This window comes from Papaver somniferum, chromosome 7 (assembly GCF_003573695.1).
Source record: "Papaver somniferum cultivar HN1 chromosome 7, ASM357369v1, whole genome shotgun sequence".
NCBI lineage: Eukaryota > Viridiplantae > Streptophyta > Magnoliopsida > Ranunculales > Papaveraceae > Papaver > Papaver somniferum.
This window is the reverse complement of record NC_039364.1, coordinates 184,959,516-185,031,604: the sequence shown is the minus strand read 5'-3', so window position 1 is coordinate 185,031,604 and position 72,089 is coordinate 184,959,516. Positions and strand designations below refer to the sequence as shown.

Below are 72,089 nucleotides of genomic sequence, written 5' to 3'. Positions count from 1 at the left end.
TCTACAGCCTTACCAAACATAATTTGTGCGCCCCAGTTGTTTTGCTTCCCCCACCGTATACATAGCAGGGCATTCTTGGTGAGCATACACTTTCAACACACTCAAGTTGTGTTGAGGTGAACAATGTCTTGCTCACCACAAGTGACTTTTGGATTATCATGAAAGAGATTGCTTTTAGAACCTTTCACATCCAAATCCATCTTCCCAAAGAACTCTTTAAGTTCCAGCATCATGGATAAATTCTTCTCAAAAACAAGAATAAATTCTCATAAGAAGTTTCATAGGCATCAAGAAAAACTCGTAATGCACATATAAGATGATTTGTCCTTTGAGGGTAGAATCAATCTTTTCCTCCAGGACTTACACAAAGAATAGCTACCAAAGGAGTATAAAAATATTTTCTTAACAAAGAAGAACATACAAAGTCATTAACGACCATGCACCATAGTTCACACAAAATGCTTGTGAACATTCAAGAATCCCATAGTAATGCGTGTTACTGCCCATTCTTGAACTTCCTTATTTGTGATTCACTAACAACATTCTTGTAAAATCTACAAATGAGCTTAGAAGAGTACAAATCCACGAATCCAAGTGCCCAAGTCCAAGAGAAGTGGAACAAGTTCAACGAAACGGAACAAAACACTCAAAAACAAGAGACAGGACAAATACCAATCTTAACTCATCCAAATTCAGAAATTCTCATCTCCATTTTTAAGAGAAATAAAAGAGGAAGATAATGCAAAAAGAATGAGGTCATTCCGAGTTCGGACGAAGAAATTACGGCCAAAACAATTTTACCGAATATCGACGTCTACAGGCAAGTATGCATACGGGTTTGCAAACGAATTTTCATAACTTGGAGCAGTTTGCAAACTGGGTATGCGAACTTAAACCCCTGTATTTTTATTTTAAATAATGGTAGCATACTTGGTATTGTACCATGAAGTCCAAACATCCCGAACTATTATTTTCAAACCTGAACATTTAAGAACCTTAAACACAGATCAAGTTAGGTAGAAAAGAACGATAAGAAAGGTATGTAAATCATTATAAGTTCTCTAAGCAAATAAAAGCACAAATCTTGCTCAAGTTTATAGACATACCTTTTTTAGATGAATCCATTTGAATTTTACAGCCTTACCAAACATAATTTGTGCGCCCCAGTTGTTGTGCTTCCCTCACCGTATACATAGCAGGGCATTCTTGGTGAGGATACACTTTCAACACACTCAAGTTGTGTTGAGGTGAACAATGTCTTGCTCACCACAAGTGACTTTTGGATTATCATGAAAGAGATCGCTTTTAGAACCTTTCACATCCAAATCCATCTTCCCAAAGAACTCTTTAAGTTCCAGCATCATGGATAAATTCTTCTCAAAAACAAGAATAAATTCTCATAAGAAGTTTCATAGGCATCAAGACAAACTCGTAATGCACATATAAGATGATTTGTCCTTTGGATAGAATCAATCTTTTCCGCCAGGATTTACACAAAGAATAGCTACCAACGGCGTATAAAAATATTTTCTTAACAAAGAAGAACATAGAAAGTCATTAACGACCATGCACCATAGTTCACACAAAATGATTGTGAACATTCAAGAATCCCATAGTAATGCGTGTTACTGCCCATTCTTGAACTTCCTTCTTTGTGATTCACTAACAACATTCTTGTAAAAGCTACAAATGAGCTTAGAAGAGTACTACTCCACTAATCCAAGTGGCCAAGTCCAAGATACGTGGAACAAGTTCAACGAAACGGAACAAAACACTCAAAAACAAGAGACTGGACAAATACCAATCTTAACTCATCCAAATTCAGAATTTCTCATCTCCATTTTTAATAGAAATAAAAGAGGAAGATAATGCAAAAAGAATGAGGTCATTCCGAGTTCGGACGAAGAAATTACGGCCAAAACAATTTTACCGAATATCGACGTCTACAGGCAAGTATGCATACGGGTTTGCAAACGAATTTTCATAACTTGGAGCAGTTTGCAAACTGGGTATGCGAACTTAAACCCCTGTAGTTTGATTTTAAATAATGGTAGCATACTTGGTATGTGTACCATGAAGTCCAAACATCCCGAACTATTATTTTCAAACCTGAACATTTAAGAACCTTAAACACAGATCAAGTTAGGTAGAAAAGAACGATAAGAAAGGTATGTGAATCATTATAGGTTCTCTAAGCAAATAAAAGCACAGATCTTGGTCAAGTATATAGACATACCTTTTTTACATGAATCCAGTTGAATTCTACAGCCTTACCAAACATAATTTGTGTGCCCCAGTTGTTTTGCTTCCCCCACCGTATACATAGCAGGGCATTCTTGGTGAGCATACACTTTCAACACACTCAAGTTGTGTTGAGGTGAACAATGTCTTGCTCACCACAAGTGACTTTTGGATTATCATGAAAGAGATTGCTTTTAGAACCTTTCACATCCAAATCCATCTTCCCAAAGAACTCTTTAAGTTCCAGCATCATGGATAAATTCTTCTCAAAAACAAGAATAAATTCTCATAAGAAGTTTCATAGGCATCAAGAAAAACTCGTAATGCACATATAAGATGATTTGTCCTTTGAGGGTAGAATCAATCTTTTCCTCCAGGACTTACACAAAGAATAGCTACCAAAGGAGTATAAAAATATTTTCTTAACAAAGAAGAACATACAAAGTCATTAACGACCATGCACCATAGTTCACACAAAATGCTTGTGAACATTCAAGAATCCCATAGTAATGCGTGTTACTGCCCATTCTTGAACTTCCTTCTTTGTGATTCACTAACAACATTCTTGTAAAATCTACAAATGAGCTTAGAAGAGTACAAATCCACGAATCCAAGTGCCCAAGTCCAAGAGAAGTGGAACAAGTTCAACGAAACGGAACAAAACACTCAAAAACAAGAGACAGGACAAATACCAATCTTAACTCATCCAAATTCAGAAATTCTCATCTCCATTTTTAAGAGAAATAAAAGAGGAAGATAATGCAAAAAGAATGAGGTCATTCCGAGTTCGGACGAAAAAATTACGGCCAAAACAATTTTACCGAATATCGACGTCTACAGGCAAGTATGCATACGGGTTTGCAAACGAATTTTCATAACTTAGAGCAGTTTGCAAACTGGGTATGCGAAATTAAACCCCTGTATTTTTATTTTAAATAATGGTAGCATACTTGGTATGTGTACCATGAAGTCCAAACATCCCGAACTATTATTTTCAAACCTGAACATTTAAGAACCTTAAACACAGATCAAGTTAGGTAGAAAAGAACGATAAGAAAGGTATGTAAATCATTATAAGTTCTCTAAGCAAATAAAAGCACAAATCTTGCTCAAGTTTATAGACATACCTTTTTTAGATGAATCCATTTGAATTTTACAGCCTTACCAAACATAATTTGTGCGCCCCAGTTGTTGTGCTTCCCTCACCGTATACATAGCAGGGCATTCTTGGTGAGGATACACTTTCAACACACTCAAGTTGTGTTGAGGTGAACAATGTCTTTCTCACCACAAGTGACTTTTGGATTATCATAAAAGAGATCGCTTTTAGAACCTTTCACATCCAAATCCATCTTCCCAAAGAACTCTTTAAGTTCCAGCATCATGGATAAATTCTTCTCAAAAATAAGAATAAATTCTCATAAGAAGTTTCATAGGCATCAAGACAAACTCGTAATGCACATATAAGATGATTTGTCCTTTGAGGATAGAATCAATCTTTTCCGCCAGGATTTACACAAAGAATAGCTACCAAAGGCGTATAAAAATATTTTCTTAACAAAGAAGAACATACAAAGTCATTAACGACCATGCACCATAGTTCACACAAAATGGTTGTGAACATTCAAGAATCCCATAGTAATGCGTGTTACTGCCCATTCTTGAACTTCCTTCTTTGTGATTCACTAACAACATTCTTGTAAAAGCTACAAATGAGCTTAGAAGAGTACTACTCCACTAATACAAGTGGCCAAGTCCAAGAGACGTGGAACAAGTTCAACGAAACGGAACAAAACACTCAAAAACAAGAGACTGGACAAATACCAATCTTAACTCATCCAAATTCAGAAATTCTCATCTCCATTTTTAAGAGAAATAAAAGAGGAAGATAATGCAAAAAGAATGAGGTCATTCCGAGTTCGGACGAAGAAATTACGGCCAAAATAATTTTACCGAATATCGACGTCTACAGGCAAGTATGCATACGGGTTTGCAAACGAATTTTCATAACTTGGAGCAGTTTGCAAACTGGGTATGCGAACTTAAACCCCTGTATTTTTATTTTAAATAATGGTAGCATACTTGGTATTGTACCATGAAGTCCAAACATCCCGAACTATTATTTTCAAACCTGAACATTTAAGAACCTTAAACACATATCAAGTTAGGTAGAAAAGAACGATAAGAAAGGTATGTAAATCATTATAAGTTCTCTAAGCAAATAAAAGCACAAATCTTGCTCAAGTTTATAGACATACCTTTTTTAGATGAATCCATTTGAATTTTACAGCCTTACCAAACATAATTTGTGCGCCCCAGTTGTTGTGCTTCCCTCACCGTATACATAGCAGGGCATTCTTGGTGAGGATACACTTTCAACACACTCAAGTTGTGTTGAGGTGAACAATGTCTTGCTCACCACAAGTGACTTTTGGATTATCATGAAAGAGATCGCTTTTAGAACCTTTCACATCCAAATCCATCTTCCCAAAGAACTCTTTAAGTTCCAGCATCATGGATAAATTCTTCTCAAAAACAAGAATAAATTCTCATAAGAAGTTTCATAGGCATCAAGACAAACTCGTAATGCACATATAAGATGATTTGTCCTTTGGATAGAATCAATCTTTTCCGCCAGGATTTACACAAAGAATAGCTACCAAAGGCGTATAAAAATATTTTCTTAACAAAGAAGAACATAGAAAGTCATTAACGACCATGCACCATAGTTCACACAAAATGATTGTGAACATTCAAGAATCCCATAGTAATGCGTGTTACTGCCCATTCTTGAACTTCCTTCTTTGTGATTCACTAACAACATTCTTGTAAAAGCTACAAATGAGCTTAGAAGAGTACTACTCCACTAATCCAAGTGGCCAAGTCCAAGATACGTGGAACAAGTTCAACGAAACGGAACAAAACACTCAAAAACAAGAGACAGGACAAATACCAATCTTAACTCATCCAAATTCAGAATTTCTCATCTCCATTTTTAATAGAAATAAAAGAGGAAGATAATGCAAAAAGAATGAGGTCATTCCGAGTTCGGACGAAGAAATTACGGCCAAAACAATTTTACCGAATATCGACGTCTACAGGCAAGTATGCATACGGGTTTGCAAACGAATTTTCATAACTTGGAGCAGTTTGCAAACTGGGTATGCGAACTTAAACCCCTGTAGTTTGATTTTAAATAATGGTAGCATACTTGGTATGTGTACCATGAAGTCCAAACATCCCGAACTATTATTTTCAAACCTGAACATTTAAGAACCTTAAACACAGATCAAGTTAGGTAGAAAAGAACGATAAGAAAGGTATGTGAATCATTATAGGTTCTCTAAGCAAATAAAAGCACAGATCTTGGTCAAGTATATAGACATACCTTTTTTACATGAATCCAGTTGAATTCTACAGCCTTACCAAACATAATTTGTGTGCCCCAGTTGTTTTGCTTCCCCCACCGTATACATAGCAGGGCATTCTTGGTGAGCATACACTTTCAACACACTCAAGTTGTGTTGAGGTGAACAATGTCTTGCTCACCACAAGTGACTTTTGGATTATCATGAAAGAGATTGCTTTTAGAACCTTTCACATCCAAATCCATCTTCCCAAAGAACTCTTTAAGTTCCAGCATCATGGATAAATTCTTCTCAAAAACAAGAATAAATTCTCATAAGAAGTTTCATAGGCATCAAGAAAAACTCGTAATGCACATATAAGATGATTTGTCCTTTGAGGGTAGAATCAATCTTTTCCTCCAGGACTTACACAAAGAATAGCTACCAAAGGAGTATAAAAATATTTTCTTAACAAAGAAGAACATACAAAGTCATTAACGACCATGCACCATAGTTCACACAAAATGCTTGTGAACATTCAAGAATCCCATAGTAATGCGTGTTACTGCCCATTCTTGAACTTCCTTATTTGTGATTCACTAACAACATTCTTGTAAAATCTACAAATGAGCTTAGAAGAGTACAAATCCACGAATCCAAGTGCCCAAGTCCAAGAGAAGTGGAACAAGTTCAACGAAACGGAACAAAACACTCAAAAACAAGAGACAGGACAAATACCAATCTTAACTCATCCAAATTCAGAAATTCTCATCTCCATTTTTAAGAGAAATAAAAGAGGAAGATAATGCAAAAAGAATGAGGTCATTCCGAGTTCGGACGAAGAAATTACGGCCAAAACAATTTTACCGAATATCGACGTCTACAGGCAAGTATGCATACGGGTTTGCAAACGAATTTTCATAACTTGGAGCAGTTTGCAAACTGGGTATGCGAACTTAAACCCCTGTATTTTTATTTTAAATAATGGTAGCATACTTGGTATTGTACCATGAAGTCCAAACATCCCGAACTATTATTTTCAAACCTGAACATTTAAGAACCTTAAACACAGATCAAGTTAGGTAGAAAAGAACGATAAGAAAGGTATGTAAATCATTATAAGTTCTCTAAGCAAATAAAAGCACAAATCTTGCTCAAGTTTATAGACATACCTTTTTTAGATGAATCCATTTGAATTTTACAGCCTTACCAAACATAATTTGTGCGCCCCAGTTGTTGTGCTTCCCTCACCGTATACATAGCAGGGCATTCTTGGTGAGGATACACTTTCAACACACTCAAGTTGTGTTGAGGTGAACAATGTCTTGCTCACCACAAGTGACTTTTGGATTATCATGAAAGAGATCGCTTTTAGAACCTTTCACATCCAAATCCATCTTCCCAAAGAACTCTTTAAGTTCCAGCATCATGGATAAATTCTTCTCAAAAACAAGAATAAATTCTCATAAGAAGTTTCATAGGCATCAAGACAAACTCGTAATGCACATATAAGATGATTTGTCCTTTGGATAGAATCAATCTTTTCCGCCAGGATTTACACAAAGAATAGCTACCAAAGGCGTATAAAAATATTTTCTTAACAAAGAAGAACATAGAAAGTCATTAACGACCATGCACCATAGTTCACACAAAATGATTGTGAACATTCAAGAATCCCATAGTAATGCGTGTTACTGCCCATTCTTGAACTTCCTTCTTTGTGATTCACTAACAACATTCTTGTAAAAGCTACAAATGAGCTTAGAAGAGTACTACTCCACTAATCCAAGTGGCCAAGTCCAAGATACGTGGAACAAGTTCAACGAAACGGAACAAAACACTCAAAAACAAGAGACTGGACAAATACCAATCTTAACTCATCCAAATTCAGAAATTCTCATCTCCATTTTTAATAGAAATAAAAGAGGAAGATAATGCAAAAAGAATGAGGTCATTCCGAGTTCGGACGAAGAAATTACGGCCAAAACAATTTTACCGAATATCGACGTCTACAGGCAAGTATGCATACGGGTTTGCAAACGAATTTTCATAACTTGGAGCAGTTTGCAAACTGGGTATGCGAACTTAAACCCCTGTATTTTGATTTTAAATAATGGTAGCATACTTGGTATGTGTACCATGAAGTCCAAACATCCCGAACTATTATTTTCAAACCTGAACATTTAAGAACCTTAAACACAGATCAAGTTAGGTAGAAAAGAACGATGAGAAAGGTATGTGAATCATTATAGGTTCTCTAAGCAAATAAAAGCACAAATCTTTCTCAAGTTTATATACATACCTTTTTTAGATGAATCCAGTTGAATTCTACAGCCTTACCAAACATAATTTGTGCGCCCCAGTTGTTGTGCTTCCCTCATCGTATACATAGCAGGGCATTCTTGGTGAGGATACACTTTCAACACACTCAAGTTGTGTTGAGGTGAACAATGTCTTGCTCACCACAAGTGACTTTTGGATTATCATGAAAGAGATCGCTTTTAGAACCTTTCACATCCAAATCCATCTTCCCAAAGAACTCTTTAAGTTCCAGCATCATGGATAAATTCTTCTCAAAAACAAGAATAAATTCTCATAAGAAGTTTCATAGGCATCAATACAAACTCGTAATGCACATATAAGATGATTTGTCCTTTGAGGATAGAATCAATCTTTTCCGCCAGGATTTACACAAAGAATAGCTACCAAAGGCGTATAAAAATATTTTCTTAACAAAGAAGAACATACAAAGTCATTAACGACCATGCACCATAGTTCACACAAAATGGTTGTGAACATTCAAGAATCCCATAGTAATGCGTGTTACTGCCCATTCTTGAACTTCCTTCTTTGTGATTCACTAACAACATTCTTGTAAAAGCTACAAATGAGCTTAGAAGAGTACTACTCCACTAATACAAGTGGCCAAGTCCAAGAGACGTGGAACAAGTTCAACGAAACGGAACAAAACACTCAAAAACAAGAGACTGGACAAATACCAATCTTAACTCATCCAAATTCAGAAATTCTCATCTCCATTTTTAAGAGAAATAAAAGAGGAAGATAATGCAAAAAGAATGAGGTCATTCCGAGTTCGGACGAAGAAATTACGGCCAAAATAATTTTACCGAATATCGACGTCTACAGGCAAGTATGCATACGGGTTTGCAAACGAATTTTCATAACTTGGAGCAGTTTGCAAACTGGGTATGCGAACTTAAACCCCTGTATTTTTATTTTAAATAATGGTAGCATACTTGGTATTGTACCATGAAGTCCAAACATCCCGAACTATTATTTTCAAACCTGAACATTTAAGAACCTTAAACACATATCAAGTTAGGTAGAAAAGAACGATAAGAAAGGTATGTAAATCATTATAAGTTCTCTAAGCAAATAAAAGCACAAATCTTGCTCAAGTTTATAGACATACCTTTTTTAGATGAATCCATTTGAATTTTACAGCCTTACCAAACATAATTTGTGCGCCCCAGTTGTTGTGCTTCCCTCACCGTATACATAGCAGGGCATTCTTGGTGAGGATACACTTTCAACACACTCAAGTTGTGTTGAGGTGAACAATGTCTTGCTCACCACAAGTGACTTTTGGATTATCATGAAAGAGATCGCTTTTAGAACCTTTCACATCCAAATCCATCTTCCCAAAGAACTCTTTAAGTTCCAGCATCATGGATAAATTCTTCTCAAAAACAAGAATAAATTCTCATAAGAAGTTTCATAGGCATCAAGACAAACTCGTAATGCACATATAAGATGATTTGTCCTTTGAGGATAGAATCAATCTTTTCCGCCAGGATTTACACAAAGAATAGCTACCAAAGGCGTATAAAAATATTTTCTTAACAAATAAGAACATAGAAAGTCATTAACGACCATGCACCATAGTTCCCACAAAATGATTGTGAACATTCAAGAATCCCATAGTAATGCGTGTTACGGACCATTCTTGAACTTCCTTCTTTGTGATTCACTAACAACATTCTTGTAAAAGCTACAAATGAGCTTAGAAGAGTACTACTCCACTAATCCAAGTGGCCAAGTCCAAGAGACGTGGAACAAGTTCAACGAAACGGAACAAAACACTCAAAAACAAGAGACTGGAAAAATACCAATCTTAACTCATCCAAATTCAGAAATTCTCATCTCCATTTTTAAGAGAAATAAAAGAGAAAGATAATGCAAAAAGAATGAGGTCATTCCGAGTTCGGACGAAGAAATTACGGCCAAAACAATTTTACCGAATATCGACGTCTACAGGCAAGTATGCATACGGGTTTGCAAACGAATTTTCATAACTTGGAGCAGTTTGCAAACTGGGTATGCGAACTTAAACCCCTGTATTTTGATTTTAAATAATGGTAGCATACTTGGTATGTGTACCATGAAGTCCAAACATCCCGAACTATTATTTTCAAACCTGAACATTTAAGAACCTTAAACACAGATCAAGTTAGGTAGAAAAGAACGATGAGAAAGGTATGTGAATCATTATAGGTTCTCTAAGCAAATAAAAGCACAAATCTTTCTCAAGTTTATATACATACCTTTTTTAGATGAATCCAGTTGAATTCTACAGCCTTACCAAACATAATTTGTGCGCCCCAGTTGTTGTGCTTCCCTCATCGTATACATAGCAGGGCATTCTTGGTGAGGATACACTTTCAACACACTCAAGTTGTGTTGAGGTGAACAATGTCTTGCTCACCACAAGTGACTTTTGGATTATCATGAAAGAGATCGCTTTTAGAACCTTTCACATCCAAATCCATCTTCCCAAAGAACTCTTTAAGTTCCAGCATCATGGATAAATTCTTCTCAAAAACAAGAATAAATTCTCATAAGAAGTTTCATAGGCATCAATACAAACTCGTAATGCACATATAAGATGATTTGTCCTTTGAGGATAGAATCAATCTTTTCCGCCAGGATTTACACAAAGAATAGCTACCAAAGGCGTATAAAAATATTTTCTTAACAAAGAAGAACATAGAAAGTCATTAACGACCATGCACCATAGTTCACACAAAATGATTGTGAACATTCAAGAATCCCATAGTAATGCGTGTTACTGCCCATTCTTGAACTTCCTTCTTTGTGATTCACTAACAACATTCTTGTAAAAGCTACAAATGAGCTTAGAAGAGTACTACTCCACTAATCCAAGTGACCAAGTCCAAGAGACGTGGAACAAGTTCAACGAAACGGAACAAAACACTCAAAAACAAGAGACTGGACAAATACCAATCTTAACTCATCCAAATTCAGAAATTCTCATCTCCATTTTTAAGAGAAATAAAAGAGGAAGATAATGCAAAAAGAATGAGGTCATTCCGAGTTCGGACGAAGAAATTAAGGCCAAAAAAATTTTACCGAATATCGACGTCTACAGGCAAGTATGCATACGGGTTTGCAAACAAATTTTCATAACTTGGAGCAGTTTGCAAACTGGGTATGCGAAATTAAACCCCTGTATTTTTATTTTAAATAATGGTAGCATACTTGGTATGTGTACCATGAAGTCCAAACATCCCGAACTATTATTTTCAAACCTGAACATTTAAGAACCTTAAACACAGATCAAGTTAGGTAGAAAAGAACGATAAGAAAGGTATGTAAATCATTATAAGTTCTCTAAGCAAATAAAAGCACAAATCTTGCTCAAGTTTATAGACATACCTTTTTTAGATGAATCCATTTGAATTGTACATCCTTACCAAACATAATTTGTGCGCCCCAGTTGTTGTACTTCCCTCACCGTATACATAGCAGGGCATTCTTGGTGAGGATACACTTTCAACACACTCAAGTTTTTTTGAGGTGAACAATGTCTTGCTCACCACAAGTGACTTTTGGATTATCATGAAAGAGATCGCTTTTAGAACCTTTCACATCCAAATCCATCTTCCCAAAGAACTCTTTAAGTTCCAGCATCATGGATAAATTCTTCTCAAAAACAAGAATAAATTCTCATAAGAAGTTTCATAGGCATCAAGACAAACTCGTAATGCACATATAAGATGATTTGTCCTTTGAGGGTAGAATCAATCTTTTCCGCCAGGATTTACACAAAGAATAGCTACCAAAGGCGTATAAAAATATTTTCTTAACAAAGAAGAACATAGAAAGTCATTAACGACCATGCACCATAGTTCACACAAAATGATTGTGAACATTCAAGAATCCCATAATAATGCGTGTTACTGCCCATTCTTGAACTTCCTTCTTTGTGATTCACTAACAACATTCTTGTAAAAGCTACAAATGAGCTTAGAAGAGTACTACTCCACTAATCCAAGTGCCCAAGTCCAAGAGACGTGGAACAAGTTCAACGAAACGGAACAAAACACTCAAAAACAAGAGACGGGACAAATACCAATCTTAACTCATCCAAATTCAGAAATTCTCATCTCCATTTATAAGAGAAATCAAAGAGGAAGATAATGCAAAAAGAATGAGGTCATTCCGAGTTTGGACGAAGAAATTACGGCCAAAACAATTTTACCGAATATCGACGTCTACAGGAAAGTATGCATACGGGTTTGCAAACGAATTTTCATAACTTAGAGCAGTTTGCAAACTGGGTATGCGAACTTAAACTCCTGTATTTTGATTTTAAATAATGGTAGCATACTTGGTATGTGTATCATGAAGTCCAAACATCCCGAAATATTATTTTCAAACCTGAACATTTAAGAACCTTAAACACAGATCAAGTTAGGTAGAAAAGAACGATAAGAAAGGTATGTGAATCATTATAGGTTCTCTAAGCAAATAAAAGCACAGATCTTGGTCAAGTATATAGACATACCTTTTTTAGATGAATCCAGTTGAATTCTACAGCCTTACTAAACATAATTTGTGCGCCCCAGTTGTTGTGCTTCCCTCACCGTATACATAGCAGGGCATTCTTGGTGAGCATACACTTTCAACACACTCAAGTTGTGTTGAGGTGAACAATATCTTGCTCACCACAAGTGACTTTTGGATTATCATGAAAGAGATTGCTTTTATAACCTTTCACATCCAAATCCATCTTCCCAAAGAACTCTTTAAGTTACAGCATCATGGATAAATTCTTCTCAAAAACAAGAATAAATTCTCATAAGAAGTTTCATAGGCATCAAGAAAAACTCGTAATGCACATATAAGATGATTTGTCCTTTGAGGGTAGAATCAATCTTTTCCTCCAGGACTTACATAAAGAATAGCTACCAAAGGAGTATAAAAATATTTTCTTAACAAAGAAGAACATACAAAGTCATTAACGACCATGCACCATAGTTCACACAAAATGCTTGTGAACATTCAAGAATCCCATAGTAATGCGTGTTACTGACCATTCTTGAACTTCCTTCTTTGTGATTCACTAACAACATTCTTGTAAAATCTGCAAATGAGCTTAGAAGAGTACAAATCCACGAATCCAAGTGCCCAAGTCCAAGAGAAGTGGAACAAGTTCAACGAAACGGAACAAAACACTCAAAAACAAGAGACATGACAAATACCAATCTTAAATCATCCAAATTCAGAAATTCTCATCTCCATTTTTAAGAGAAATAAAAGAGGAAGATAATGCAAAAATAATGAGGTCATTCCGAGTTCGGACGAAGAAATTAAGGCCAAAATTTTTTTACCGAATATCGACGTCTACAGGCAAGTATGCATACGGGTTTGCAAACGAATTTTCATAACTTGGAGCAGTTTGCAAACTGGGTATGCGAAATTAAACCCCTGTATTTTTATTTTAAATAATGGTAGCATACTTGGTATGTGTACCATGAAGTCCAAACATCCCGAACTATTATTTTCAAACCTGAACATTTAAGAACCTTAAACACAGATCAAGTTAGGTAGAAAAGAACGATAAGAAAGGTATGTAAATCATTATAAGTTCTCTAAGCAAATAAAAGCACAAATCTTGCTCAAGTTTATAGACATACCTTTTTTAGATGAATCCATTTGAATTTTACAGCCTTACCAAACATAATTTGTGCGCCCCAGTTGTTGTGCTTCCCTCACCGTATACATAGCAGGGCATTCTTGGTGAGGATACACTTTCAACACACTCAAGTTGTGTTGAGGTGAACAATGTCTTGCTCACCACAAGTGACTTTTGGATTATCATAAAAGAGATCGCTTTTAGAACCTTTCACATCCAAATCCATCTTCCCAAAGAACTCTTTAAGTTCCAGCATCATGGATAAATTCTTCTCAAAAACAAGAATAAATTCTCATAAGAAGTTTCATAGGCATCAAGACAAACTCGTAATGCACATATAAGATGATTTGTCCTTTGGATAGAATCAATCTTTTCCGCCAGGATTTACACAAAGAATAGCTACCAAAGGCGTATAAAAATATTTTCTTAACAAAGAAGAACATAGAAAGTCATTAACGACCATGCACCATAGTTCACACAAAATGATTGTGAACATTCAAGAATCCCATAGTAATGCGTGTTACTGCCCATTCTTGAACTTCCTTCTTTGTGATTCACTAACAACATTCTTGTAAAAGCTACAAATGAGCTTAGAAGAGTACTACTCCACTAATCCAAGTGGCCAAGTCCAAGATACGTGGAACAAGTTCAACGAAACGGAACAAAACACTCAAAAACAAGAGACTGGACAAATACCAATCTTAACTCATCCAAATTCAGAATTTCTCATCTCCATTTTTAATAGAAATAAAAGAGGAAGATAATGCAAAAAGAATGAGGTCATTCCGAGTTCGGACGAAGAAATTACGGCCAAAACAATTTTACCGAATATCGACGTCTACAGGCAAGTATGCATACGGGTTTGCAAACGAATTTTCATAACTTGGAGCAGTTTGCAAACTGGGTATGCGAACTTAAACCCCTGTAGTTTGATTTTAAATAATGGTAGCATACTTGGTATGTGTACCATGAAGTCCAAACATCCCGAACTATTATTTTCAAACCTGAACATTTAAGAACCTTAAACACAGATCAAGTTAGGTAGAAAAGAACGATAAGAAAGGTATGTGAATCATTATAGGTTCTCTAAGCAAATAAAAGCACAGATCTTGGTCAAGTATATAGACATACCTTTTTTAGATGAATCCAGTTGAATTCTACAGCCTTAGCTTTTAGAACCTTTCACATCCAAATCCATCTTCCCAAAGAACTCTTTAAGTTCCAGCATCATGGATAAATTCTTCTCAAAAACAAGAATAAATTCTCATAAGAAGTTTCATAGGCATCAAGACAAACTCGTAATGCACATATAAGATGATTTGTCCTTTGAGGGTAGAATCAATCTTTTCCTCCAGGACTTGCACAAAGAATAGCTACCAAAGGAGTATAAAAATATTTTCTTAACAAAGAAGAACATACAAAGTCATTAACGACCATGCACCATAGTTCACACAAAATGATTGTGAACATTCAAGAATCCCATAGTAATGCGTGTTACTGCCCATTCTTGAACTTCCTTCTTTGTGATTCACTAACAACATTCTTGTAAAATCTACAAATGAGCTTAGAAGAGTACTAATCCACGAATCCAAGTTCCCAAGTCCAAGAGAAGTGGAACAAGTTCAACGAAACGGAACAAAACACTCAAAAACAAGAAACAGGACAAATGCCAATCTTACCTCATCCAAATTCAGAAATTCTCATCTCCATTTTTAATAGAAATAAAATAGTAAGATAATGCAAAAAGAATGAGGTCATTCCGAGTTCGGACGAAGAAATTACGGCCAAAACAATTTTACCGAATATCGACGTCTACAGGCAAGTATGCATACGGGTGTGCAAACGAATTTTCATAACTTGGAGCAGTTTGCAAACTGGGTATGCGAACTTAAACCCCTGTATTTTTATTTTAAATAATGGTAGCATACTTGGTATGTGTACCATGAAGTCCAAACAACCCGAACTATTATTTTCAAACCTGAACATTTAAGAACCTTAAACACATATCAAGTTAGGTAGAAAAGAACGATAAGAAAGGTATGTGAATCATTATAAGTTCTCTAAGCAAATAAAAGCACAAATCTTTCTCAAGGTTATACACATACCTTTTTTAGATGAATCCAGTTGAATTCTACATCCTTACCAAACATAATTTGTGCGCCCCAGTTGTTGTGCTTCCCTCACCGTATACATAGCAGGGCATTCTTGGTGAGGATACACTTCAACACACTCAAGTTGTGTTGAGGTGAACAATGTCTTGCTCACCACAAGTGACTTTTGGATTATCATGAAAGAGATCGCTTTTAGAACCTTTCACATCCAAATCCATCTTCCCAAAGAACTCTTTAAGTTCCAGCATCATGGATAAATTCTTCTCAAAAACAAGAATAAATTCTCATAAGAAGTTTCATAGGCATCAAGACAAACTCGTAATGCACATATAAGATGATTTGTCCTTTGGATAGAATCAATCTTTTCCGCCAGGATTTACACAAAGAATAGCTACCAAAGGCGTATAAAAATATTTTCTTAACAAAGAAGAACATAGAAAGTCATTAACGACCATGCACCATAGTTGACACAAAATGATTGTGAACATTCAAGAATCCCATAGTAATGCGTGTTACTGCCCGTTCTTGAACTTCCTTCTTTGTGATTCACTAACAACATTGTTGTAAAAGGTACAAATGAGTTTAAAAGAGTACTAATCCACGAATCCAAGTGCCCAAGTCCAAGAGAAGTGGAACAAGTTCAACGAAACGGAACAAAACACTCAAAAACAAGAGACGGGACAAATACCAATCTTAACTCATCCAAATTCATAAATTATCATCTTCATTTATAAGAGAAATCAAAGAGGAAGATAATTCAAAAAGAATGAGGTCATTCCGAGTTTGGACGAAGAAATTACGGCCAAAACAAGTTTACCGAATATCGACGTCAACAGGAAAGTATGCATACGGGTTTGCAAACGAATTTTCATAACTTGGAGCAGTTTGCAAACTGGGTATGCGAACTTAAACCCCTGGATTTTGATTTTAAATAATTGTAGTATATTTGGTATGTGTACCATGAAGTCCAAACATCCCGAACTATTATTTTCAAACCTGAACATTTAAGAACCTTAAAAACAGATCAAGTTAGGTAGAAAAGAACGATAAGAAAGGTATGTGAATCATTATAGGTTCTCTAAGCAAATAAAAGCACAAATCTTTCTCAAGTTTATATACATACCTTTTTTAGATGAATCCAGTTGAATTCTACAGCCTTACCAAACATAATTTGTGCGCCCCAATTGTTGTGCTTCCCTCACCGTATACATAGCAGGGCATTCTTGGTGAGCATACACTTCAACACACTCAAGTTGTGTTGAGGTGAACAATGTCTTGCTCACCACAAGTGACTTTTGGATTATCATGAAAGAGATCGCTTTTAGAACCTTTCACATCCAAATCCATCTTCCCAAAGAACTCTTTAAGTTCCAGCATCATGGATAAATTCTTCTCAAAAACAAGAATAAATTCTCATAAGAAGTTTCATAGGCATCAAGACAAACTCGTAATGCACATATAAGATGATTTGTCCTTTGAGGGTAGAATCAATCTTTTCCTCCAGGAATTACACAAAGAATAGCTACCAAAGGAGTATAAAAATATTTTCTTAACAAAGAAGAACATACAAAGTCATTAACGACCATGCACCATAGTTCACACAAAATGATTGTGAACATTCAAGAATCCCATAGTAATGCGTGTTACTGCCCATTCTTAAACTTCCTTCTTTGTGATTCACTAACAACATTCTTGTAAAAGGAACAAATGAGCTTAAAAGAGTACTAATCCACGAATCCAAGTGCCCAAGTCCAACAGAAGTGGAACAAGTTCAACGAAACGGAACAAAACACTCAAAAACAAGAGACGGGACAAATACCAATCTTAACTCATCCAAATTCATAAATTATCATCTTCATTTATAAGAGAAATCAAAGAGGAAGATAATTCAAAAAGAATGAGGTCATTCCGAGTTTGGACGAAGAAATTACGGCCAAAACAAGTTTACCGAATATCGACGTCAACAGGAAAGTATGCATACGGGTTTGCAAACGAATTTTCATAACTTGGAGCAGTTTGCAAACTGGGTATGCGAACTTAAACCCCTGGATTTTGATTTTAAATAATTGTAGTATATTTGGTATGTGTACCATGAAGTCCAAACATCCCGAACTATTATTTTCAAACCTGAACATTTAAGAACCTTAAAAACAGATCAAGTTAGGTAGAAAAGAACGATAAGAAAGGTATGTGAATCATTATAGGTTCTCTAAGCAAATAAAAGCACAAATCTTTCTCAAGTTTATATACATACCTTTTTTAGATGAATCCAGTTGAATTCTACAGCCTTACCAAACATAATTTGTGCGCCCCAATTGTTGTGCTTCCCTCACCGTATACATAGCAGGGCATTCTTGGTGAGCATACACTTCAACACACTCAAGTTGTGTTGAGGTGAACAATGTCTTGCTCACCACAAGTGACTTTTGGATTATCATGAAAGAGATCGCTTTTAGAACCTTTCACATCCAAATCCATCTTCCCAAAGAACTCTTTAAGTTCCAGCATCATGGATAAATTCTTCTCAAAAACAAGAATAAATTCTCATAAGAAGTTTCATAGGCATCAAGACAAACTCGTAATGCACATATAAGATGATTTGTCCTTTGAGGGTAGAATCAATCTTTTCCTCCAGGAATTACACAAAGAATAGCTACCAAAGGAGTATAAAAATATTTTCTTAACAAAGAAGAACATACAAAGTCATTAACGACCATGCACCATAGTTCACACAAAATGATTGTGAACATTCAAGAATCCCATAGTAATGCGTGTTACTGCCCATTCTTAAACTTCCTTCTTTGTGATTCACTAACAACATTCTTGTAAAAGGAACAAATGAGCTTAAAAGAGTACTAATCCACGAATCCAAGTGCCCAAGTCCAACAGAAGTGGAACAAGTTCAACGAAACGGAACAAAACACTCAAAAACAAGAGACGGGACAAATACCAATCTTAACTCATCCAAATTCATAAATTATCATCTTCATTTATAAGAGAAATCAAAGAAGAAGATAATTCAAAAAGAATGAGGTCATTCCGAGTTTGGACGAAGAAATTACGGCCAAAACAAGTTTACCGAATATCGACGTCTACAGGCAAGTATGCATACGGGTTTGCAAACGAATTTTCATAACTTGGAGCAGTTTGCAAACTGGGTATGCGAACTTAAACCCCTGGATTTTGATTTTAAATAATTGTAGTATACTTGGTATGTGTACCATGAAGTCCAAACATCCCGAACTATTATTTTCAAACCTGAACATTTAAGAACCTTAAAAACAGATCAAGTTAGGTAGAAAAGAACGATAAGAAAGGTATGTGAATCATTATAGGTTCTCTAAGCAAATAAAAGCACAAATCTTTCTCAAGTTTATATACATACCTTTTTTAGATGAATCCAGTTGAATTCTACAGCCTTACCAAACATAATTTGTGCGCCCCAATTGTTGTGCTTCCCTCACCGTATACATAGCAGGGCATTCTTGGTGAGCATACACTTCAACACACTCAAGTTGTGTTGAGGTGAACAATGTCTTGCTCACCACAAGTGACTTTTGGATTATCATGAAAGAGATCGCTTTTAGAACCTTTCACATCCAAATCCATCTTCCCAAAGAACTCTTTAAGTTCCAGCATCATGGATAAATTCTTCTCAAAAACAAGAATAAATTCTCATAAGAAGTTTCATAGGCATCAAGACAAACTCGTAATGCACATATAAGATGATTTGTCCTTTGAGGGTAGAATCAATCTTTTCCTCCAGGAATTACACAAAGAATAGCTACCAAAGGAGTATAAAAATATTTTCTTAACAAAGAAGAACATACAAAGTCATTAACGACCATGCACCATAGTTCACACAAAATGATTGTGAACATTCAAGAATCCCATAGTAATGCGTGTTACTGCCCATTCTTGAACTTCCTTCTTTGTGATTCACTAACAACATTCTTGTAAAAGGTACAAATGAGCTTAAAAGAGTACTAATCCACGAATCCAAGTGTCCAAGTCCAAAAGAAGTGGAACAAGTTCAACGAAACGGAACAAAACACTCAAAAACAAGAGACGGGACAAATACCAATCTTAACTCATCCAAATTCATAAATTCTCATCTTCATTTATAAGATAAATAAAAGAGGAAGATAATTCAAAAAGAATGAGGTCATTCCGAGTTCGGACGAAGAAATTACGGCCAAAAAATTTTTACCGACTATCGACGTCTACAGGCAAGTATGCATACGGGTTTGCAAACGAATTTTCATAACTTGGAGCAGTTTTCAAACTGGGTATGCGAACTTAAACCCATGGATTTTGATTTTAAATAATGGTAGCATACTTGGTATGTGTACCATGAAGTCCAAACATCCCGAACTATTATTTTCAAACCTGAACATTTAAGAACCTTAAAAACAGATCAAGTTAGGTAGAAAAGAACGATAAGAAAGGTATGTGAATCATTATAGGTTCTCTAAGCAAATAAAAGCACAAATCTTTCTCAAGTTTATATACATACCTTTTTTAGATGAATCCAGTTGAATTCTACAGCCTTACCAAACATAATTTGTGCGCCCCAATTGTTGTGCTTCCCTCACCGTATACATAGCAGGGCATTCTTGGTGAGCATACACTTTTCAACACACTCAAGTTGTGTTGAGGTGGAGAATGTCTTGCTCACCACAAGTGACTTTTGGATTATCATGAAAGAGATCGCTTTTAGAACCTTTCACATCCAAATCCATCTTCCCAAAGAACTCTTTAAGTTCCAGCATCATGGATAAATTCTTCTCAAAAACAAGAATAAATTCTCATAAGAAGTTTCATAGGCATCAAGACAAACTCGTAATGCACATATAAGATGATTTGTCCTTTGAGGGTAGAATCAATCTTTTCCTCCAGGACTTACACAAAGAATAGATACCAAAGGAGTATAAAAATATTTTCTTAACAAGGAAGAACATACAAAGTCATTAACGACCATGCACCATAGTTCACACAAAATGATTGTGAACATTCAAGAATCCCATAGTAATGCGTGTTACTGCCCATTCTTGAACTTCCTTCTTTGTGATTCACTAACAACATTCTTGTAAAATCTACAAATGATCTTAGAAGAGTACTAATCCACGAATCCAAGTGTCCAAGTCCAAAAGAAGTGGAACAAGTTCAACGAAACGGAACAAAACACTCAAAAACAAGAGACATGACAAATACCAATATTAACTCATCCAAATTCATAAATTCTCATATCCATTTTTAAGAGAAATAAAAGAGGAAGATAATGAAAAAAGAAGGAGGTCATTCCGAGTTCGGACGAAGAAATTACGGCCAAAACAATTTTACCGAATATCGACGTCTACAGGCAAGTATGCATACGGGTTTGCAAACGAATTTTCATAAATTGGAGCAGTTTGCAAACTGGGTATGCGAACTTAAACCCCTGTATTTTTATTTTAAATAATGGTAGCATACTTGGTATGTGTACCATGAAGTCCAAACATCCCGAACTATTATTTTCAAACCTGAACATTTAAGAACCATAAAAACAGATCAAGTTAGGTAGAAAAGAACGATAAGAAAGGTATGTGAATCATTATAGGTTCTCTAAGCAAATAAAAGCACAAATCTTTCTCAAGTTTATATACATACCTTTTTTAGATGAATCCAGTTGAATTCTACAGCCTTACCAAACATAATTTGTGCGCCCCAGTTGTTGTGCTTCCCTCACCGTATACATAACAGGGCATTCTTGGTGAGCATACACTTTCAACACACTCAAGTTGTGTTGAGGTGAACAATGTCTTGCTCACCACAAGTGACTTTTGGATTATCATGAAAGAGATCGCTTTTAGAACCTTTCACATCCAAATCCATCTTCCAAAAGAACTCTTTAAGTTCCAGCATCATGGATAAATTCTTCTCAAAAACAAGAATAAATTCTCATAAGAAGTTTCATAGGCATCAAGACAAACTCGTAATGCACATATAAGATGATTTGTCCTTTGAGGGTAGAATCAATCTTTTCCTCCAGGACTTACACAAAGAATAGCTACCAAATGAGTATAAAAATATTTTCTTAACAAAGAAGAACATACAAAGTCATTAACGACCATGCACCATAGTTCACACAAAATGATTGTGAACATTCAAGAATCCCATAGCAATGCGTGTTACTGCCCATTCTTGAACTTCCTTCTTTGTGATTCACTAACAACATTCTTGTAAAAGGTACAAATGAGCTTAAAAGATTACTACTCCACGAATCCAAGTGCCCAAGTCCAAGAGAAGTGGAACAAGTTCAACGAAACGGAACAAAACACTCAAAAACAAGAGACATGACAAATACCAATCTTAACTCATCCAAATTCATAAATTCTCATCTCCATTTTTAAGAGAAATAAAAGAGGAAGATAATGAAAAAATAAGGAGGTCATTCCGAGTTCGGACGAAGAAATTACGGCCAAAACCATTTTACCGAATATCGACGTCTACAGGCAAGTATGCATACGGGTTTGCAAACGAATTTTCATAACTTGGAGCAGTTTGCAAACTGGGTATGCGAACTTAAACCCCTGTATTTTTATTTTAAATAATGGTAGCATACTTGGTATGTGTACCATGAAGTCCAAACATCCCGAACTATTATTTTCAAACCTGAACATTTAAGAACCATAAAAACAGATCAAGTTAGGTAGAAAAGAACGATAAGAAAGGTATGTGAATCATTATAGGTTCTCTAAGCAAATAAAAGCACAAATCTTTCTCAAGTTTATATACATACCTTTTTTAGATGAATCCAGTTGAATTCTACAGCCTTACCAAACATAATTTGTGCGCCCCAGTTGTTGTGCTTCCCTCACCGTATACATAACAGGGCATTCTTGGTGAGCATACACTTTCAACACACTCAAGTTGTGTTGAGGTGAACAATGTCTTGCTCACCACAAGTGACTTTTGGATTATCATGAAAGAGATCGCTTTTAGAACCTTTCACATCCAAATCCATCTTCCAAAAGAACTCTTTAAGTTCCAGCATCATGGATAAATTCTTCTCAAAAACAAGAATAAATTCTCATAAGAAGTTTCATAGGCATCAAGACAAACTCGTAATGCACATATAAGATGATTTGTCCTTTGAGGGTAGAATCAATCTTTTCCTCCAGGACTTACACAAAGAATAGCTACCAAATGAGTATAAAAATATTTTCTTAACAAAGAAGAACATACAAAGTCATTAACGACCATGCACCATAGTTCACACAAAATGATTGTGAACATTCAAGAATCCCATAGTAATGCGTGTTACTGCCCATTCTTGAACTTCCTTCTTTGTGATTCACTAACAACATTCTTGTAAAAGCTACAAATGAGCTTAAAAGATTACTACTCCACGAATCCAAGTGCCCAAGTCCAAGAGAAGTGGAACAAGTTCAATGAAACGGAACAAAACACTCAAAAACAAGAGACATGACAAATACCAATCTTAACTCATCCAAATTAATAAATTCTCATCTCTCTTTTTAAGAGAAATAAAAGAGGAAGATAATGAAAAAAGAAGGAGGTCATTCCGAGTTTGGACGAAGAAATTACGGCCAAAACAATTTTACCGAATATCGACGTCTACAGGCAAGTATGCATACGGGTTTGCAAACGAATTTTCATAACTTGGAGCAGTTTGCAAACTGGGTATGCGAACTTATACCCCTGTATTTTTATTTTAAATAATGGTAGCATACTTGGTATGTTTACCATGAAGTCCAAACATCCCGAACTATTATTTTCAAACCTGAACATTTAAGAACCATAAAAACAGATCAAGTTAGGTAGAAAAGAACGATAAGAAAGGTATGTGAATCATTATAGGTTCTCTAAGCAAATAAAAGCACAAATCTTTCTCAAGTTTATATACATACCTTTTTTAGATGAATCCAGTTGATTTCTACAGCCTTACCAAACATAATTTGTGCGCCCCAGTTGTTGTGCTTCCCTCACTGTATACATAGCAGGGCATTCTTGGTGAGGATACACTTTCAACACACTCAAGTTGTGTTGAGGTGAACAATGTCTTGCTCACCACAAGTGACTTTTGGGTTATCTTGAAAGATATCGCTTTTAGAACCTTTCACATCCAAATCGATCTTCCCAAAGAACTCTTTAAGTTCCAGCATCATGGATACTGCTTTCTCTATAGTCATGGAACTTTCTGGGAGATCATTCCTTTTCACACTCAAAACATCATTGACTTTCTTTGGTATCCAATTTTGAGTGCGTTTAGGAACGACCAAAACCTTCTTCTCATTACTCTCTTCAAGATTTTCCGGAAGAGAATTGGATTGACTATTTTTTTGAAATTCAGTCTTTCTCCAATTGGGAGCATCAGATCTTGTCTTCGTCTTTACGAAGTTATCCTTTTGATAACCATTACGATTGTGAAAAGGATTCGTATGACGTTTATAGGCAAATCTAGGCTTATCACAACACTGATTCCTTTGCCTAAGGGTTGGATAGTTACAATCTGTAATGTTAAGAGGATTAGTCTTAACGTATGATCTTGGTTTCACAACTTATTGTGATGCCCAAACAAGAACATCATGAAGTTTCTCATTCTTTATACGGAAACGACATCTCCTTTCCAGGTGACTTTTATTCCCGCAATAGTGACAAACATAAGGAATGTTCTTACCTTGATCTGTATGTGCTGACTTTGGAGGTTGATATACTTTTCTCTTTCGAACCTTAACTGCCGGTGAAGGTATTTCACTTTTTCCATCAGTGAAAACCTTTTGTTGAGAAGTATCACTAGCCTTGGCAAATTTTACCTCTTTGCTAATACTTGGAGTATCTATTCCCTTATATCCCAATCCTCGTGTATCACGATGATTTTACTTGCTCCTAGCATAGTGGTTAATTTGCTTGAACTAGTATTGAACTTTTTCAAGTCATCTTCCAACATCTTGACTTTGTCAAGAGCAGCAGCTAAATCAGTCTCAAGGCGTTTTTCTCGAACGAGACAAGCACTTTCTCTGTCATCAAAACTAATTTGTTGAGAGTTAAACCTTGCTCCAGATTCTGCAAGTTTCTCTTCCAACAAAAAGTACTTTTGATAAAGATTATCACATTCAAGTGACTTCATACGTAGGTTTTCCTCAAAATCCTTGAGGATCTATTCGGTAGAACGATTCGAAAAATAATCTTCTTCATCTTCCACGAATCCAAAAACTTAACATACTCTGAGACTTCCTCATCAACATCTCTATCAATATCTGAATCACCTTCATCAGAAAGTTTATCCAACTGTTCTTCTAGGAGAGTTTCCCAATCAGCAGTTTTTACATCAAGAGAATGTTTAGATATTGACTTAGATGTGGCAGTTCTCTCAGGTGAATCCAAGCTTTTAGAATCATCTGGTAATTTCTGAACTGGTACATTATTAGAGATAGACTCGTCCATAATCAGATCGCTACAAACACAGACTTATAAGGTATTTAACGTGTTTGCCTGCTCTGATACCAATTGAAAAAGCGGGGGTCTAACAACACCACCCAATATTTCGCTTATCAATCTGTATGGACTAACTCCGAAAAACTTTCTAGAGAATCAACTAGAAAGTCAGACTCAATCTAGGTAAAAGTATCTCAAGGAGTTAATATCTCTCTCTTGTTTTGATTCACTCAAGATAATAGAAATCAGCGAGTCTATAATCAAACACAAAGAATAACTTGGACGGTACCAAAGACCAATGTCCAAGGATCAATCAATATCAATCAACAACCAAAGATCGGATTTCCGATTGATTGATTCAAACGCACAACCTGTATTATTTCAATTATATAAACAAATATAATGCGGAAATACAAATAACACATACACCAAAATTTTGTTAACGAGGAAACCGCAAATGCAAAAAAACCCCGGGACCTAGTCCAGATTGAATACACACTGTATTAAGCCGCTACAGACACTAGCCTACTCCAAGCTAACTTCGGACTGGACTATAATTGAACCCCAATCAGTCACACACTAATTCAAGGTGCAGTGGTACTCCTACGCCTCTGATCCCAGCAGGATACTGCGCACTTGATTCCCTTAGCTGATCTCACCCACGACCAAGAGTTGCTGCAACCCAAAATCGCAGACTTGATAATAAACAAATATGTCTCACACAGAAAAGTCTATCAAAGGATAAATCTGTCTCCCACAGAACAACCTTAGGTTTTTTTGTTCCGTCTTAAGATATGAAATCAAGGTGAACAGGAACCAATTGATAATCCGGTCTTATATTCCCGAAGAACAGCCTAGATTAATCAATCACCTCTCAACAGTCTTACTTGAATACACAAGAGGACGTCGAGGAATCACAAACAGTGAGACGAAGATGTTTGTGACTTCTTTATCCTGCCTATCGGAGAACTATCACGATCTCAAGCCAATCAAAGACTGTACTCGTACGATAGAAGATGCAAGATCAGATCACACAACTACGATAAAAGTACTATCGGTCTGGCTTCACAATCCCAATGAATTATTTAAGTCGTTAACCTGGTTTTAGAGAAGAAAACCAAAGGTTAGAGGAGAATCGACTCTAGCGAGCGCACAAGTATCACACAGACATGTGGGGATTAGTTTTTCCCAATGTTAGGTGTCTCCTATATATAGTCTCCAAATCAGGGTTTTGCCTTAGTTACAAAGCAATCAATATTCACCGTTAGATGAAAACCTGATTTAGATTCAAGCTAATATTTCTCAACCATTAGATCGAAAACTTAGCTTGTCACACACACTTGAGATATACGTTTACTGGGTTTGTGAAAGCCGTGCCCAAACGTGTACGTCTATGTTGGTTCAACATAGTAACCCAAAAGGTCAACCATATGAGCATTTCATATTAACCTTGTTCTTCTTCACCGTAACTAGTTCAATTGACTCAAATGAACTAGTTAGAAAGTTGTTCAATTTCTATGAGATCTTATGTAACTACACAAGACACAATTGAAACAAAGATCATTCGATTCGATTGAATTGGCTCATGAACTTTATAGCCACGGTTTGCATACGACATTGCTTAGTAATTTAAGTTTCATGTTCATAGCACATCTTTAGATCATAACCTACTCAAGTACGCAAACAAGTTCGCGGACTTAAGACAATCGACAGAGTTTTCCAAACTCGGCAGAAAATCTCGGCAAGGAGACTTCCGCCAGTTCGCGGACTAAACATGCAAACGAGTTTTTTGAAAATCCCAGCAGAAATTCTCGGCAAGAGAAATTCCATCAGTTCCGGAATGAGTTCGCAAACTGAGTTCGTGGACTTGGCAAAGCCAATTCCTCCGGTTTCTCTCAATCAAAAAAGTTCGCAAACTTCGGATTAAGGAATAGGAAGTATGCACATATTTGTTTCCACACAATGCTTATATCCATCATTGGTTACATAGACCTAAACTCTCATTCCAATCATTGAAACATTCTTAGAGGACATTATATAGTTGTTACACTATTTCTCGTCAAAACGATTTTCAAAGTGATTTGAAACATTATGACTTTCGTCATTAGGTGAAGATAAACCCGATCAAAGCGAAACGCTTTACCAACAAATGATTTCGAGATATAGATAGGCGAGATATACTCGGCTCGAAATATCAAATGTGTATGATCCAGTCTATATAACATACAACTTTTGTCTCATATGAAGTAGGAGATAGAAGAGATAGACTTTTGAGTGATAGATAAGTTCAAGTCTCAACATACCTTTTTATTGATGAAGTTCCACGGTTCCTTGAGTAGATCTTCGTCGTTGTATGATGAATCTCCATGAAGTCCTTGAGCTCAACTACACTTTTCTATCCTAGTCCGAGACTTAGCTATGTAGACTAGAAATAAAGACTCATAGTTTTGATCACTAACATTGACAAACATGATTGAGATAGCAACGCCTGCGAGGTCGACCGAGCTATGCTCTAACACCTAGTTCCGCTAGGAAGAGGCTAAGCTTGTTGAATTGTGTGGCCAAATCGTGTGGCCGCGATTGCTCTTTAAGAATGACATGGACAGTTAAGGTTTTCCTTAGGGAATTTGAGCGTGTCGATCATGCTAACTTTTAATTAAAAAGCGCGTTGACACGAAAATCTCTTTATCAAAGAGTGGCGCAGCCTGTGTGAGTGTTTTCATGCAGATCTCAATACTGACACTTCGGGAGATTCGTGCTACTCCGCTGCGAGTGAACATTAATCGTCATGTCATGCCAATATTAAGAGTTCGGCTGGGGAACATAGCATAGGAAAATACTAGGCGGGCGATGCATTAGTGAATAATGCTGGTGGAAAATAAAATTCATAAAATGTTTTGGATAGTTTTTATATGCATCATTCTGAGTGAATTTTATATATATATATATATATATATTGAATTGCTCAATACATCTGTGAGAAAAGAGGTTTATGCACGCATTACTTTCAAATGGCTTTTGTTCCTTTGTAGGATGACAGCGCATTGATACAGGGTTTTACGATTTTACCCTTGAACTAAAAACCACCATCAACAGCTGGTTTTTTTGGAATGGAGAGATGACCGTGTGGACGAAGGATCTTCAACCGAGCAAACTGCATATCCTCAAACAAACGCATTGCACGGGGAGTGCTGTGAGTTGGATAGATCAATCTGTAGGACTCCGGCCTAAACCAAGGCAATGGTCGTTTCAGAGTCAATTCGGTCACAAAGAGGGAAGAGGGTTGATCTGTAGGAGGGAAGCTGAGAAGTATGTGAGATCAATGATGATCAAGGATTGTGAATGTGTTTAAGGTTTCTGCAAGTTTTCTATGAACTGTTGAGTTCAAATAAGTTTTGGTTGATTGATTGAATTCTTGAGAGTGATTGCTCGGATCAGAATTATTTTGTTGTTCAATCGTGGATTCAGAGACTTATTTATATTGCCAGAATAGTAGACACATTGATCTCCAGTAACTGTGATGGTTGCTCGAGTGAAAGAATGGGAAAGTGGAAAGTCGTGGTTTAACCAGTTCCAGGTCGTGCGGAGACTTGGTTGATTGTCCACCCACTACTTTGCTAACTCCCTCAACTTCTTGCACGACTTACTCACATTTCTCATTGTGGATGAACACACTTGCCGTAGGCCGCCAGACCAAAACCCTAATTAATATCCCCCATGTGACGTGATTGGTGTCTCACGAACGTGGAGTCTGCAAAGCAGACGTGTAATTGATTAGTCAATCGTTGACTTGATTAAACATGAGCCTAAGTATTGTTCAGTCGAGCATGATTGCTGAATTCTCTAGGATTCATGAATTGAACATGTTTGTTGGGACGTATAGTTCTCGCATGAATGATGTTGATAGTTGAGTCAATATAATGAATATTGATAGGCTGAGCAAATATTGCTCGTACGATGAATTGTTGATATTGATAGCTGGATCAATATTCGAGCATCTGAGCAAGTATTTCTTATTTGATAAATTACTGGATATTGATAGTTGAATCAATATTCGAGCATCTGAGCAAGTATTGCTCATTTGATGAATTACTGGATGTTGATAGTTGAGTCAATATTCGAGCATCTGAGAAAATATTGCTCATTAGATGAATTACTGAATATTGATAGTTGAATCAATACTCGAGCATCTGAGCAAATATTGTTCATTTGATGAATTATTGAATATTGATAGTTCAATCAGTATTCGAGCATCTGAGAAAATATTGCTCATTCGATGATTATTGGTAGCATGACCAAATAAAATATTGGTAGCTGGATCGAATATTATATAATTAATCTGGATGTTGATTGTTGAATCAACATAAAATTATTAATATTTGAACTCGCTCAGAATTATGATTTGAAGAGCATTTGTTTGAAACCCTAATTTTGATCAATTGCTGGTCAATCGATGATTTACTGAAAATAAATCACTGAATGAAAGAGGGACAGGCTACCTGGGATGATGGTCGACCATGTAGTTCCCAAGTGCTCGAGTGAGCATGCACCAAAGTCCTTTGTTGACCAGTTGATGAAAGGATGATCAAATGATGGTTTAATAATTTATTAAAATAGTGTCCGTGTGAGCGTTAGGTAGTAAAACCTAGTTATGGAGAGATTAGGGGCCGACCAAGGGATTATGGAACCAGCCCTGGGTGGTCGTGGGACCAGCTGACGATCAATTGAGCAAATCCCAAGTTGGTTGGAGAGAGTTTGGACCCAATATGAACTGTTGAGAGATAATTAGGTCTAAATCATGAAAGAGTGTGGGACCGGCTCCTTGCAAGCCTAAGGGTCGACCTTGGTCGGTCAAGGTGGCATGCCCGTGTCACCATATTTCCCGTGTCTCAGTTTTAAGAGTTTTCATATTTTCTGGTGTGCATTTGAGCAATATTTTGGAGTTTCATAATAGTTTGATCTTGACTGAAACTCTCAAGTTTGCTCGAATGAGCAAGTAAAAATTTTCTCACACGACCGATGTTTTGAGAATATTAAAATAATAATATTCTAATTTTTGATGTGAGAAGCCTAATCGGTCATGTGGCCATTTGACTTTTTGGCTTTTTCATGGTTTGAGCAATATTTGAGAAAATATTGAAAAACTAGGGTTTTCGCTCAAACGATGGAGTTCCATGAGATGAAGGAAATAATAATATGAGAAAATAAGGGATTAAAAGGTGTGGAACCGGCCACGGCTAGGGAATGACCGGGCGGCTAGGTGGTCCTGTCCCGTGACACCTTTTCCTATTTTTGTTTGATGAAAGTATGGAGAAACTAAGAGTCTCGCTCAAACGAGGGAGTTTGCTCAAATGAAGGAGTCTTCATAAGAAGAGGGAAATAATAAATTAAAATAAAATAAAATAACAGAAGAGGGGGCACCGGCAACGGCGGCATGACCCATGCCTCTTGTTTATTTTGTTTAATATTATTTTCCTTCATAAGTTCCTCGTTCGTCCATATTTTTGAATGCTCATTCATGTGTTCGGGTGCTCGTTCGTGCATTATTGTCAAGTACACTTTCACCATTTTCTCGGGGCTTACTCGGTGATGGGCTCAGACTCCCGATTGGTAAATATTTAGTACTAATTCATGAAATTCATATGAGAATGATTCATGAAACAGAATAATAAAATGAGTTGAGTATCTATTACTTGAAAAAGTGGGGTACAACAACCACACTAAACAATTCGATTAGCAATCTGTATGGACAAACTCCAATATACTTTCTAGAGAATCAACTAGACAGTCAGACTCAATCTAGATAAAAAGTATACCAAAGAGTTTATATCTCAATCTCTCGATTTGATATATACTCAAGCAAATAGAAATCTGCGAGTCATTATCAAATACTAGAGAGATAACTTGGATGGTACCAAAGACCAATATCCAAGTGTCAATCAATTTAAATCAACAACCAAAAGATCGGATATTCTAATTGATTGAACAACGCAGAACCTGTGATATTTCAATTATATAAACAAATATAATGCGGAATAGAAATAACACAGACACCAAAATTTTGTTAACGAGGAAACCGTAAATGCAGAAAAACCCCGGGACCTAGTCCATATTGAACACACACTGTATTAATCCGCTAAAGACACTAGCCTACTCCAAATTAACTTCGGTCTGGACTGTAGTTGAACCCAATCAATCTCACACTGATCCAAGGTACAGTTATGCTCCTGCGCCTCTGATCCCAGCAGGATGCTACGTACTTGATTCCCTTAGCTGATCTCACCCACAACTAAGAGTTGCTACGACCCAAAGTCGAAGACTTTAATAAACAAATATGTATCACACAGAAAAGTCTACGGTAATAGATAAATCCGTCTCCCACGAATATACCTATGAGTTTTGTTCCGTCTTTTGATAAATCAAGGTGAACAGGAACCAATCAATAATCTGGTCTTATATTCCCGAAGAACAACCTAGTATTATTGATCACCTCACAATAATCTTAATCGACGCAGCGAAAAAAGATATTGTGGAATCACAAACGATGAGACAAAGTGTTTGTGATTACTTTTCTATCTTGCCTATCGGAGGTATAAAATCTCGAGCCAATTATTACAATCATACTCGTAACGATAGAAGATGTAACATCAGATCACACAACTACAAGAAAAGTATTATCGGTTTGGCTTCACAATCCCAATGAAGTCTTTAAGTCGTTAACCTGGTTTAGAAGAAGAAACCAAAGGTTAAAGGAGAATCGAATCTAGCTATGCAACTAGTATGACACGTAAGGTGTGGGGATTAGGTTTCCCAGTTGCTAGAATTCTCCCTTATATAGTTTTCAAATCAGGGTTTGCAATCAATGTTAGCTTGGTAACAAAGCATTAAATATTCACCGTTATATGAAAACCTGATTAGATTCAAGCTAATATTTATCAACCGTTGGATCGAAAACTTAGCTTGTTATACACAAATGAAATGTCCAATTTTGGGTTTACGAACCGTTCCCAAACATTAATATTTGTTGGTTCAACAATAGTTAACCAAATGGTTAGCCATATGATTACTTTCATATCAACCATATTCTTCTTCACCATAACTAGTTCAAATGACTCAAATGAGCTAGTTCGAGAGTTGTTCAATTGCTTAGATCGTATGTAACTACACAAGACACAATCGAAGCAAAAACGGTTCGATTCACTCGAATCGGTTCATGAACTTTATAGCCACGGTTTGCAAAAGCCACTTCCATAAACATGAGTTCAAGAACAACCGGTTTTAGATATAACCTGCTCAAGTTCGCGGACTGGGTTCGCGAACTTAAACTCATGGAAGGATTTCACAAACTCCAGCAGAAATTCTCGGGTCGAGAACTTCCGCCAGTTCGCGGACTTAGTTCGCGGACTTGGCTCACGCCACTTCCATTTCTCTTGGTCAATAAAGTTTGCAAACTTTGGTTCAAGAAATAAGGATTTATACATATATGTGTTTCCACAACAATGCTTATATCCTACCAATGGTTATGTAATCTAAACTCTCATTTTAATCATTGAAACATTCTCAGAGGACGAATATAGCCGTTATTCACAGACCATTTTTCGTCAGAGAAAAATTTAAAAGCGATTGAAACATAACATGACTTTCGTCACTAGGTAAAGATGAATTCGGCAAAAGCGAAAGCTTACCAACACATATTTCGAGAAATAGATATGAGAGATAAACTCGGCTCGAAATAGTAAATGTGCATAATGAAATTCTATATATCAAAACGAATTTTGTCTCAAGAGTAGGAGATAGAATAGATAGACTTTTGAGTGACAGATAAGTTCAAGTCTCCACATACCTTTTAGTCGATGAAGATCCACCAGTTCCTTGAGTAGTCCTTCGTCTTGTATGATGATTGCCATGGAGTTCTTGAGCTCAATTACACTTTCTATCCTAGTCCAAGACCTTTAGCTATGTAGGCTAGAAATCAAGACTTATAGTTTTGATCACTAACATTGACAAACATGCATGAGATAACAAAGCATGCGTGTTCGACCGAGCAATGCCCTAACATTACTAATCCATGGAATCCAGCTGGGGATTCAGGGAACGGGGTAATGAGATAAAATGGTTATTTATTACTGATCCATGGAATCCAGCTGAGGATCAGCCATGGAACAGAGTAATGAGATATAATAGAATATTTTCTAGGAATTCAGTTGATGATTGACACGCTAGAATTAATCTATTTGCATAATCGAGATATGAGATAATTGAAGCATCATATTCGTTGTGAGGGGTGTATAGTCAGCGAACAACGAGCAGTGCGACGTCCTGAAGGCGTTAATCTCTCTAACAAACATTATGTGTAGGAACCGCCTAATCATTAAGAGAGTATATACATGGTCTCTCTACGTAGTCGGGGAACAACGATCGGCGTGACGTCCTGAAGGCATTAAGCTCTCTAACAAACATTATGTCTAGGAGCTGCCCAATCATCTTGATTCTATATAGAGGTGATGATAAAATGTGTGAAGCATCTAACGCTCAGCTGGGAGGCCTTTCGAGAAGCATATTCATCATAGCTCTGAGAGGAATGTTCGCTCAGTCAGAGATCGTGAAACGGTTCACGGATCATAAAATATGAATCGTCAATAATTCCTGAAACTGGGTCAGAAACATGCAGTATCATGATTTTACGATTTTAGCTCTTGTCGTAAATCCACCATCAATACTTAGTCAACATATTTCGAGTATAACTAACAAGATAAACTTGACTAGAAATTTCTGTTGTGCATGTAAAGTCCAATTTTGTCATGCAACATTGTCTCATAGATAGAAAGGTGAAAACTTGAGTAATAGGTGGTTCAGTCTTCACTTACCTTTTGTTGATGAAGTTCTCCAAAAGCTTCAGTTGATCTTCGACTTCAAACGGTAGAACGTAATGATGTCTGGTACTCAACTTCACCAATACATATGGATTAAAAAATAAAGCTTCAAAACTCTGGAATCCATCATGCTGGATTTCCTTGGTTCTCCAACTCCTTGAATTCTTCGTTACTTCAAGTTGCCAATGATTCTGAACGTGTTCAACTCAGCATCGTTGTTGTTGAAGATCTGTCGATAACAACTTTCAAAACAGATATTCTCAATCATTCTTATACAGAAACATAGTATTATTATCTTCTCGAAAGTTCAATTGTATCACAACTTCGAAGTAATACTACGGTGATATTTAGTCAATAGTTACATCCTTTGCATAATAGGTGAAACCTATAGATGTTGATTCACTCCTCTTACATAATGATCCGTAAACCATATGTATGCAGTGTGAAATTACTAATTGTTCTCCCCCTTTTTGTCAATAAAAATTGGCAAAGGTACGAAAACAATGGGATCATAATGAATTCAAACAAAAGATACTTCAATACTTAAAAGGAACACATATCAACTTTAATTTAGATGATATCACAAAGTGTAAAATACTTAGTGTCTCATCTAGGAGATTTTAGATACAAGCATCCCTTGTGTATTCTACATCCACTCTCCCCACAAAAATATGGCAATTAAGCACAAGTTCAAAAAGAACTCTCCCCCATTTGATGTCATCCCAGAAGAATAACATGAGCGACCTTACTTTAATGGAAAAAAAGGATTTTGGCGTTCATTAACAAATCACATGGATTTGTATCCTAAACATCGACATAAATTAATCTCAACGCCAGTTACGAACAAATAGACAATTTTAAATCGATATGACTCAACATAAGAAAATCTTACGGACTTTGATAATGTAATAATTACACAAGAGTGTGACCACGAGTAGATCAATACTGCGAAAATTCTCACAAAGTTTATTCTACTTTTAGTTCGTAGAACTTAATAGATTTAACTTTTGAGCATATATAAGATATCAGTTCAATTCACATAAACTAAAGGACACATATATATCAATAATGACTTTGCAATACATAAAACCAATAATGATTAAATACTGCAAGTTCATCTTCCAAAAACTCTAGAATTAAAATAAATAAACCTAAAAAATATGTAAGATGAAAATCGTTGGAAATAGCTTGTGTACTCACAATAAATGCTATACCAAACCCTAGTTATTCTTCTCGAACACAAGCATAAATTCTCTTAAGAAGTCTCCTAGTACATAGACAAAAACAAAATAAGCTAGATTTTTTTCAGACTTGTCATTATTAATACCCTTGAATTTTTCATCAACTGTATTCACGAGATCTTCAGAGAAAATATCCTCATTCAGAAGATCACAAACATGAGATTTCATGAGAACAACGTCAATAGAAACCTTTTTCAACTCAGTTCGTAACATGTATAGACCTTCTAGTGTTTCAACCAGTTCTAGCTTTGCCTCCTCAAATTGTTTAAGAAAATTATAAACAACATTAGCAGATATCATCTCTTCATGCTCAACATCTTGATGATCATAGGAAAAATAACAATTCACACCAGGAAGATGTTTAGATGATTCAACAACTTCGTCATCAACCAGAGTTCTCTTCTTTCCTCTTGTTTGAACACCACCGCAAAAGTTAATAGCTTCTTCCATGCTTTCAAAGGTTCGTGACATAGAATTACATTCTTGGTTGCGGAACTCCTTGGATGAGAATTTCTCAATACAATTTAGGGTATATAAGGTATTCTCTGGGTCAGTTCGTGACCTTTCCTATAAAATAGGGTTTTTATATGGAAACTTGAAAACGGCTACTTTCTTAAGGTACGCAAACCGACATACCTAAATTGTTTTAAAACAGGGGCCCTTTTTGAGGTTAAAAAAAAAAATCTTTAGAGAGCACAAAATATTTTTCAGTACTGTAATATTCTACCTTTTTCTATAATATATATGATCCTTCTTGAACATAAAAATATTCTTAGCTCAATAAACGATAAGTTTAGAGCACAAGAGTATTAGTATTCATGAAGCTTGCCTTTTCTGGAGCCTGGCTCAACAGGAAATTTTAGCAATCTTGTCAGATTGGAATAAACATAGAAATACGTAAATGTTGCAATATGAAAAAGATTATAGCTTGTCACCCAAAGCACTATTTGAAACAAATGTACAGCTGTTACACAACAATTTCTTATCCAGCGGGATTTTTATGGATAAGGTTCCAAGACTTGTGACTAACTTGCGCAAGGGAGAGCCGAACTCTCACCAGATTGATTATGCTGACATTTACCCTTGTTTTTACATCTTCCTTTCGCTGAGAAAATTCTTTTTGGACACAAAAAGTGATCGCAGAATTTACTGTCATCATGGAAAGAGACAAGATTAGAATCCTTACCTGAGTTTGATTGTCTGGAAGACGATGACAGTTTTACAATTAGATCCTTATATCCTGTAATGATCAAATTCATGTTAGCTTGTTGGATCGTTTCAGTTATGAATAAATCAATTTTCTTAGGAGGTGTATGAGTATCCTTACGAATCCATATCTGTGAAGGATTTTCTGAGTTCTTCTTTAACCGTTTTTGCGTACTACCTTTTTGACTTGTTCGAATATTCGTGGACCAAGCAGAACTGACATTTCTAGAAGTACATTTACTTGAATGTGTTTTCACTCCAAGAGGTTTTAACATCTGAATATCAGTCACACCCTTTAGAATTAAATATAAGGTGTTTTGGAGACGGCCAAACTGATAGTTTTCCCATCTCAGTTTACGCTTTCTTTGAACATGTCCTTTAGTGTTTCAATGGAAGCACACATTCTGAGTTATAATGCAATCAGAATAGGTAGTCTTTCTAGAACAAGGATTCTTCTTGAAGTGAAGTTGAAAATTATTTTTCCTTAGAAATTGAACGTTTGTTGAGTAAGAATACTACTCCACGTTGCGATAATGAATCTGAAGAATCTGCCATGATTATAGCTTTTGAAAAGGCCGATGAGTTAAAAAAAGTAAGAACACTTGTTTTTCATGATAAGCTAACAAAATCGCACTCAGAAACTAATAAGCACAATACCAGTACTTTGTCGAGAGATGATCAGTTAAATTTTTATGACCAAGAAAATATTGTGCTTCTAAGGAGGAAGAGTCTACAAAAAACGAGTACGTTCAAGAATCTTACCAATGAGAGTATTGACTTTGTGTTTCATCCGATTGACCTCAGGAGTCTGAAATCCTACATGTTTTAAAATTTCAGAACTTTCTTTGGCTGCTTCCCGTTTTACATCTGAGTCGGACTCATAAGTAAGGTAGTAGGAATAACACTCATCAATATTCAACTGTTTTATGGGTTCAAAATGTTCATTTATATGAGAGTTTGAAAACTCGGACTCTCTTACAGAATCCATAACAATAGTATTTTCGAAACTGGTGGTACATTTATCATAGATTTCGTCTCTGTCCATATAGTCAGATTGCTCAAACACAGACTTATTAGGTCTTTTACGTGTTTACCTGCTCTGATACCAACTGAAAATGTGGGGGGTACCAAAATACACCACCAACGTTTTCTTAGGCAACCTGTATGGACTAAACTCAAATACAATTCTGAGAGTTAGAGCTTAAGGAATCTCAATCAGGAACTATATGGAGAGTTTATATCTCTTTCTCTCGCAATCAATATGTAAATGGATGCAAGCCCGTGAACCTCATAATACCATGAGAGTACTTGGACGATTCCAAAGATCAATATCCAAGATCAATCAAGTCGTATCCAACTATTAGGATGGACGTATCTACTTCGATTGATTTATGTACAACCTGTGATATTTCAATTATAAATATAAACAATATAATGCGGAAAAAAAAATAACACAGACACCAAAAATTTTGTTAACAAGAAAACCACAAATGCAGAAAAACCCCGAGACCTAGTCCAGAATTGAACATCAAACTGTATTAAGCCGCTACAGACACTAGCCTATTACAAATAACTTCGGACTGGAATGTAGTTGAAACCGAATCCATCGTCACGGTAATTTAGTTACAGTCGCGCTCCTTACACCTCTTGAATCTCGCAAGACTCTGCACAATTGATTTCCTTAGCTGACGTCCTTTACAACCTAAGAGTTACTTCAACTCAAATGAAAACTTTAAAGCAATCTGCCTCCCACGGATAATCCTATATGTGATTTCCTTTTGGATCAAAGATCAAGGTGAGATAGGAAATCGTTTGCAATAGACAAAGTCTAGCAAACCTCAAAATCCGGTACTTACGACTCCCGAAGAGCAGCCTAGATTATTATTCACCTCACAAGTAATTCCCACTCCAATTTCAAGAAAGAAACATTATAAAAAAAAATATACTTGTGGAATCACAAAGTCTAAAACGAAGAAACTTTGCGATTTCTATCAATATCGCATGTTGGAGCTAAAGGCTCAACAATCAGTAGCAAGATCAGGATACACTAACTATCAAGATAAAGATAGTTCGACCTGGCTTCACGAATCCCTAAGCGAATTCTTTTTAGTCGCTAAACCTAAAAAGGTTTAAAGGAGAGGACGACTCTAGTTTACAACTAGGACACACAAGAATAGTGTCGGGGATTCAAAGATCCCAGTTACTTGAGGTCCTCCTTATATAAACTTTCAAGATCAAGGTTGCTTTAGATTTAAGCTAAGGTAGATTTAGAATCAATAAATCAATATCCACCGTTAGATGAATAGCTTGACTTGAGATAAACATAATAGAATATACACTCTGGTTAGGATGAACCGTAACTAAACCATGTGCAATATCTTGTTTATGAAAGGTTAGCCGAAACTAGCCAGACGAACTATAAGCTTAATCGTTTTTATATAACACTTTAAGACTTCAATCTTGAATCACAATAATGTGATCAAACATGTCTAGATGTGTTTTGTAGAGAGTTGTTCAAATGTCGATTATCTCATAGAAATAATTCTAATGCATCTGAAAACATTCGACAGGGTAAGTACATGTACTTGGTACGTGTACTTACTTCCAATTTGTGAGTTATTTTGTCATGGTACATGTAACGGGTTTGTATACCTTTAAGACAAAACGAGTTCAGGAGTCCACATAACTTTTTTGGTATGCATACTAGGTATGTGTACCATCCTGAACTCACGAGTCAACAAAACCTTTTGGGTTTGGATACTTGGTATGTGTACCGTAAGTTGCTGCCGAACTATAGCTACGTTGGTCCGTGTACTGGGTACATGTACTAAGGCTCCGGACCTATAACAGTTGCGTCAGTATGTAAGCTGGTATGTGTAGTGTCCTGTATCTAGATTTACAGTAGTTATATATCTCTCTAATAATCACTTTGAAACATTCCTGAATAACATTAATGACACATATCACTGTTTCAGGTTATTTTCAAATGATAATCTTGAATCATAATGTTAGAGCACTGCTTGGTCGAACTCGCATGCGTTGCTATCTCAAGCATGTTTGTCAATTTTAGTGATCAAAACTATAAGTCTTGATTTCTAGCCTATTTATATATGTCTCGGACTGGGACATAGATTGTGTAGTTGATCTTAGACTTCACGACGTTCATCATTTGAAGACGAAGAACTACTAAGGGGAGCTTGTGGAACTTCATCAACAAAAGGTATGTGGAGACTTAAACTCATCTATCACTTGGAAAGTCTATTTCTACTCTACCTCCTATATTGAGACATAAGTCGTATTACGATATAGTTTTCTATATACACATTTGAAATTTCGATCTTAGTTTATCTCGCTTACATATTTCTCGAAATATGTGTTGGCAAGCTTTCGCTTCGACCAAGTTCATCTTATATCATGTGAAAATTTTCGAGTAACATCTTACATGGTTTGTGTGATACAATCATTTGGTGTTGTCTTGGAATGTTTCGTTATGATTATTTCAATAACTTGAAAATTGCTTTGATGCTAATAGTGTGTGAAAACGACTATTGTCATCCTCTAAGAAAGTTTCAATGATTGAAATAAGAGTTTAGAACACTTAACCATTATTGGATATGTCATGTTGTGCACTCTTGCACATATGTAATCCATGTCCGGGAACCATAGTATGTGCACCCGTTTGTGTACCGGTTGGTCTGAGAAATCCGGGAACCTAAGTATGCGTACTACTTTGCGTACTGGCGTACAGGTTCATGTCCGAGAATTTCTGCTGGGATTGAAAGTTCGCGTACCCGTTTTGCGTACTGGCGAAACCCAATCTTAGTCCGGGTAATTCAAGTATGCGTACCTGTTTGGACATGAACATAAATATTTAGATAATAAAGCCGGTTAAAGTTCTAAAGCCGGTTATGAACATGAACATAAATATTTAGATAATAAGGAATGCAATCTTTGCAAATCGTGGCTATAATGTTTATGATTGATTCGAGTGAATCAAACGATTTTGCTTCAATTGTGTTCTTGTATAATTCTATGAGAATATAGCAATTGAACAACTCTTTAACTAGTTTCATTTGAGTCATTTGAACTAGTTATGGTTAAGATGAATAAGGTTGATATGAGAGTAATCATATGGCTAACCTCGGTTAACTATCTGTGAACCAACATGGTGTACACATTTGGGTACGGTTACATAAACCTAAATGAGGGTACATTTTATTTGTGTGTAACAAGCTAAGATCGATCTAACAGTTGAAAGATATTAGCTTGGTTGAATAAGGTTTTTCATCTAACGGTGAATACTAAATGTTTTGTTACCAAGGTAACTTGGATTGGAAACCCTGATTTGAAAACTATATAAATGAGAACTCTAGCAGCTGGTAAAACTAATCCCCACACCTCTTGTGTGTTACTAGTTGCATAAACTAGAGTCGATTCTCCTTTAACCTTAGGTTTCTATCGAGACCCTGTAGGTCAACGACTTCAAAGACTTCATTGGGATTGTGAAGCCAGACCCAACTATTTTCTTTGTAGTTGCATGTTCTGATCTTGACCGATTCTATCGTATTGAGTTCAATTGAAATAATTGACTCGAGATTAATTTCTCTGATATTCAAGATAAAAGAAATCACAAACATCTTCGTCTCGTCGTTTGTGATTCCACAATATCTTGTTTCTCTAGTCGATTAAGATTATTGTGAGGTGATTTATAATACTAGGTTGTTCTTCGGTAATATAAGTCCGGTTTACCAATTGTTCATGTTCACCTTTATTTATCAAAAGACAGAACAAAAACTCTTGGGTATTTCCGTGGGAGACATATTTATTCAATCCTATAGACTTTTCTGTGTGAGACAGATTTTTTTATCAAGTCTTCTACTTTGGGTCGTAGCAACTCTTGGTTGTGGGTGATATCAACTAAGGGAATCAAGTGCGTAGTATCCTGCTGGGATCAGAGACGTAAGGAACGCAACTGTACCTTGAATCAGCGTGAGATTGATTAGGGTTCAACTACAGTCCAGTCCAAAGTTAATTGGTAGTAGGCTAGAGTCTGTAGCGGCTTAATACAGTATGGTGTTCAATCTGGACTAGGTCCCAGTATTTTTATGCATTTGCGGTTTCCTCGTTAACAAAACTTCTGGTGTCTGTGTTATTTCTTTTCCGCGTTATATTTTGTTATATAATTGAAATATCACAGGTCGTGCGTTAAATTCAATCATAGAATATCCGACCTTGGATTGTTGATTTAAATTGATTGACACTTGAACATTGGTATTTGGTACCATTCAAGTTACTCCTCTTATATTCAATCGGGCTCGCAGATTTATATTTGCTGATTGCGGATTGAATTAAGATTTAGAGATATTAAACTCTTTGATATACTTTACTCTAGATTGAGTCTGACTGTCTAGTTAATTCTGTAGAAAGTATACTGGAGTAAGTCCTCTCAGATTGCCAAACGAATTGTTGGGTGTGGTTGTTAGACACCCGCATTTTCACATAATTTAGGTCATAAACAATAAATTGTTCTTGACCAAATTCATCAAGTATGAAGAAATGTTATTAAGCATAGTCAACATATTTAGAGAATAATTAACAAGATAAACTTGACTTGAAATTTTTGTTGTGCATGTAAAGTCCAATTTAGTCATGCGACAATGTCTCATAGATAGAAAGGTGAAAACTTGAGTAATAGGTGGTTCAGTCTTCACTTAACTTTTGTTAATGAAGTTATCCAAAAGCTTCAGTTGATCTTCGCCTTCAACCGTTAGAACCTTGTGATGTCTGGTACTCAACTACACACTTCTATCCTAATCCGAGATTTGACTAAATGTACACTAAAAATCAAGATATAGTTTTGATCAACTAACTTTGACAACAAGCTTGAGATAGCAACACTTGTGAGTTCGACCGAGAAATGATCTAAGAATTGGGCTTCAGTAAAAATGGTGTAATCTTATACATCAGTATATCTCCACCACCAATTTAGTTGTTCTTGTCAGTGACTCTCCTGGTGACTTTTTCAAATCTTCTAAGGGTCTAAGACAATGGACCCTCTTTCCCCATATCTATTTCGATTCTGCATGGAGGCTCTTTCTAGAAGTTTAAGTCATGTTGAATCCCTGGGTCAAAAATCATGATACAAAGATATGCCCCCAAGCCCCTGCTATAATCCATCTTCTGTTTGATGATGATTGTATGGTCTTTTTCAAATCTAATATGGTGGAATGTTAGAATTTGGTCCAGATATTCAGTGATTTTAGCCTTACTTCGGTTTAGATGATTAAATTCTCCAAATCAGGGATTTTCTTCACCAAAAATATTGCCCCCAACATTGCTGACAGCATCAGTAGTCATATGGGAGTTCAAAAAATTTATATCAAAGATAAATATCTGGGATACCCTATTTTCACTAAAAAGAGCAAGGTGCAAGCCTTCAAACCTGGAGTAGACTACCTGGTTGGAAATCTACTATATCTACTGCAGGAAACGTTATTATGATTAATTCTGTTACCTCTACCTTCAGCATCTTTCAAATGAACTGCTTCAAACTGCCAAAAGCTACTTGCAAAGAGTTAAATGTTATTCAAAGGGACTTCTTCTAGAACAAGGAACCTGAAAACCCAAAAAGGACGTACTACTTTGCTTGGAATGCTGTCAGTAAACCAAAGGAGTTGGGTGGCATGGGCTTCAAAAATATGGAAAATCTTCAGTAATTCTATGATAACCAAAATTGCTTGGAGACTTGTTTCTGAACCAGACTCCCTCTGGACCAGTACTACGTAGGCAACTTACTATCCCAACCAGGAAATATTTAGAATGAGCACTAGACCAAAAACATGATTCTTGGATCTGGAAAGGCATTCTAGAAGGAATGGCTAATATTCAGAAATATTACCGGTGAAAGGTTGGAAATGGTCAACATATCCATATCTGGGAGGACATATGGATATATGGTCAAGAAAGACTTATCACAAAACCCTCTCGGTATCCTTCAAATCTGATAACGGTTAATCAACTGCTCAAATTTTAATGGAGAATGGGACTCGACCACTTTATCTCTATGGTTTTCTCACGATGGTCAACTTGCTATTAAAAATACCTATCATAACAGCAATGAATAAGATGTCAAATTTGTACTCTGCACAAAGAGGGAACTTTACAGTTAAATCTCTCTATTATAAGCAAATCTCCATCAAATATGAGAGTTTCTTGTCAACCCATCTTGGAAGAAAATATGGAAATTGGGCACTTCCCCAGCCATTCATTTGTTCATATGTAAATGTGCTCATGGTATTCTTCCCACCAATGCTAAGACTACTCGCATCCTTAACTACATTGATCCTATTTGTGACCTCTGCAAGAATGCCAAAGAAGATATTACTCATGTCCTGATGACATTCCCCTTTGTTTCAGCTATTTGGATCAGGATGTTTCGGGATCTTCATCAAATATTTGGTGACTCTACCTCTTTTCATGATTGGCTGAGCAAGTGCTTCTCTCAGGACAATCACCTTGGCAGTTGGAACTACACTTTTGCTACTATATGCTGGTTCATTTGGAAAGTGAAATGTGGCTTTATTTCCAAAAAGATATCCCACTCAGCTCATTCTACATTAAACAATATTACCCAACACCTATGCTCTTATAACAGAGTTAATCATAACCCAGGACACATCCTAAATAATCTTCATTACCAAAGGCATTCTCAAGATGTCAGAAGTAGACTAACCAAGAAGCATAAAGAAAAGTTTGGCATCAATACTAGCACCAACATGATGGATGTCTTATCCAACAATACTGAAGGTGAGTTTACCAATATATTGTTTGCTCTTATTGGGATGTCTTTTCCAGGGAACTGTGTTGGAGCATGAAATTAGACTGCATCAGTGGGGAACACAGAGCTGCTAGAGGATAGCTTTGGAATGGGGGAAGGAGTATCAGAAAGCCAATATCGACTTTCAAGCTCAGAAGGAAGCAACTTTGATTGAAATTGAAGAGGCATACAACAGAGAATTTCAAGGTGGATTTCATCTAGGGTTTCACCAAATGAATGGTGGAAATTTTGAAGCAATTGATTTTGTCCTAGGTAACCTTACCAAAGTAGGTTATGAACGAAACAAGTCGGCCATTAGTTTAGCGAAACTCTCCGTTCAATCCTTGCCCTTGGACAATTTAAATTGGGAACGCTCAAATCTTCAAAGTTTGTTTAATTTGCTGCAGTCAGTTGACATTGGTGATCTTAGAGACACCACTAAAGTTATGTACTCCAATGATGATCCTTTGTTTGGTGCTATTCTTAGCCCTGCAGGATATCAAACTTCTTATTGAGTTGGCTGGGCTTTTTGCATTCTTCTCTTTTTTCTTATAAAAAAAGAAAAGAAAAAAAAAAAGAGATTTAGTTGATCACTACCTATCTCAGTCAGTTATCCACTTCTGTAAAAGATAAGATAAAAATTGCAACCGCATAAGAATCTGACCAGAATGGTTCCTGAAAAGGAAGCCTGCCGAGCCATTTTTACATTCCTAAAACGGCACGGCATAGGCTTTTTTGTTTCGGCATATAAGTGAGAAGAAAATTTTAATTAAATGCTGCATATTTCGGCAGATGTTTTGGTTTTGGCACATTAGCAGTGGAGAATACTTTTTGTTAAATGTTTGTTCCACTAACAATCAACCAATAACAATATAGAAAGATGAAAAAGGAAAAAGGAAAAAAAAAAATAATTAAGTAAATAGATGAAGTAGCGTTGGTTTTCAGCTGATCGGACACTTGAATGATAATAACAGTTTTAGCCAGCTTCCATCAGAACATCGGGCCATAAACACCATTTTATTTATTTTAGTCTTTGTACTGAACTACAAAGACTAAATGCATCATCCCCAGAATGGAGTAAATTAAACACCAAGTTTAACTATGTCATAGGTCAATCTCGGTCTATATTACATTGATTACATGGTAAACTGTAGTGAAGTATCTGACCTGACAAAGTATATCTTCCCCTTCTGGCCTGTCTTAAAAAAAAAAAGGAGCAACAAACTGCACTTTGTTCAACACAACCTTAAACGTTCATATACAGACTTCTTGACCATGCAGCCTCCTCATATTACCAGTACTCAGGCTCTAGATCGGCCTGATTTAGCAAGGCTTCATCTTTTTCCATCTCTGTGGCTATCATGTCTTTGTTCTTTAATATAATACAAGGGGAATCCCCTCCGAAGAGCATGCGATTCTGATAATGATGCCCTCGAAGTTAAACTTGAGTTCGACTCACCGTCGTCTTTGCTATGTATGGTCAATAAAAGAATACAAACAGCTAAGCAAAACCACAAACCGAAAAAGGTTGATGAACGGGGATTGCTGGTGCAGAAGAATTTTGGCTCGAGGAGGATAAGCTGAAACCATCATAGTGGCGTTTTATCTCAATATTTTTCAAATTAGAATCTCCTTTCTACTCCACTCCTGATAACGTGAGAACCCAAAATGCCAACACAGGAAAGACGCTTGAAAAAAACACTTAAGCATCGGTAGATAGAGAAACTTAAGCTATTACACACTGATGGATAAAATAGTAGTAAAAGCTTCGCATCTAAAGGTGGGAAACCCATACCCACATTTGATAGATTGCAAACAACACTTGTTGTAGCTTAGTTGAAGAAATATGGCGACTCTAGAACTTCTTTTAAATTGAAGTCCCCGCGCTCTGGTAGAGGTGGAAATTCCAGCGTAGGAAAAGACTCCTGGAAGCTCGCCAGTAACTGGAATCAGAAATATTAAACCAAAATAAGATAAATATACATAAATGTCATTAGCAACAAAATAAGCTTATCCGAAGATGTGTTCCCCTAACTTAGTGCTAGCATATTTTCATTTCGCAAGTTTTAAGGGTCAGATAATACGAGAAAGCACGAGCCAGTTTTGTTGATTTTTGTCATTCCCAGTAAAGAGTAATGATGACTCGTGCAACAACCGTAAATGGTGGTTACTGACTTTCTACTGCAATTACATATTTCATTCGAAGTAAAAGATACATTACATTTTCTAGTATAGGTTGCTCATAGAGTTCAACAAACTTTTCGCGGAGTATCCTGTTCATTTCGTCGACATCACATGCATGCGTCCAATATGAATCGTGAACTCCTGCAGTCAGAGACAAAAAAGCATTACTAATTGATTGGTTCAATGAGATCAACAAACGACAAACAAAAGCAAACAACAATAAGAACCTGCGAAGTTTAACCCGGCTCTCTTGCAAGCAAGCGCCGTCATCATCATATGGGAACCATCAAGGGAGTGGACGAAATTCGGTGGAAAAGCTGTTTTCTGCCTCTTGACCATGACCTAAAATAGCAACATTTTGATGAAGGGTTAAATCGAAGTTCTGGAAGAGACCAAAGTTACAAGAACGCTGACAGAAACTTTGAGTTGTTTATATGGGTATCCTCATTGCTGTAAAACCAAAAGCCCATAGACACAGGAGTGTTATCTGCAAAGGGTAATTGCAGATTTTTTCATCCAACATTTCGCAAGCTCACTGAAGATCCAACTGTACCTTATAGCCCAGGGTTGGGCTAAAATGCAAATTTTGACAAATTTCAACAATGTTTTCATGTATTCCCATTTTGTACTGAATTGAACGTAGTCCAAACTGTGTTATTTCTATTCTGTAGCATTCATGTACAGCCAGCAATCCTGCCTACATGGCTAGACGGCCATAAAACACCATATATAACTAAACATTGAATATGGTACCTCAACCATCCACTGTGTGACTACTAATTAACGGACTTGCCTTCTCCTAGTACACAGTTTCGAAAATGTCAAAACATTAAAGAAACACCTTGAAACTGGGGCAACCAGAATCACCTCCTCGGGTATCATTCCTTATCTGAGACTCCTAATTGCGTTTCGGAGGAAACTCCAAGACCTGTTTGTCTGGGAATAAACTACAAAAATTTATATAAACAAGAAACAGGATTACAGGAGGTATTTAAAAAAGACTTTGTACTTTATGGCTTAGCCTATCTGACTATATCTATGGGTTACAGTTAGGGTTTGAGTCCTTTCAGCAGGTCAACCGACTGTATGCAAGTGTTTCTAAGTAAAACTCAAGGTAGAATTAGAGGAATCCACACAAATCACTTGTTAGGATATCATGTATCTGCCTTCACTTTAGATAGGTATAAACGAGCTAAGATCTTTCCCTTGCTCTTTATCTACTATCTTACTGCAGTATACCAGTTAGGAACTCACCTTGTCAGTCTCCCGTTGTAGAGTCAAAACTTGAAGGGAGGTTTTAATCTGCAACAACTCAACAAAAATTATATTAACAAAATGTAATTCGGATGTCGAACAGGAATAAACAACATGGCTATTGCCATTTCAGTAGGAGATATCATAGTTTGTATACAACAATTCCTGGAGCACTTACAAGATGCCTTCCTAATTGGCGGTAAGGCTGCACAACAGGAAGTCCAAGAGGAGTGGTCCATCGCACTGGATGATTTTTCAAGGCAATCACCTGTCAAATTTCCAGTATATTTTTCTAATCAAGTTATTGTAGAAGCGTTATGAAGAATAGCTAAGATAGCTCCAGAAAGGAATTTGACTTTACAAACGAAGCCACTAGCCACTAAATCTCATGCTCCAGGTGTGCAAATGGAGGAAGGAAGGAAACAATACCTTTTTGTTGCACGGGTTTGTGCAGTCTCCAGACAGATTCACATTTTAGTCAGGTTATGAGCAAGGAGGGCCTCAAATCCAAAAATGTTGTTTCTAGGTAGTTGGCTAATGGCAGATAACTACAGTACTACGAAGTTTATGAGTTTACATAGCTCGACATTATATTTAAACTGTCCGATACACTGAGGTACTCATCATCATATAGTTTGTACCATCCACTTTACGAGAAGGATATCAAAGATCTCAGCAGGGCACATCAGATAATATAGGTGTCAATCCAAACAAAACCACCAGTCAATAGCTTAGTTTAGCCTACTTCTACAGAAAATTAAATTTAATAAACTAGCCAGTACATTTGATACAAACCTTCGCACAGTCACCAAGCCAGCTCATGATACTACGGGCGGCTTCAAACATTTCCCCCAACGCAGTTAAAGTGACCTGCTCAGGCATCACATATTGATACCGCAATTAATAACCCATTGTTGAAGTATGGCAAAAACTTATAACGAGCAAGTAAAACTTCTTTTTTAACACTCGTGAGAGCTGCACACCTATTATTAACTATCCTTACCTTTGCTGCATAACAAGCTAGACCAAACTGCTCAGCCTCTTCACCAGAAGGATCACGTTCCTTCAACCTTTTTTTGATCTGATCACGGGCACCAATGTAAGTAACACCATACACTGATGTCATTACAGTTTGCTTCACCAATTTTCTGTTCACCTACAGTTGATGGAGTTATGGAGATCAACAATAAAGCTAACATGACAGATTCGCATAAATATAGTTATGACCGCATCTAAAATTACCCAATTCCTCTCGATTAACAGTTTGGCACGTAATACATTTGAATCAGCAGCGGGATCTTTCTGAGCATCTTCCTGCATAATCTCACGAACTCTGCATTCAAAGATTGCATTTTCAATGACATTGTTCTTAAAGGAGATCATTTAGGTCTCATGGGTAAAATGAAGTTCGGTTCTGAATAAGCTAAGCACATGAACTCCAAAGCCGTGAGATCATTTAGGTGTCATGGGTTCAGCATGTTGCGTCTATCTCACTTGCATGATACTTGATTTCACTCGATCAAAAAAAAATGATACTTGATTTCAAGTAAAGTTTTTGTTATATCTTACTTGCACGATAAAGTTTGATAACCTCAACTCCTGTTTCTGTCATTTCAAAAACTGACATCACTGCATTTATGCATGCAATTTCTTGTCTAAGTGTCTTGATATAACAAATGCTTACACAGATAGGAAACCAAAACTTGATGTTTTTAAATTGGTGATATTTATTTTTCAATAAATGCTGGAACTCAACCATTTTTTAGAGGGTTCGGCATGTTGCATCTATATTACTTGCATGATAGTTGATTTCCCCTTGCAACATAAAATACCTAAACTCTTAGAGTTTACTACTAGAAAGCTAATTCTACCTTCATTAGTTGAGCTAATTTTTCATAGCAAATTCAACAAGTTCAGGTTATTCCATATATAAGAAGAATATGAAATGGCTCAGATAGCACACATCAGTTTCTTATTTGCCCCTTTATATCGAAGATCCACAGCTTACTAGGCCTGTTTGCATGCTCCTAATCCTGTGAGAAAATGATACCAAGCGCTGATAATTTTAAACCAAGGTCGACCACTTACAGAGATTATCATCAACAATCTGAATTTAACAGAGATACCAAATGGATTTCCACTTACAGTTTCAAAGCTCAAAAAATACTCAATAAACGAGAATATAAGCATGCTTTGAAATTTATAGGGTCAATGGCACACGTCCATACCTATCAGCAATGCCTGAGTAAACATCTGCTGGTTTTTCTCCAGCAACCAGATTAACTGCAGCCGCTCCCAACTGAAAAAACGGAACACACCAATTATAGAACTCAAATAGAAGGACTTTCTAAATATGCAGTGCGCAAAAAATTAACCTATTTGTATCTTATTTCATATAGTAAATTGACAAGGTATTTACTGAAAAAGTAAAATGCTATAAGACGTGAACCTAATTCAATGTTCTCCACCGCCATGCCACCACCTAAGGTATACATCACACATCATATATGTGACCAATGCAGACAACGAAATAGACAAGTAGGAATACCTGAAATCTAATACTAAATGCACATACAATCGTAATCATAATAGAGAATATGAAAGCATTGTTTTGCTAAATCTACACCATGCTTACTCGAGTACAAGTTGCTGGTGGAGGCCTATAAGATTCCCCTCTCAGTTCAGATTGTGACAAATAGAATCGATGTGCCTCATACAAAAAGTACCATTATGAGAACAAGGCTTTTATGCAAACAGCACGGATACACATAATATGTAACTCTATCATGTTTCTTTCAGATTAATTACTCCTCTATAAGAAAACGCACACTAACTAATCTCTCAGGGACGGCATGTGTAGTGATTGCTCAAACTAAGAACTTAATTTTAACTGAAAAGTGAAAACATACTTCATCTCTCCCCAGAGCAGCATAGTGTTGTAAGCCATTGCACGAGCCATCCTACAAAGAAACAAAGTAAGAAAAAAATATATATGCAAAATTAAACGCTTCCTTAAAACAATGAGAATCAAGAGGTGATATGGTACTGCTTGCCCTGTATAGCTATTTTCAATTTTACCAGCTCAGAGAAATATCTTCAATTTCGGTCTTCCTAGTGTTGTCTCAAAGGACAATTATTGTGATTGCTCTCGGTTATTGATATTTCCTTCCAAAACAGCAGAGAGTTTTATTTCTCGGAATAAAAACGAACAAAAATCATTTCATAATGAGTTGTTATTTATGAATTTTAACAGGATCTCCCTTCAAATTTAAATATTCGATTAAAAAACCCTACATCTGGCATTGCAAAATCTTCATAATCCACTAAATAGCTACAAATAAAATGTACAGAGATATCTGAGGATGCAAATTTTGGTTGTGAAAATAATTGCCAAAATGAAAAAATACCTGGTGCACAGGAATGTGTGAGATAGTGGTTTCTGGTGAAGAGCTTCTCAGTGCTTCTGAGAGATTCATGCAAACGGCCAAGCATTGGAATGGATCCTCTGCCTTCAACCACCATTTGTTACCCTCGAGCGGTCTGTCTGCAGAATCAAATATATTATCCAAGTTGCTTTCTGTGAACGCTATTCGACCCTCATAAGAAAGTTTATCGACGCCACCAGCAGCAAACAAATTCGCCAGATGTATTTTCAACCATCGCAAGCCTGACTTTCCAAGAGGGCGTCCCTCTGCAAATTCGAGGATACCTCGGCATAAATCTGAGCCAAGATGGTTTAAATATGGATGCATGGGATATGCACGACCTCGGAAGTCAAGGTTGTGTGGATAATAGAAACCATCCTCGGCCTTCATTTTACGGGCTACCTGTTCTCCAAATAAGAATCAAATAATTTGTATGACCATTTAAAAACTAAAAAGTAAACTGAAAGATAAGTTAACTGTTCAGAATCAACGACAGAATTTCTTACGGCTAGTTTGAGTTCCAGATCGCACCGGTGAGAATGCCTCTCACTGTTCTCTTTCTTAACTTTTTTGACTTTCCATCTCCAGTTCCTGAGTTCCGCTTCATCTTCTGTCGCTGGTTCCTCTGGTAGAGGAACCTGAAATTAAAACGCAAAAGATTCTTGTTAGATAAGTCACCTTCTTATTCAATGACAAGCCGGCCAAGAAATATTTTCTTCAGTAACATCGTAAAAAGAAGAAGAAACTCTATGAGAACTATTTATACTAGCAAGACTGATACTCACATCATCGCGCTCAACTAAACCAGCATCTTTGCCTCCACTAGCCCATACTCTGTCTACTACTCCAAGTAACCTCTTGTTAACTCGCCATTTTATATCCCCAAGGGTATCTAGGGCCTGTATTATTATCACAAAATCAAAACAAAACATGTAACTATGCAAATTAAAGACAACTGCTAAATGATGCAAGTAAATTAAAGGATTTGGGAATGTTCTACAAAACAATAACTAATTCAATGGCTGACGAAATAAAAATGTGAGGCTCATAACCTCAAATACTGGTCCAATCTGCTTCTGCGGTGTTTGCTTAACTGCTTCACGCTGCTGCTTTGCTCCATGTGTGCGCATCACATAAGATGGCAAAAACAAATATGCACCTTTGTCATACCTGCCAATAGATGATAATCATATAGTGGTAGAGGCTGACCCACCTAAGACCTAACCACCACAAAATGAGATGGCTAATTTTATCTAAAGGGAACATCTAGATTAACAGTTTTCAGCCCCCAATTATTTGTGTAAATAATGTAACACCAATGCTGAAGTGAGAAACCTCTGTGCAACCCCCTCAATCAATTTAAAGCTCATGTAGCAACAACTTGATGAGGAAATCCTCCAACCTATCTTCAGGTTTAGAGGATCACCACGAGGATATCTTCCATCAACGTCAACAAGACTTTAATCTACGTCATTCAATTGAACTATTTAAAAAACAGTTGTGCACATAGATGACAGATCCAATGGGACAAGTTACTTCAACACACTAGCTAAGTTTTTATTCCTCAATGTGCTTTTCAGGAGGGAACAAATTCCATGAATAAGCCCTAAGACGCATGTAACAACAACACGGGTACGGGGTTACTGGGTGTTCGAGACAGCAGCTGCAAGACTGCACACCTGGGTACAGGGTGTTGGATACAGCCTGAGAAATAAATAGGTGGGCCATGAGGAAAATTCTAGCATACCCTACACATAAAGAGATATAGCTGCCTTTAGGAAGAATTGATGGAAGAGTGACAAGGCCTGAGAAATAAATAGGTGGACCATGAGGAAAATCTAAGCCCTTGACATAACGAGATATAGCTACCTTTAATATTCAGTTTCATTTTCTTCAATTTTCTCAAAGATTTGTGACGCGGTCTATACTAATTGCAGTGAACGCTTCTGCGCCCAGCAGCATCATGCGCGAGTAACGCTGTTGACATGGCAATATTTATTATTTAGAATGCAATACCCTTGATGAGTTGAAGGATATGCATGCAGTGGAGTATGTGTTGTGATGACTGTGTCGGTTATGAAGTATGTTAACTCTATGTCAACAATATTTGTACATGTTTCTGTCTAAGGGTGACGTCTGTAGTTATGTATTATACTATGTAAGAGACGAAATATGACATAAGCAGTCAATACATCAATAACCAGAACATATTTAAATACAGGGAATCAGACTTTGGAACTGTGGTTACTAGAAGGAAAAAAAACATGGAGTTTAAAGCAACAGCAAGGGAAGCAAACAGAAAGAAACAGTACGAGATAGAAGTGGAACAAAAAAGCAGATATATAAAGAACAGTACAGAAAATCAACTGTCATACCCGATCCACTTGGCTGGTGGTATCAACATCGGCATATAAGGAATCACCATGTGCCTTGCCTGTTCGATGTAGATCAATTATTCACAGACTATAAAGATACACTGACATAAAGAAACAATTCCACTATGCCACCATGACTATCTAGAACACTTGCCTAATATATTATACTAGAAAAGCATGAATCATACGACAATTAGAACTGCCAGTCAAACAACAATATTTTCAAGAAGGGTGCATCAAACTTACTGTTCTTTCCATCCCTTGGCGAACCAGTGGATCACACTCAATCATCCCATATCTTCTGCTAATTTTCCTGTTCACAGAAAAATCAAAATGGATATTATTGTACATATGCAATCCTTACAGAAACTTCTTAAGATAGCGAAATCCTTACTGTCCATCTTTCTTTACAGTTCTTAAAGTATGTTTAAATGCTGGTCGGATATCAGGTGGACCATCTGCTAACTGATCAATAGGTGGTTGTATATAAGCTGACTGGACCAACAATTCAATTAAACGGCTCCCAACCTGTAAAGTACACAAATCTGAGGCATAATTCCTTGTTATTTAAGCCAAACAAGATATAAGAAACTTTTTACAAGAATTCTAGAGAATATGGATACCTTGGCTTGAGCATCCTGGCCCCAAGGCTTTACATCATCCTGTCCCTTCACTATGTGCCTCACTTGTTTTAACTTTTGCTTTTTCATCAAGTTTGTTACTTTATTCCTCAATTTTGCTTGTTCTTTGGCTGCAAGATCAGGTTCACCACCTTCTTTTTCCTTATCTTGAGACGCCTTCAGTTTTGTTTTCTCCAAAAAACTGTATATCCTAACCTGGAAAGGTCCATATATAGCATGTACATACATCAGCATCTACCACTTACATGGTGAAACTCAAGGAAATAAGTGCTTCTACAAAATATACACACACAAAAACAAAAAAAAAAAGGTTGCATGAAACTAACATATTTCAGTCTCTATTTTGGTGTTTTGCAACCTATGTAGTCCTCTCTAACTGGTCAGTTTACAGAAGAAAAAGTGTGCGCTCGCTTATATGAGTGTGCATACATGTTGAACTTTAAACTGTAACCTGAGTCTGAGTGGCTTCATTCTCGTAATTAAATTCAGAATGCACAAAACACTCTAGGTATATCCCTCGGGACAGGGAAAACACATGTTATATATGCGAGCAAGCAGTATCCACCATGCTATACTATCACGAAAGGAACATCAAATGGCTCATTTAAGCTGCCCGATTCATGGCTAGTCAGCACATGTTACAAAATATCTTAGTGTTAAATAATGACTATAATTCTCCTCTTCAAACCATGTGGAAGACATGTGCTAGAAAAGTCTCTTGTACTTCTTGAAAGTTTCAAGTTTAAAGTCAGGAATGATATAAAATACGAAACTCATGAACAATTGATTTCTTTGTGTTATTCAACTAGGTTTCTCAGCACTAATTTTGGGTTTTCATTGGAACGAACTACGAGAAATTATAACTCAAAAGGAAAAAGAACAAAAAGAACAGCTGAAGCTTCACCTACCTCGTGTTCAATGGCTTCGCCAATATGACAAGCAGCTTGAACCACCCTGGCACCACCTTCGTCTCCCGCTGTCATCAACAGTCCCATCAACTTATGCATCGTAATAACAGCCATCATTTCAGCAGGCAACTGGTCAAAATATGGCGCATAAGCAGCCCTACTCTTCCCTTTCTTACAAAGCTCTTGTTCAGAAGCAATGGAATCACGCAACGGCTCAAACCAACCGAGAAACAATGACTTCATGTAAGGCAAATTTGGAGCCAATTTCTGTTCGCACATGTCTGCAAGAAGCTCCTTGTATTCCTTGGCTGCTTGTTCCCATGCCTCCGTTTCTATTTTCATCTGTCTCCTTTTAAGTATATGATATTTACCAATTGCAACTCCAGCTACCATTTTGGGACGCTTACTTTGCTTAGATTGAAAATTCCCCTGACCTTCTTTGCTTATTTCCTTCAACAATCCCTGAATTTCATCCCCTACAGATGTATCTTCCTCAGTATCGGTCGCAGAAATAGCCTCGGCGACACTAGCATAACTCTTAGGATGGCTCAACATCCCAGAAAACCCAATTGAAGTATCACTGAGACACCAAAAATATGATTTCCCAATGTCATTAACCTGAAATGATACTTCCCTATTCCGAGGAAATGAAGTCAGCTCAAAGGGTCTAATTTTTTCCTGAAAGACGGAAATTTCCCATGATTTCATCAGTTTCCTCGAAGAAACTGCTCGTTTTGCAAGGTTTCGCCACATACCTGTAGGATTTCTCGATAATCGGAATTGTTGGGAAATCGATGGTTGTTTATATTTTGAGATAATCGAGCAATCAAACTTGGGAGTGAGATTTGTTGAATAACCAAATGTTGAACCACTGGACATTCAAAACTTTCGTAATTCGACAAGGGAGGAAATATAGTATCGCAATTCTTCGTCTTTCATCGAAGAGAAGAAGAAGCACAAAACCCGAAATATAAACCCTAGTGGGAATTAGTACGGTAGCTGAAGTTTTTTTATCTCTTTTTCCTTAAACTCTAAAACCCCGAGGAAAACGAATGAGATAAATAAATCAGCTAATAATTTGTAAACCTAATAAAGAACAGGAGAAAAATTTGAAGAAATCACCAACCCCACTATACCCTAAATATTGGAACTGATTGAAAAAATGGGGACGGCGGCGATTTCTGAGTTAATCAACTGCTCACAAGGAGGCTGTTTTTGGTACGGGAGGAGTTTGAATTCTAGGGATAGTTTCATAATTTAAACTTTTTATATTTATTTGTTTCAAACTAAAATATACTCCCAATTTGTTTAGTGCACATAATAATAATATAATATAATATAATTTCTAGGGATAATTTCATAATTTTATAGTTTGTTTACTAAAATATATATTTAACATTAAAACTGATAAAAAATGTTATTTATCAAAAACAGGTACACATCAACAACCTAAACACCATATCACGTCGAGAGTTGCAAAAACTTCTCCTCCCATTGGCCGGTCAACGAAATCCTCGTTCCTGATTGGCCGAAATCAAAGTTAGCCCCCTTACATTTCGTGGCTGTTAATTTTTAATAGAATATAAAATGTGAACCTTCGGATTAGCCGCAAAATCTACAAATATCTTTTGGGGAAAGCCCAATATGATTTTTTTTGGGGAAAAAACCGAGATTTCCATGTAAAAAGAAAATCAACATAAATAAGTTTTTACGAGATTGTTTCATGAGCAATTAATGGAAAAGAAATCTTAGAAGATCTTCAGGGTAAAAGTCGAAACAACTCTCTTTTTAGAAAAAATCCGAGAATTTCCATATCAGAAGAAAAATCAACACAAATAAGTTAATGCTAGGTGGAATTTTCGTGTAATCTAAGATCGGGCAATTCTATAATTGGCAGTTAATGCTAGGTTTACGTCCAAATCCAAGCTATGATATCGTTGCACGTCTATTCGATGGAAACAAGTTCTATCATTGGCAGTTAATACTAAGTTTACATCCAAACTGTGATGGAATTGCATGTTTATTCAATGGAAACATAAAAGGAAGTTTCGTGGAGTTTGGGTTAGAGAAATATATATATATATATATAAGCTACACAGAGCTCATGTCTTTTTACGTTCAGGCGGAGAGTATCAAGCAACCGATCTCTTTTTGATTTTAAGAATCGGGTTAATATCATACGTTCAATGTGTGAGGAGGAACATCGGGTATCAATGAAGATTCAGGGACACAGTTAGTGGGAGTTTGTGTTTTAGTTTTTAGTGAATCTGCGATTTGATATTCGATTTTATTGGTTATTGATGGTTCTGTTGATCGTTTTGTTGTTTCTTTGATAACTTGAAGTGGTTAACAAGGCTGCGGGGACAGTTTATTCAGCGTTCATCGATCTCGGATCAGAATGTGAGTATCTTTTCCCCTGTAATGGTTGTACATTAGTTGACTGCGAGGTTGCCCTAATATCTAAACGTGATTGTGTCTAATGCAGGGAAATAAGATTCATGCTAGGGTGGGGAAGGATCACGTACAGTTGATTCAGGGAAAGATTAAGGAGGGGTCTGTGTATTCTATTCAAAGATTCAGTGTTGCCAAGCCTACAACTGGTTATCGTATTGTTTATTTTAAGTGTGTTATGTGGCTGAACAGGTTTACAAAGATTTGATAAGCTTAATGATGACCCAAAAACATTCCCAAGAGAAGTTTTTGAATTCCTGGCACTAGGAGATGTTCCTAGCAGGAAGAATGATACTACATATTATATAGGTATGTTGTTGGTTTATCATTCAGTTGGTTTTAAAATGAAGGAGATAAGAAGAAGCTTAATCTCTATATGTTCTTGTGGATAGTATGAATTATTATTTTTATATAGATGTCGTTGGAAAACTTACGTATGTCTCTAACATTGTGAGCAAGACGGTTGGTGATGGTGAAGTCTTGATGCGAGAAATAATGCTCGAGAATGGAAGGTAAAATGCACCTTTAAATTTTTGTGTTTTGTTTTTTAAAAATAAAAATCTGTATAGTCTTATGATTATAATATACTTTATGTACCAGGGGAGATGCAGTTACAGTGACATTATGGGTTGAATTAGTAAATGCAATTAGTGATAATATCGTGGAAAACTTTGTGGATGTACCTACTGTGGTAGTGGTTATTGGCACATACGTGAAAGAGCACATGGGTAAAAAAATTAACTTATTTATCCTTTTGTGTTGTTGATGTAGCTGAGTTCCATAGTTTCCCCTGCGAAAATGCACCATAGTTGCTCGAACTTCTGTTTCATCAATAATGGTACATGGACCCTGAATTTTGTATTTCAAATTTCCAAAGACCTTCCTTTGAGAACATTGTCACACCGATAAAAATTTCGGAAAACAAAAAATGCTAAGTTCTTATATTTATTCTGATAACAAATCCCCCAGTTTAATTTAATCTGTATGAAGTAATAGCCTATGATATTTACTCGGCAATCAAATGCCATAAGTGTTTTGTAGATGCAGATGAAAGTACATGGGCTTTAAGTCTTATTGAAATACTATAGGCATCCAGTAAATTAGTAAAAGATTTTTTTACTGATGATGGACAATCATAGTCATAGAGTTCTCATGGTTGATTAGTATATATTTTACTATCGATGCATCCCGTGTTCAGCTAAGGAGGCTCTATTGCAGTTACCAAACAATTCAACTAGCAAGAATTGAGGTTCAAACCTAGAGGTTCATCTTGAGCTGGATTGGTGATGTTTTGTAAAGAGTTTCATGCTCAAAATTGGGTCTTGCGATGAGTTTGGTTTGAAAGATAGTGTTGAATTTCAGACGCTTGAAGATTACTGAGACTAACTCTAAAATTATACTCAAGTTTTGATTGTTTAGGTGTTTCTGATTGGGTTGTTTGGTTACTACTAAGTTGAATTGAGCTTGTAATTGTTTTGTTAAATCAGTTAAGGTTGGACCTGCGTCTTAAGAGGCATATCACCTTAATACTATGAGGTACATTTTAAGATCTGTTCTTTAATATAAATATTATTACATTGGTCGCATTCCAGATGAATCAATCAGAATGTATAAACATATGGAGAATGCCGCTCCTAGCTCAATTTGGTTAGCATTTGTACATCTGAGGTTCACTTCATTGTAAAGCATATCCTGTGAGATGTGTCAATGCTAACCAAATTCGGGCTAGAAAACTAATACTGTTATTCCAGTTTGTTATGCTGCTTGGATAGATGTAAAGGTAAACATAGTCATGCTCTTTTATATGTGGTATCCATGCATGGCATATCCTGAATATGATGCATTCAGATGAAGGGTAGACATTTCGTTTTATTAAAGACGGCTCTTAAAGAGGTTTGATGCTATTGAGGATTTGGCCTCAACAATTGAGGTGTATAGATATCATATCTCTTAGCAAACTAAATCTATATTTTTGTTTCTGTAGGTAAACAATTTATTTTATTTATTGGTTTTATTTTTTGGTATTGTATATTTGCATGGTCTGATTTGTGCTTCTGTACACCCAAGAAAAGGAATTCATTGAGAATATCACTAAACAAAACAAAAAGGTAAGATTGATTTTCCTGTTTCATATAAGCACACGACAGAAGACATGGGGTTATGTTAAAGGCGCAGAAATTAAAATCCAAGGTATGATCAATCCCTAAATTAAACTAGGAATCTCTCTGACACGAGATAGATAAATACTGGTGTCTACTTTTGAGTTACAAGTTAGTTATCTTATTTTCACATGCTTTGATGTCTTGTTAGCTAAAATTGTTGAGATGACCTAAAGCCAATCAAGCTGAAATAAACAATCGAATCGAGCATGAGTCAAAGTAGTTTGTTTGTTGTTTGTGGTCATTGATTAATGTGAATCGTTGCTTTTGTAATAATTTTGTGTGTGCAATTGAAGAAACCTTTTTCCTGTCTTAATTTGGTTTTAATTTCTGTCTTTGGTTTTAAATAAGTTGATCATAGATCATTGTGGTTATTTATTAAGGTAGTTTATCTATTTTCACATGAGCCTAGAAATTATGAAGTGGTGATTATCAATTGTATTCATGTTTTTTCTTATTTTTCCTTAGGTAATTCCCTAGGTGAGTTGTTTGTAATGTTGTTGCTCTTCTCTGAGGTCACACAACCAAAGGAACTAAGGGAAAAAATTGGAAGATATTATCCGAGGATATTCTTATACTCTAAGATAGAGACACAATATGCCAAAGTTGATTTTTAAAGCCAAAAAGTTGAAGAACTTTTCCCTGCATATTGAGAGAATTATGGTAAGCAGTAACATGACCCTCAGTGAATTTCCAATTATTCTGTAGCCGAAAAAGGACATTCGACATTATTCTATTATACTGGATGCTGATACCCAGAAAGGTATATTGACACCCTGAAATGCTGAGCATGGTATTAAGAGGGGGCATGAACTCGGTACCAAAAAAGGTATATAAAGTTGTCATGCAATCGATATAACGTGGACTTTTCATTCTCTACTGGTAAGATCATTATCACCAGCAACAAGTGCATCACCGATTTCAGAATTAATAAGAATCAGAATTACTAAGAATGAAAAAATAACAAATGGGTGGGGGTAATCTTAACAATAATCCTTAACGATTCCAAGGCGTATAGAAGTTTAAAACCATCTGGTGTAATATTAAAACCCCTATTAGAGAAAATGGAGATTCTAGAATAGTTGGATGAAAAAGGCCCCCTATCCCTGACTTTTAGAACTGATTTCTGATATTCAAACATGATGTAACGATAATTAGGTTCATACTTAAGATTCATGTGTGTAGGGCTGCACAAAACCGAACCAGAACCAAAAACCGAAACCGAAGATTTTAAACCGAACCGAAACCATATCCCTATGGTTTATTAATGGTTGTCAGTTTCAGATAACCGACAGTGTTGGTTTCAGTTTAGGTTTTATCTCAAAACCGAACCAAAAAACAATTGGTTAACCGATTAATAGTGACCATATGATTAGATGATTTTAGGCCGTGGATGGGGATATTTAACCCTAATAACTTACTTTATTCGACTACTCGAGTCTTCCCAAAATCTTCTCTTCTTTCGTTCTTCTTCCCTGAAACCGGAAAGGGTTGTGAAAGATAACCCTACTGAGTACTGAAGCCTAAAACTACCACCATCACCTTCTTGTTTTACTTCTTCTTATTCTTCTAGTTTGATAAGTAACAAACATATCAAAGTCCTAATCACTAATCAGTCGAACGAAGCTGGAGTAGAACTGTAGAAGAGACTGAAAATTGAAAAAGGTATTGTGTGTATCATTTGAACTGATTTGATAAAGGTATTGCGATTATGTATTTGTTTGTATCATTTGAAATGTATTTGATATTATGACTTTAATTATGATATTAGGGTTTGTAAAATTGAAAAAAAATTGGGGATTTCAAATTAATGTCATTTAGGTTGATTTACACAGTGGGTTTTGCTTAATTTTTAATAAATTTTACAAGTTAATTCAGATTGAATGTGTTAATTCAAATTGAATGTTTGTTTTTGGAGTTAAAATTTTCAATCAAGTTTATTCATGCAGCTCAACTGTATGATCTGTTAGCTCTATGAAGTGTTGAGAATGGTCAAGACTTATATATGTATGAACTTTGGAGGATGGATTTCTGAATTCCCTGTGTATGTGTACGTAATTTACCATAATCAAAGAGATATGATCAAACAAAAGTTTGTTGCATGAACTGGCATATCATGTGAGTTAACAACTTACTATAAATCTAGTTTTCTACTCAACCAATTTGCTGATAGTAACTAATTAACTATTCATTGCTTATCATTTTATATAAGAAGGAATACCAGACTGTGAGGTGTTCTGCACTAATTCAGTTCAGTTCTTAACTCAGTAGTTTTAGGGAACCTTGAAGATAGTTGCAGTATGCTGTTTAGAGTGGTTGGACATTGACATTGTTTAACTGAGTTGTTTTGTTCCCCTTTCTATTTATAAATTACGATTAAATTGCTAGAACAAATGTTAAATGCAGACTTGCTTTTTGACATAAATTACGATTAACATAAATGTTTGGTTTATCATATTGCATACTTGCTTTTTGACAATGCGAGGACCCAGTTCAACACCTACTGCCTTTGTTTCTTCTAATAAGCGTTCACCTCGACCTCAACCTCCACCTAATGCAAGTTCAGTTGGAGGTGCAAGTTCAGCTGGAGGTGCAAGTGCTGCTAAAGATGCTAGTGCTGCTGGAGATGCTAGTGCAGATGGAGATGCAACTGAAGCTGGCATAGAAGTGACAGAAACACATAGCAATAAGCGTAAAACCCCTGAAGATGCAATTGAAGATGACAAAGAAGTGACTAAATCAAAGGGAAAGAAACGTCCTGATGTGTGGAACCACTTTGATATGGAACCCAAGCCTTCGAAATATGCAAAATGTCGCCACTGTAAGACAAAATTGCAGCTCAGGGTACCAAGTATGGGACAGGTGGTATGAATAATCATTTGAAGATGCCCAAGGAGGAAAAAGGACATCAAACTCTTTATTTTAAACCGGATAGGCTAGGAAAAGAAGGAAAATTGGATGCGGTAACTTTAAATCAAGATGAATGTACAAAGGCAGTGATTTTAGATGAGCAGACGTTTAGAGTGGTTGAAGGAGAAGGGTTCAAGGAACTTTGTAGGGTACTTGAATCCAGATTCAAGATCCCTTCTCGTATGACCATTTCGTGGGGTGTATTAAATTTGTATATGAAGCTGAAAAGGAGAAGATGAAGAACTACTTCAAGGCAAACAATGTGAGAGTTTGTCTCACCACTGACACATGGACCTCAAATGCCCAAAATAAAAGCTACATGGTTATAGCTGCGCATTTTATTGATAAAGATTGGAAGCTGCACAAACTGGTAATCAACTTTTTCCAAATTTTAGGTCATTCAGGTGAGGTAATTGGGAAGATGTTAGAGGAATGTTTGTTAGATTGGGAACTTCTCGGAGTTTTACTATTACGCTTGACAATGTTAGTGCTAATGATTTATCTATTGATTATCTAAGGGAGGATGGTCATTTAAAGGAGCAAGTGATTAGTTCAAATGGTGTACTGAATACTAAGTTTATGCAAGTTAGATGTGCTGCTCATGTGCTTGCACTTGTTGTGAATGCTGGCTTGGGAGAGTATCACATGGCTATTAAGAGAGTAAGGGCAGTGGTGAAGTATGTGATGGGTTCTCCTGCTAGATTGAGTAAGTTTATGGATTGTGCTAAACAAGAAAAGATAGATTGCAGAAAAGGTTTAGTTTTAGATGTGGAAACAAGATGGAATTCCACTTACATGATGTTTGAAGCTGCTTGTAGATATCAGAAAGCTTTTGGAAGGATAGCACGGGATGATAAGGCTTTCAAAAAGAAGTTTTGTTTCAACGAAAGATCCATCACTCCTGTATTTTCTACTTCTACTGGTGCTAGTGATGATGTTGACATGGAAGAAGCTTGTACCCCTGCTCATAACAAAGGCAAGAAGAAGGCCCCTCCTCCGCCTCTTATACATGCTCCATATATGGAAGATTGGGCCAATGCAAAATCATTTGGGAAATTTTTAAAGGTATTCTATGATTTGACTGTCAAGTTTTCTTACTGTACATGTGTTACTTCACATGAGTTCTTGTTTAACGTAAGTGTCATTCATAGAACAATGAACACATGGGTAAAAAGTTCAGATCCATTTCTCTCTGGTATGGGCACTAAAATGCTAGACAAGTTTAATAAGTATTGGGGAGAATATGAGAAAATGAACACTCTCATGTTCATTGCTGTTTTGCTTGATCCACGTGAGAAAATGAAAGGTTTAAATTTTATTCTTGATACTTTAGATATCACGGGTCCGTCATTACGTAAACACTTATCGACTTATGTGAGAACTGATTTTCAAGAACTTTTCGAAGAGTACAAGTGTCTCTATGCAAATGATGAAAACATGTCTAGTGCCACAAGTAATTGTGATAATGTTACTCAATCTTCTGGGGTTACTGATGATGAAGATTCCGTGTATGCTAGTCTTGTAGTAGAGAGAGCAAGAGAAGATGAGCAGGATGACAATGTTGAGGGGAAAACTGAGTTGGAGTTATATTTAGAGTAGAAACGTGAACCGGGAATTAGCCCTACCGGTGTTCAGTTTGAAATTTTAGGTTGGTGGAGGACTAATAGTACAAGGTATCCTGTATTATCACACATGGCGAGAGATATACTAGCCATACCAGTCCCTTATGTTGCCTCGGAATCTGCCTTTAGTACTGGAAGGAGAATTATTGATCCATATCGAAGTTCACTGCTGCCTAAGACAGCTAAGGTGTTGATTTGCACGCAAAGCTGGTTACGGACACCGGTTGATCTTGATCCAAACACCTTAGGAACTGATGATGCCGAAGATGTTTCAGGTATTTTCTCTACTCACTGTTTGTAAAATTATGATTTGTAATTTTCTCTACTCATTGTTTGTCACTTATTGATGTAATTTCTTGCAGAATTTTTAGGTTCTCTTGCAACTTCTAAGTTCATCCGCATTGACATAAATGATGATGAAGAAGAAGAAGAAGAAGAAGATTCAAATTTGTTATAGTGAAGTTTATTATAAATGATTTAATGGGTTAGCGGTGAGTTTTTCTAGTTTGTAGTTTTAGCAGTTGATATTTATTTTTTTGGAATAAAACTTAGATTTGTTTAGGCATATGCATAGCCAAGTTGAAACAATGAACTGTCAATAATGTGAGTACTCTCCTTTACGCCAAAATAACTTAAACTCGGGCCATTGCCTTTGAAGGTAGATCATCTTAGTCAACTGTTATGTCCAATGTACTTGCGAGCAGTTTTCTGTAGCTTTCGACAACCATTAGATCTTCCTGGTTGTTAATAACTTTTGTGAACCTTTATTTAGATAGATTTTCTAGATAAAGGCAGATTGGAGCTATTTAGATATTATCCGACCGATAAGTAACTAACTGAAAGTTTGACGATCAGATCTTTATCCGTGGAAAACCCCTTTATCAGATTTGTATTCTATAGTTCTTATAAGAGAGGTAGCCAAACATTGTTGAAGAATTTTGTGAAGTGGTTTATGCTGAAGCATGTGTTATTAAACTTGCTTTGTTTATTCTCTAGCATTGCACTCAGTAACCGAATTGCTCCCCTTCAGGCCTTTAATTTACTATTATCCTGTCTATATTTTTTATACTTCGTAATTAGTAATTGTTATACTAATGAGATAGATTGACTTCTTGTGCTCTGAGTTGTCTGGCTGCCTTCATAGGAATATTTTTGGGCATCTTTACTGTTGCTTTAACTTCTAGAAATCCTTGGCTTCATGTTATTCCTTGTAGTAATTTTTTGTTAGTAAAAGGGGTACAATATTTGAATCCACCATTTGTAGGCTCATCTCTGTTTGTTTATCATTCGCAGGAGTTCCCGTGGAAGGAGGAGAGGTAGCTTGGGAGCCAGCAACTACACCAGTTGATCCCGTCATGCCTGCAGCTGGTGGCTGGGAATGAGGGGAGCATTAAGCTCTTATATTTTTGCCGTCTTTTATTCTCTTTTGAGCTAGTTTTGTTTCAATTAGTATGTAGTTAAAATATGTTTGGGGTTTTTCTTAGCTCGATACTGCGAACCTCTATTATTCTCATAGCAGAATGAATCTTTTCACACTGATGAATTGTAGTTAATGAATGGTTAGGACTCTTAGGCGGATTATTCGAGTTAAAGCCTTTTGCTGTCATTTTAGTTGCTCGTCATTTATACTTCTGATATGTTTCCAGCAAACTTTTCTGCCGCTTGTAGCATTGGGTGTACTGTTTGTGTAAACTATAAAGCACTGGAACATTATTGTTTATAAATCATTCGGTTAACCAAAAACCGTCTGGTTTTTAACAAAACCGAGTAGAAACCGAAACCAATGAAACCGAATAGGCTATATGGTTTTATTGGTTTTCAATATTGAAAAACCGAGTACTTTGTTTTCGGTTATGGTTTTGCCAAAAACCGAACCATGTGCAGCCCTACATGTGTGCATATTGTTTAAGTTTCCGTGTCTTTGCAGAGTTTCTCCGACAGCTTTGATGATTGAGATAATCTGATAACTGACGCACGTTTCGATTGATGGTAGTTATGTGCACCCTCAATGTTAGTTGTTACGTAGAGTTTATTACACTCATTGTTTTCCTACCATTTTTATGCGATAGGTTAGTGAGTTTCATTTTAACTTTACTGATCAAATGGGATTTAGTTCCGTAGAGTGTAAACTGTTAATGACTAAAAATTCGTCCAATATAAAAAATGAATGAATGGGGATTTCAGTTTAGCATTATTTTTTTGAGTATTATACTGATGCAATTGTCATGGATAATTTAAAGTGAGCAAGTATCTACGCCAATATTAAAATGAATAAGTCTGACTTAATACATTGGCGCGAACTCTTCTTAGAGATATCAGCTGGTACACCATCTTCATTTCTTTTTCACCAGCATCTATCCGTAAGTATAAATATTTGAATGGCTCTAGATTGCATAATTTATTTGAATATTGTAGTCTGTGTAGGTATGTGGAGTGTACTTGCAGCTACGATTCAGGCATATTGTATTGTAAGAAAGAGTACCCTATACATCGAAGCGATTAAATATAGCAATGTAGATGTTCATTTCATTGAAAGTATTCAAGCACATTCAATTCCCACAGATGGCATTCATTCTTTAGGCAATAACTGCAGAAATGGTTATTCAGAGTTCTTCAAATGTGTTTGCAGGCTGGACCAGAAGTCAGCAGAGAGAGTCGTAACACTTCTACGAGTATATATTTAATAAAGAATAATATACTTTGTTTTGTTTTTTCTCCTTATTCCATCGGCTGGATATCTAATTCATTATTTGGAATATGGTAGAAATTTTGCAGTTCTTTTATGCACTTGCTATATTTTTTTCTCGCTTCTATAATTTTCACCAGTTAGTGAAGTACTAGGCAGTTTCTTAGTATCTCCTATTACTGCAGGATAAAAGTTATTTGGTAAAGCATCAGTTGCTGGACCTTTTATCTGAAATATATTATGTGCACGAAAAGCTAGAAGTCATATATTTCATTAGGAGGCAAACAATGTTTCCCGTAATGCATCTTGGTAATTGAATCGGTATATTCCTATGTTAGTTCCTTTTTTCCATTTTCTTTTTGTCTGTTTACACAAGTATGGTGAAAAATGAAAAGATACAGAGTATTTTACATCACGGGTCCAAGATGCAACACCTTTGGCCACGGGTTTTGGCTTCACAAATTTATATCGTTCACAAGTCAGGCATGCTGTTATCGACGAACAAAAAAGTATTAAGATGATGATGATGATGTATATGACTCACGATGATAGTAAACAATGTATTATATGACTTACGATGATAATAAACAATGTATTGACATCACATTGTTCTTATGAACTCAAGTTTATTAGGTTTATTTGTTTTCGATTAGGATTATGCTTCCTAACACTGCTAGACACAAACTATAACATAAAAGATACCAGGTGCAGTGAAGAAGGCTCCAGCCAAAGTGAGGTGGGCGGGTCTTTCAAATTAAAAAATGAGAATTCCAGAGCCAAAACTGTATGCAAATGGTGTTCTTCTAATCAATCCACCTAAAATTTTAGGTAATGCTAAAGAAAAAAATGAAATAAAGGAAGATGACAAATAGTGAGTTTACTGACAGTTAGAAATTGACTGCGCTAAATGTGGGACTGATATAAGCTGGTAGATGGGAAGTGTTCAAAAATGAACACTTTAATGTTACAACCTGAGCGTCGTTCATATTTATTACCAAACTACCAATTTTTTTGTGAATTATGGGTGTGTTGGGGTTCAAAATCTTTGTAGTTTTGGGATACTGCAGTAAGGATGGTTGCAGTGTTATATTCCACATATGTTATGCAGTTTATATTACCAGTGAGGATGGTTGCAGCGTAAGATAGCACTCTTCTGCATGACTTTTCTTTTTCTGTTTCTTATTTGATTAAACTTTTAAACTTTTTTTTGAGGATTTTTAAGGAGGATTTATTTGGTTTTTTATTACTTAGGTTCTTAAATTGGTCAGCGTGTTGCTCTTGGAGGCATTTGACTGTTCGCGAGTTTTGACAGTTGATTCTCTTGCAATGATGAATCTATTCTTTACCCCGATCCATGGTAAAGTGTGTATTGGGTTTTGTCTTTTTTCTCTTATCATTTCATAAATTTTTCTTACAACTCCGAGTTTAAAATGTAGGTCTTGGATTACCAGCAATAGATGTCTCTCTTGCATTCCTCGGGAACCTGCAACATCGGGTAGAATTTCGCAAAGTGAGATTTTATTGTTTAGTTTTGTTTATAACTATATAGAAGAGAAAATATATCTAATTGATAAGAAATATTCTTGAATTTTATTAATAAGAATGGGTGTATGAATACCGCCAGTTTGTTGTTTGCTTTTTATTCTTCGTTGGGGTTTGGTTGGCCATTTAGACGGAAATCAATGTCATAACATGGTTAAATTGGTACTAAAGGAATGCTATGCAAATACATGATAGTGGTGTATATAAAAAATGAGAATGTCTATTTTCACTGTTCTTTTTATAGTCTCTTTCAAATCTGAGTGTGGAAATTGAAGTTTTATACTGGTGACATATGGTTTGTACAGATCGATTGCATACACAACTCTTTGGAGTAAAGATAGGTCTGGACCGTCTAACACCATTTGAGATGTATGTAAAAGAGCGAAATGTAGTTTATTTTGTTATAAAGTTTACAATATCATAAAATTTGTAATTGAGAAGCTTCCTGCTCTTATGCAAATCTTCTAACCCAAAACTGTAACGTCTATCAAAAGTATACTCTAAGAAATGGGGAGACAAAGGATGTCCTCTTAGCTCAAATTGGTGAGTGTGTTGCGAAGTCTGAGCTTCTTAGATGATCCTTGCAAATGGAAGTTGATTCTATGCATCATTTTTTATATGTCTTATTTCAACAACATCCTCTGCAAGTTCAGATCATTTGCTTCTAATTGTTGGGGAAGATGAAGATGTTATCGAATTAAGATACCATCGAGAGTGTACGATCCAAGAACGAGATTATATCAAGCAAGCCATAAGTATATTTTGGTAAGTTGTCGAAGGTGATGGTAGGGGAGGTACAGAAGTATGCGATGGTAGCTTAGCAACGTTAGTAGGAAGTACAAGCGTGTACGGTATAGCTTGGCTAAGACATGGGAGATGGTGACAAAATTTCTGAAGATATAAAAATTTGATGATACAACACAACACAACAATGACAGCTACGAGAATAAGAACACAACAACTATGGCAACAGGAACAACAACGAATATTGGCAGAAACCTATGCAACGAGAATTCGAGCAAATAAAAAGAGAAAAGTACTTTAATTCAGGGAGACATTGAACTTCCGCAACCGTATTTATTAATTGGCACGGTTTAAATTCTATTATTTATTACTTAGTGGGTGCTATGTTTTTCTGGATTATTTCCTGTGATCTTAATTTTCAGAGTGAGATAGTACGTCCAATATTGGTTCTATACAAAAAAAAAAATCAGATAATGGACCTTCACTGAGGTTATCAAATTTTATTGGAATAGATGCTAAGTTTTATCGAAAATAAAGAATGAAATTCAATCAACTTGGTAATACCCTGCAAATATACATGCATGATCCAGATTGTTTTTCAGTAACGGTTAAGTATGACGAGGAAGATATACTTCAAAGCAAAGGAGACGCTAGGGACGAAGATGAAATTAATATAGTGCCGACTACATAAAATTCGCAATTGTTAATATTGTTTCCAAGGATAAATTTATTAGAATTAACATTTTCTTCAAACGCCATAAATGGATATACCGTGGTTCAGTTTTTGAGCTCCTACTGCAGTTTGTCCGAAATGTGGTGCGATAGTGTGGTTAAAGGAAATGAAAAATAATAGAACGAAGAATGGTACACCTGAATTCATTATGTGTTGATCAAAGGGCGGCGAGAAATTACCACTACTTAAAGACGCACCATGATGTCTTAAAACAAGAGACACAATTTAGGACGAGGTAGACGTACCATGATATCTTAAAACAAAAGACACAATTTAGGATGAGGTATTCGGAATTCCAAGACGCACCATGATTTCTTAAAACAACTTTTGGAGACAAAATCTGGATCGAGGAATTCGACATCCGGAGAACTGGTGTTGGATAAGAAGGTCACTGGTCGGAAAGGTCAGGTTACATGGAAAAAATCACCATAAAATCGGTACATTTTGTTACCATTAGATCACAAAAATATTTTGAATTTGCTTAGTTGTACATCTAGGATACGAGATAAAGAATAGAAAGGCAGCTCTCTCTCAAAAAAAAGAAGAATATCTGAATAGAAAAAAGACGAAATGACAGCAAGAGACTGCATCGACTATTATAGAACCTGACCAAGGGGAAGCATTGGATCATCGAGCAATTAATTCAGTTGTTGGATGAATTTAATGAACTTACTAATAAGGTTAGGAAGTGGAGGGACTGTTATGCCAAAGAGCAAATCAACAACATTGGTTTAAGACTAATACGAACAAGTAGCACCAATACAAGACAATATTTTTTTTGCCAACTGTTTCCGAGGTGACCGGTTGTATGTACCTAGCACAAAAGTGAACACAAAAAGGGACATTATAGTGCATGAAAATATGGGTGGGTTAAAGAGGATATCAGTAATACATCCTATGGTTTCCCTGTTATGGGGAAACAACAGAAAATTCAGACGATCGAAAATATATAAGGATATCAAAGAATGGTGATGCTAGAAAAGGAAGAACGTCATGACGAGAGAATATTATTCGTTTAGAATCCACCAAGAAAAGGGTGGATTCTAAATGAATATTTGGTAGATGCATTCATAAATATTGGAGAAGCAAGGCTGGCATATATGAGGGACCATGAAACAGTAATTCGCGTGGCTTTATACTAGGTGCTGATGGATGACCAATTGTCCGACGATAGCGATTGAGTAGTCATATTACTCAATGAAACTTAATGTTATTCTACCATTCTGAAATTATTTTCCGTACTAATTATTCCCTTTAATTGAGAATTTCTACAACGTACAACCACAAAATTTGCATATTAATGTAAGCGGGAAAATAAAAAAGTTCATCCGCTTTACTCAAACTTGGATATGATCAAAAAAGAAATTGTTATAGCAATAGACGTATCTAGAATTGATATTTCATTGTGGTTTAAGCCTTTCTAGCATGAGATTTTTGGTAGGCAACTTCAAATTTCACTCATACGTACGCCATGTGTAAATTTTATTTAAACGTGCAGCATGATGATTAAAGGATATCAAACTTTCACATACATTAAAAACAATCAAATTGATCAAAAAAATTTGGAGCATCTGGATAACGGGAGCTGGGTGAAGCCAACGCCACACCAAAACAATGATTTCCACCAGACCCGGTGCATGCTAAGGAAACCGATGAAAAAAATCAAGTTAAAAAAACAAGTTCGATAAGATGTGCAAAAACATGACGAAAAATCAGCCTTCTAAGAGATTTGTCCTTCAAGAGACTATATATTAATCATATACTGTTTTTATTTTCCGACACAAATTCGCTCATGAGTCTTTCCAAACTAAGCCAAAGTTGTTATGGTGGACAAGTTTTCTCAGTTTTCTTTTTTTGAATAAACTGGATTGTTCTCATTAACCATCAAAAAATTTGGTAAATTGATGCATCATAGCCTCTTTTTTTTTCAAGATAATACATCGAAATTATTGTTCATCAATTAAATGTAAAATAATGTTAGTTATTTTACCGATCTAAAAAAAATACATTTAGTATTTTGAATTAAGTATGTTTCTTCTTGATATTACAGTATGATACTTTCATTCCACTGTATAGGAACATGAGGTATCGCATGGGATAAATATGGAACCTTAAGTATGTTTTAAGTGAACCCTAAATCTATAACATAATGGTATATATTTATGTCTCTCATGTATAAATAACATAATGATCAACCGGTTGAGTTTCATTTTCAAAAT

General features: G+C 36.1%; 1 protein-coding gene across 3 annotated transcripts; it reads right to left on the bottom strand.

Moving 5' to 3' along the window:
• Positions 1–45,224: 45,224 nt before the first annotated feature.
• Positions 45,225–56,269, bottom strand: LOC113299162 (DNA-directed RNA polymerase 1B, mitochondrial-like). Of its 3 annotated transcripts, XM_026548130.1 has the most exons (20): positions 55,024–56,269; positions 54,098–54,310; positions 53,869–54,002; positions 53,721–53,787; positions 53,475–53,533; positions 52,152–52,269; positions 51,885–51,998; positions 51,606–51,737; positions 51,082–51,501; positions 50,584–50,634; positions 49,903–49,973; positions 48,917–49,007; positions 48,678–48,830; positions 48,470–48,544; positions 47,853–47,942; positions 47,675–47,722; positions 46,648–46,762; positions 46,458–46,561; positions 46,032–46,179; positions 45,225–45,925 (listed from the first exon to the last, which is right to left on the bottom strand). In XM_026548130.1, the coding sequence occupies exons 1-19, from the start codon at positions 55,900–55,902 to the stop codon at positions 46,069–46,071; spliced, it is 3,045 nt and encodes a 1,014-aa protein (XP_026403915.1). In that variant the 5' UTR covers positions 55,903–56,269; the 3' UTR covers positions 45,225–45,925; positions 46,032–46,068. The 3 variants fall into 3 exon arrangements, with proteins under 3 accessions (XP_026403915.1, XP_026403914.1, XP_026403916.1); XM_026548129.1 differs by having other exon boundaries at positions 45,225–46,179; XM_026548131.1 differs by lacking the exons at positions 45,225–45,925; positions 46,032–46,179; positions 46,458–46,561 and adding an exon at positions 47,262–47,367.
• Between the last annotated feature and the right edge of the window lie 15,820 nt (positions 56,270–72,089).

Coding starts and splice junctions, on each gene's coding strand:
- LOC113299162 (XM_026548129.1), bottom strand. CDS start 55,902: ATGTCCAGTGGTTCAACATTTGGTTATTCAACAAATCTCACTCCCAAG. Junction 54,311..55,023: donor GCGAAGCCATTGAACACGAG/GTAGGTGAAGCT, acceptor GGACCTTTCCAG/GTTAGGATATACAGTTTTTT. Junction 51,999..52,151: donor AGATTGGACCAGTATTTGAG/GTTATGAGCCTC, acceptor ATAATAATACAG/GCCCTAGATACCCTTGGGGA.